At 31.4% G+C, this 72089-nt stretch overlaps 1 protein-coding gene across 2 annotated transcripts; it reads left to right on the top strand.

Annotated features, from left to right (window-relative positions):
- Positions 1 to 38309: 38309 nt before the first annotated feature.
- LOC129002859 (zwei Ig domain protein zig-8-like) lies at positions 38310 to 62643 on the top strand. Of its 2 annotated transcripts, none has more exons than XM_054430956.1 (8): positions 38310 to 38501; positions 53005 to 53223; positions 55956 to 56116; positions 57661 to 57731; positions 58306 to 58445; positions 59659 to 59786; positions 60356 to 60524; positions 61203 to 62643. In XM_054430956.1, the coding sequence occupies exons 2-8, from the start codon at positions 53139 to 53141 to the stop codon at positions 61301 to 61303; spliced, it is 855 nt and encodes a 284-aa protein (XP_054286931.1). In that variant the 5' UTR covers positions 38310 to 38501; positions 53005 to 53138; the 3' UTR covers positions 61304 to 62643. The 2 variants fall into 2 exon arrangements, with proteins under 2 accessions (XP_054286931.1, XP_054286932.1); XM_054430957.1 differs by lacking the exon at positions 38310 to 38501 and adding an exon at positions 43729 to 43758.
- The last annotated feature ends 9446 nt before the right edge of the window (positions 62644 to 72089 follow it).

The raw sequence follows: 72089 nt of genomic DNA, 5'->3' as shown, positions 1-72089 counted from the left end.
TTATAGTTTAAGTTGCAAGCGTTACACGCAGCACCTCTGTAGCTTCCAGTCAGATGGTCGTGGTCATGCACTTTATGATTATATTCTGTAAATGTTTTCTTGCACAAATAACATGATGTTGATAAATCGTATTCTTGAACTTCATCGGGTGACATAGGTGTCATAGGTTTTACCTGTGTATAAATTGCCTCTACTTTTTCAGCTATATTATACAGCTCGTCAACAAAGTGTTTAGCTGCATCTTCACCACGATACACTTTTGGTTCAGCTGTCAGTCCATAATCTTGTAAATATTCTTCGGAAAGCGTTGACTTGATGAGTAGACAAAAACTGTTGGGTGAATGTAGTTGGTACTTGTTTCTTCTTGATGTGTCCTCCTCTTGATGTTCTAACGGTAGTAGAGTAGATTCAAAATCAGCATACACGACAATAGGAATTCTATATTGATGAACTACATTATTAAACTGTACAAATGCTCTATCAGCTGGTGGTAGGTTAATCTTAACTTCTTCATTTCCATTGCATAACCTTTTATGTTCTAACAACCATTCAGAACCTCCTTTTCTCAAAGGTTTATTCACATGACAGAAACATCTTTTACAAATTGTCTTACATTTTCTTTTCTTTGAAATTTGTGAATTAACAAGTTTGTTAAAGTTCTTAATATATACATAGTGCGATATTTCACCTTTGGTGATTAATAACAAGTCTGTGTGATTAATTAGTTCTTGTGCACTTATACGTAGTGGATATACATTGTTTGATGAATCTAAACCGAATATATTTACAGAAGCATTTGGGTTCTTTTTTTCAAACTTGGTGATATCTTTGATTTTTACAGGGTAGCTCATTCCTTGAAAATTATAATTGTGCTGTACTTCTTCATATTCTCTTCCTACCCTTTGCGGATCATTATTTTTGACATATTTTACCAACATTGAATATTTAAAACATTCAGTATCATTATTTTGTACATTTACACAAGATTTAGTATTAGCAATTTTCTTGGGTAGAGGAATATAGCTACTACCTCTCATTCCATATCCGTGTTTATGCACTCTTACATCCAAGCCCGATATGTTCAATACAGTCCATCCTGATCCTCTGCCTTCATGTTCTTGCAATTTCGTCAAAAGTTCTTCAAAACATTCATCTACTATTGATTCAATATCTGAGGCAAACATAATGGTTCTGTTTTTTGTTAAAAATCCTCTAGGTGATGTTTCATTTTGTATGTTGGTAAACATAACATCCAGCAATAGTCCAAACTTTATAAAATTTAATCTTTGTAATTCACTTTGCAACGTTTTAATAACTAGTCTTTTTGTACTAAACATAAATTCTTCCAGTTTTAATGCGGCATTGTCAATTTTGAAATGTGTTACCACTTTACCTGGTAGAGCATGAGCGTGTAGTTCCACATTTGTTGAAGATGTAGCAGTTGAAGGTGAAGTTGAAAGTTTAGGTGCGTAATGGATAACACTTGGTCTTGAAGTGGATGATTTCGGGTCTTTTTCTTCTTGGCCTCTTGAAGTCGATGGTCTTGGTTCTTTTTCTTCTGTATTTCTTGAGGTAGATGGTTTGGGTTCTTCTTCTTCTTCTTGTCCTATTTTATACAATTCTTCAATTAAGTCTTGATATCCTTCCAATTCCTCATAATTTGTAGGATGATCGACTATTTCATGAAGTAGAAGATCTATTTCATCCTCAAACGTGGCTTGACAAATGGCACAGCGTAGCATGGAAGTATATGGTTTTGGTTCTTCTTCTCCTCGATCTCTTGAAGTAGATGGTGTCGGTTCTTCTTCTTCTCCTTGTCCTATTTTATTCAATTCTTCAATCAAGTCTTGATATCCTTCCAATTCCTCTTCATTTGTAGGATGATCGACTATTTCATGAAGTAGAAGATCTATTTCATCCTCGAATGTGGCTTGACAAATGGCGCAGCGTAGCATGTTGTAGATGTTCTCTATTCAAGAAGCAGCAGCATACTGATGAAAGATGTGAACATCCACCCCTATTTATACCATTCCCTCCCCTCTCTCCCCTCTACTACTACTATTAAATTAATGACATCACCCCATTTCCCAATTTCTTTATAATCTAACGTAAATACAGGCTATTCTTCAACTTTCAAACATATTTATAGAAAAACAAGGTATTTTATTTTTTACTAACTATTCCGGTTTAGTAGGTCAAGGTCATTGCAGGATAATAAAAAAATGTGTGAACAATTCGTTTAGTTCTGAAACACGTTTTTACACATGTTATACCAGAACTAAATAAATTGGTCAGACATTTTTTTATTCAAAATTTGGAAAAAGTTATTTACTGTTCAAAACTTGGAAAAGCCCCAATTTACTGTGTTATAGTCTTGGAAATTAAAGATTTCCAAGACAAACCCAACCTACCCACGTCCCATTTTTTTTTATTTGTTAGTACTCTTCATCAATTTCACTATCCAATAAATCCATCATTTCCGACAGAATTCGCTCTTCCATTTCACCATTCATTAATTGTATCATGTCCGACAGCATTTTTTCATCAGCATCTTCTTTTAATTTTTCAACGTGGTTATCAATTATAGCACTAGCTTCTTTCATTTCTCCCACAGTCCTCATTCTTGCTTCTTCAACTTCCTTTTCTAAAAACCTTATTCTTTCAATTGATAAATTTATAATTTGAAGTTTAGATGTTCCTTTTTTAGCTTTGAGTATGGTTCTCAATACCTCAAATGTTTCATTTAGCTTCATCACCCTCCTTCTTTCTCTTTCATTATGTCTAATCTTTTGTTTATCCATCTTGACTAAGCTTGCGTTTGCGAGTTCCAAAAATAAGAATGTTTAATGCAGGATGTCAAACCTCTTTTATACCTCCATATAGTGGTGGGGGGTAGACCACTCCCCACTTTACTTTATAGTAGTGGGGGAAATGGGTAACATTTTCTTTTATTGTTGAACCATGGAATTTTTAAATTCTTTAAGTAGGTCAAGGTCATTGTCAAATAATAAAAAAATGTGTGAACAATTTATTTAACCCAGCAACATGTTTTCTTAAACATGATATACCAGAATTAAACAAATTGCTCAGACATTTTTTTCAAAATTTTGAAAAAGCCGATTTACTGTGTCTTATATGATTTTATGATTATCAGGATTTAAAAGAAATTAAATATTTCAAAGATTAAAAATTTAGAAATAGAAAATTTACTGTATTTGTTTTGGAAATTGATGATTTGCAAAACAAACTCCCAACCCACCCTCTCATTTTAATTTTTGTACACTATCAGAGTCAGAGTCAGAGTCGGAGTCAGAGTCAAACAATCGTCTTCTACTTCTAAACATTGCACTAAACATTATATGACTTGTTGTAGGTGTTTCCCTTAGCTCAACAAGTTTCTCCGAGCATACCATCTCTTCAGTAGATGATGAATCTTCAACAAGTAGAAAACTTCTATCTTCTTCATCTAACTCTTCATCAGTCAATACTTCCAAATTTTCGTCACCATCCGATTCCAACTCTTCTTCGGATAAAGATTCTTCCTCCAAGTCTATGTCTTCTTCCTCTGAACCAGCTTCAAAAACAATGTTTTCCAATAAGGTTTTTAAAAAAGAAGTTGTCGGGAAAATATTGTCCACAGGAGACATAATGTACAAGAGTGGTAAATCTGAAGTAACTGATTGTACCTCAGCAAACATGTTATATAGACAAACCCCCACCATTTACCTTTACCCCCACCCTTAACCTTTACTCCATTTTGTTTTTAGTTATTGCGGTCTGGTTTTATGTAGAATGTGGCAGTCACAATATACCCTTTTTCTAACATTTCCACTAGCCTTCGAATTATTTTATTAAATCGTACATCAGTTAATTCTAGTTTCAACCCGTTTGCTTCTGAGTTCCAGATGTTTCTCTCTTCCTTCCACAAAGTAAAATGACATGTCACACTATGATTTAAATATTTTTCTAAACTTCCCCTGAATGCAAATGCTTCTTGAAGGTTTTTTAAGTTTCTTTTAATTATTATTGTAGCTGGGGAATTCATAGTTAAACTTGCCTCTGCTAGCTCCAATCTAAGAATGAATCGTGTGCAATATCAAGCGTCATTTATACCTTTATGTACTGGTGGGGGTAAAGGGGGGTGGGGTTAAACAAACCACCTTAATTTTAGTAGTGGTAGAAATTGATATTATCATTATTTTAAAATTTTGCAGAAATTTCTAAGTTTAAGAAGTGGGTCAAGGTCATTGCAAGATAATAAAAAAAATGTGTGAACAATTCATTTAATTCTGCAGCATGTTTTTACACATGATGTATCAGAATTAAACAAATTGCTCACACATTTTTTTTAAGAATTTGGAAAAATTGAATTTACTGTGTTATCTTTGGTAATGTAAAATGTTAAAAGGAAAAAAATTACCGTGTCTTTTTGATCTTGGAAATTGAAGATTTCCAAGACAATCTTCCTTTAGCATCCCGGATAAGGTAGTCAGTTCTTTTCGGATGTTCAGGGTTTACAACATCTCTTGGTAATCTAATTGAAAAATGCTCTCCTGTATCGTTACGTTTTATAATGATGTTATTAAACCATACACATCTGACAAAGAAATATTTCGTACACCTTTTCATCCTTCTTACCCGGATTGCTTTGGGAAGTTCTTTAATTTTATTGGAAGACTCTGTGGTTTTATTGTGTTTTGAATGAATGGAGCACATATCACTATTCAAAACACAAACCTTTTCACAGTGTTCCCCCTTACTAGCACCCTTTTTAAAAACATATCGACACTTAGAGAGGGTGTGTGCAAATTTTCTTCTCCTGTCAGCAATTAATTGTTTACACTTATCTGAAGGAGAAGTGTGAAGGTGGTCAAAGGATTTGGAAGTGGCTGGTAGGGAGTCTTTTAGAGGAGATATGATGGGTGGTGGAATAGTGAATTGTAAAGGTGGAGTTGTCGAGGGAGAAATACATGGTGTAGAAGTTGGAGGTGGAGATGCAGTTCTAGTAGCAGTAGGTGTTGATAGAATATCAGCAACAGTGCAGTCAGAGGACGAGGAAGAGCTTGTAGATGAATCAGATGAGGTTAACTCCGAAGAAGATGAACAAGACGAACTTGATTGTGAAGATGAAGATGAAGACAATATTTCAATCAGTGGAGGAGATTGATCACCAATGGCTCGGAAGGTGTATTGTTCTTCTGCTCCAGGACTTGCACCTTCTGACTGCAGTATTTCTCGAAGAACCGATTTTGGATCTGACGCATGTGATGAAATTAAAATAGATCGAGGAAGAGACTTTGAAGATGAAGAAACTACTTTCGAGGGTCTAGTGGGAATTCTAAGGTAAGCCATGATAGCAAATGAAACAGTGAATAGTAACTGGAGCTGACTCAGCTAGCTAGGACTACTTCAGACCATTGAATGATGATTGCCTGCGAAGCAAACCTCCTTTTATAGCAAAACTCAAGTGGAGGGGAAAGCTTGTGGGTGGAGGGGAGAAGCTTGTGGTTGGAGGGGAAATGTTGTGTCCGTTGGTGTTAACTTAAAAGAACTGTTCTCGGTTCCCAATAATGTACTATAAGGAAGCTTTCTAAGTCCTGTAAGTAGGTCAAGGTCATTTAAAAATATTGCCAAAAGGAGAGATGGAGCAAAAATTGGCTCCATCTCTCCTTTTGTTGTAATAGGGGAACTTAGTGTTTGTTATGTATTTTAAGGGAAGCTTTCTAAGTCCTGTAAGTAGGTCAAGGTCATTTCAAAATAATGCCAAAAGGAGAGATGGAGCAAAAATAAGCTCCATCTCTCCTTTTGTTGTAGTGGGGGAACTTAGTGTTTGTTTTATTTTCGTGTTTGTGTGTAAGTCTGAATTGGCTAAAGACCAATGTATCAGTCTTTTTGATCAGAGGCAGCGCAGCCAAAGGACTGTCCTCATGTTATTGATCAAAGACTCATTAGCAATAGCCGGAGCAGCGCAGTCAACGAACTGTCCCCATAAAAATGTGTGAATGTCATCTATCTCATTTTGTTGTAGTGGGGGAACTTAGTGTTTGTTTTATTTTCATGTTTGTGTGTAAGTCTGAATTGGCTAAAGACCAATGTATCAGTCTTTTTGATCAGAGGCAGCGCAGCCAAAGGACTGTCCTCATGGTATTGATCAAAGACTCATTAGCAATAGCCGGAGCAGCGCAGTCAACGAACTGTCCCCATAAAAATGTGTGTATGTCAAAGAGAACTCTATGTCATGAATTTACTATTGGTTTCATGTTTTTGTTTTGTGTGAACGTTTTCAACTTACTAATGTCACTTAGAACTTTGTAACATACAATGATCAACTCAAATTGAAAATAAAATTACTAATAGGGACTTTATTATTTTGATACCTGAAATAGAACATCACATAATTAAGAAATACAACACCCTTACCAAAGATACAAATACGCAAAACACCCTCTAACTACAAGCCAACAAATACTACAATCAACATGCTTCTAATATAACTACTAAGTGACAAGAACCTTAGGTTAGAGTGGTACCAACTCTAAACTAAGGGTCTCATCTTTAGCCAGTTTGCCCATCCGGTCAGCTTCACCGGTTGTGCAAGACTGACAATCATCCGTCTGCTCGCAGCCCTTTTATACGCTCGGGTTGAGTGGTGGGGGTAGAACAACGCTGCACCTGCTTATGTAAATTAACTAGCGATAGTAGGTCCCTAGCTAGAATATATGCCCGGTCGGATTCAAACATATACAAGATCCATTACTACCGTTTTTATATTTTTTCCAAAATATTTTCAAAGTCCTGTAAGTAGGTCAAGGTCATTTAAAATAATACCAAAAGAAGAGATGGAGCAAACATGCTCTATCTCTCCTTCTGTTGTAGTGAGGAAAGAGTCTGTGTTTAGGTATAACAACAAAAGCTTAAAAGTGTTCATTGTTAGCTGACATAAGTAAACTACCAATGACAACGAAAAGTTTAAAATTTAATTTAACCAAATGCAGAATAGTATGCAGGCCGTTGGACCTCTCAACTAATTACAAAGTGGTCAACTTAAATTTTAAATATAGAATATTTACTGTCACAAGAAAGTTTTCATTGTTAGCTGACATAAGTAAACTACCAATGACAACGAAAAGTTTAAAATTTAATTTAACCAAATGCAGAATAGTATGCAGGCCGTTGGACCTCTCAACTAATTACAAAATGGTCAACTTAAATTTTAAAATATAGAATATTTACAGTCACAAGAAAGTGTTCATTGTTAGCTGACATAAGTAAACTACCAATGACAACGAAAAGTTTAAAATTTAATTTAACCAAATGCAGAATAGTATGCAGGCCGTTGGACCTCTCAACTAATTACAAAATGGTCAACTTAAATTTTAAAATATAGAATATTTACAGTCACAAGAAAGTGTTCATTGTTAGCTGACATAAGTAAACTACCAATGACAACGAAAAGTTTAAAATTTAATTTAACCAAATGCAGAATAGTATGCAGGCCGTTGGACCTCTCAACTAATTACAAAATGGTCAACTTAAATTTTAAAATATAGAATATTTACAGTCACAAGAAAGTGTTCATTGTTAGCTGACATAAGTAAACTACCAATGACAACGAAAAGTTTAAAATTTAATTTAACCAAATGCAGAATAGTATGCAGGCCGTTGGACCTCTCAACTAATTACAAAATGGTCAACTTAAATTTTAAAATATAGAATATTTACAGTCACAAGAAAGTGTTCATTGTTAGCTGACATAAGTAAACTACCAATGACAACAAAGGTTTAAAATTTAATTTAACCAAATGCAGAATAGTATGCAGGCCGTTGGACCTCTCAACTAATTACAAAATGGTCAACTTAAATTTTAAAATATAGAATATTTACAGTCACAAGAAAGTGTTCATTGTTAGCTGACATAAGTAAACTACCAATGACAACGAAAAGTTTAAAATTTAATTTAACCAAATGCAGAATAGTATGCAGGCCGTTGGACCTCTCAACTAATTACAAAATGGTCAACTTAAATTTTAAAATATAGAATATTTACAGTCACAAGAAAGTGTTCATTGTTAGCTGACATAAGTAAACTACCAATGACAACGAAAAGTTTAAAATTTAATTTAACCAAATGCAGAATAGTATGCAGGCCGTTGGACCTCTCAACTAATTACAAAATGGTCAACTTAAATTTTAAAATATAGAATATTTACAGTCACAAGAAAGTGTTCATTGTTAGCTGACATAAGTAAACTACCAATGACAACGAAAAGTTTAAAATTTAATTTAACCAAATGCAGAATAGTATGCAGGCCGTTGGACCTCTCAACTAATTACAATATGGTCAACTTAAATTTTAAAATATAGAATATTTACAGTCACAAGAAAGTGTTCATTGTTAGCTGACATAAGTAAACTACCAATGACAACAAAAGTTTAAAATTTAATTTAACCAAATGCAGAATAGTATGCAGGCCGTTGGACCTCTCAACTAATTACAAAATGGTCAACTTAAATTTTAAATATAGAATATTTACAGTCACAAAAGATTGTTCATTTTAATGGGGGACTTCTTTATCCTTTGTTAGCTGAAATATCACATGATTAGAAAAATACAACACTCTGCGCAATTCAAGTACTAAAGACACGATGCACTCCATAAAGTAAAACCATCTAAGATACAAGCTAAAAAAACAACATGCAGCACATGCTATTGACTAAAACATTAAGTTAGATTGGCCAAATCTAACGAAAGGTTTTAATCAAAAGTCAGTCAGTCTACACTCAACCAGTCAGCTGTGCCAGTTGGGTGAGACTGACTACAGTCCGTTCGCTGGCGCTACTTTTATCCGCGAGCCAGTTGGGAGGGGGTCGGTTGGGAGGTTTACCCTGCTTCGCGGGTAAATTTCCCTACTGTCGGGTAATTCTACCTACCAAGTAAGGAAGTCTCCAAACCTCCAACATCACATCATTCAGTGTCGAACCTTCAACGAAGACTGTTCACATATGCTAGCTCTGTTCTGATGTTAACTATGGATAAGCCAAGTACAATCACACAAGATAAACTAAAGAGAATAAAAGAAGATTTAAAGAAATCTACTACTACTAAAACTAGCAATTTTCGCAAGTCAATGTCACTACGTCTAAAGTTTCAGAAGCAAATTAAATTACCACTACATTGGAATGCATCAGGATCAAATTATTCTAATCAATTATCACCCGAAGCCATATGTCAAGAAATGAAGCTTCCTCAACTAGTAAGTCCAATAGAAACAGAAAAAGTAACATTTAAATATGTGTTACAAAACAAACATTATCAATTAGTAGAACAAAGACAAAACGAAAATGGTAAAACGTTTATTTTCTTTTATGACAACAAGTTTTTAGAGGTTTGCTTTCCGACACGATTAAATGTGCCAAAGCCTCCTGACGTTGAAGATGGCAAACTAATTTATTTGATTCGCACAAGTCAGGACACATGGAATTGGGTATAATTCACTTAAAAAAAAAACAGTCTTTCTAAAGACTCCATTATATAAACATATTTTGACCACAAAGTCTGATCTGTCAAACTGTTTAACAAAATATAAACGATATTTAATTTTACTTAATTTTTTACGTCACGGTCTCCAGTACCCGTAATACACCACTACTTAAGGTTTTTTTTAAGACCAACAAATATTTACTAACATGGGGAAAATATATCTACTTTTTGGAACGTATTTCTGTATAAACATCTTTTAACCACAAACAGCTAACCTGCGACTATCTAACATAAGATATAAATTAAAATTGGTTTTTACAATACCTTGTGTTGTTGAGTCAATCGAGGTGTAGTATTACGATGGCATCAACGATGCAAACGATAGACCCAGGACCGTACAACACTCCGCCGCTATGTCCGAAAGCAAACTGTAGAACTGTGGATACAAATCCACATGGAGGTTGAGTAGGGGCATTTGACCTTGTTCCACTGCCCACTCACTTTCCCTTCGCGGCCTCAGCCTAATTCACGGCGGCCGGTGACACAACGACACAACCTTGCACCACGCCGCCGCGGGCACTAGTACAATACTGTAGGCTACTGTTAAATGTTACCGTCGACAATATGATTTTAACTCAATTTATTGTCTACATGTAAGCTGTGTTTTGGTTTAAAACCTTGGTGTAGCTGTTGGTTGATATTCCCAATACATTTAAGACAATTGCAAACGAACAAGTATTAGCTATTTAAACACACTACTGTACAGACAGCTGTTTCATCCCCTATCCATTACCACCAGCTCCTACCACCTGTATCCTGTTACCATTACACATCACCTATGACGTCACAAAGTGACGTAGCACCGGAAGCAACCATTTCCGCCTGATGGGCTTTAAACTCAATTAATTCACCCCACCTGCCCTGACAGGTGGTGCGATAGGAGTGACCTTAGGCTACTACTTAAAATGTCTTTGTAAATTGCTTTCATAAATGGCCATTAATGTTTTTTTATCTAATATATTATTTAATCTTGTTTCTTTATTGTTAGCTTCTGTAAAAATTAAAGACAGCCCAGGAAAGTTACCATAGTGTTAAAAAAATAAAGTTTGTTAAAAGAAAATAAGGCCCCGAAATGTAAAAGACTAACTAAGTATTTAAAAAGCCTTTATGTGAAGGGAATTGATTACTACCTTTCAACCTCATATTTATTAATATCACAATTTACATCAAAGGCTTCTATATTGAATTCTTCCTTTTCATTAAATATGTACAGCGTTAAAACAACGTTTGAAAGCTTCAAAGGCTACAAGTTATCTTACAAAATAAATAAGGAAAGTACTCTTTAAAAGTCGATGCAACCTAAATTGAGCTCAAAGAAATATGTTATCGTTTATCCCGTATTATGTTTAAAAACATTGAACTTTTTTACCAATCAGTTTATCAGGAAATCTCGATTTAATATTTATTCATGCATTTAAAAGTCAAAGTCCCATTTTTACTGACCGATTCATCAGTAATTCCCCAATTTACCGACTAGTTATAAGGATAAAATTGGTAATACGAAAAGATAGAAATGTTAAGTCATTTTATAATGATTTTACTTCATATATATATATATATCATCTCTTTAAATAATTGCATTATTACAATCTTCTTTAAACTTGTTCATGAACATCGACAAAGCCATTCAATACTTGAAGAAAATTATTCAATTTTACAATAAAATAAATAAGCTATTATATGCATAACATGCATAACATCTAACAAAGAAGAAATCAAGGTTCCCTAAAATCAAAGTTAAACTTACATATGGTTATATTTGTTTCGTTTCTTTATCCATTATTGTATTTGTCAAAGATGACAACATTATTATGACCTTAGATTTGGAACTAGTTGTCCATAGTTAAAGTTTTGTTATAAATTTAGCTATATATATGGAAGCCCTAATCAAAGTAATATCAATTTTAACATATCAATGTATAAAATAAACCTCAGGCTAGTAGTTAATTTATAACTGCTTGTATCGTCAAACACTGTAAAAAGATATTAACAGTCTATAACTAAAATGTTACTACGTTGACATTTTGTGCAGTGAGACTCTACACAGCCCTGGATCGTACTGTGCAACAAAATAATGACTTTCCATTTTCCTTATATGGCATGTTTTAATGAGGAAGCCCATCCACATGGATTGTAAAATGCTGCATGGAAATATAACGAACATGTGATGTTTGCATAGCATTAAAACTATCCCATTGCTGTGAGTAATTTCAAATATAAAACTCTTAGCAACTTTGCATTCGAGCTATACTGGGATTATGTATTTGTGGTATTTACTGGTACATTTATTTGATTATTTTGTTTATGAATTCAATAAAGTACATGGTTTTATAAGTATGGTTTTGTAAAGCTTGAAATGTTATGAACAAAATTAGTGGCATATTATAAGTTTGTATTGACTTGAGATAAGTAGTTTTATTAAAAAAGTTCCTTATTTTACAGAAACCTAATCTAATTTTTTTAGTTTTTGGTTTAACAGGTTTAAAAACAGGTTTGAATTAGCTCTAGACTATTAGTTTACACCAAAAACACATTCCTAAAATCAGTAAGGTATTAGCAAATTTTGAACCTAAACCGTTATAACACAAATCCTAATCTTTGAAATTCCTACTCAACCGATCCAATCCCTATTGTTGATTAATTGATTGATTGATTAACTACACTGAAATAATCAGTAGCGTTATTTAACTATGCGGGTTCAGGAAAATAGTCAAAGGCTGACTAATCAGACTTTACAATATTCGCTGAGAAAGAAGAACCATTATAGTTTACTTCAAAGCAGTCTTTTATAATAATCAGCTACAATTTAAAGCTAGGGAAACGTTGCATAGACCTATTTATAACTTAACTTACATATTATTATCAGTAGTTAAAAATCACGAGATAACAAACCGATACAATAAAACAATGTAGATTTGTTATAAAAAATATTACTAGCAGTTGTATTTTAATATTTAACTAAACATGTATTTTTCTATCCATTAAAATGTTATTTTCTTTAAAATTCAAGTACACAAGGAATCAATTTATACTTGTGTGTGAGTTTGTACAGCAACAGTAAAATGAATATGTTTAAATTATAATCCTCAAATTATTGCTTTCTACAAAGACTTTTTCCATTCCATATATTTGTAAAGATAAAATCATTTGACACGGCAAAACATGATCAAAGTGAAATTCCCACAAAGAAAATACTGCATTGTAAAAACAGCCTCAGGGTCGAAGCGGGATGAAGGTAAGCCTTTTCTGACTCATTATCATGATTTATGGCTTCGTTACCTGCCACCAAAGTTAACAGGGTATTTAAGAAGTACGGAACTGCAATCACATCTAACACATAAAAAAGCTTTTAAAAACATGCTCGTTGTTTGTTAAAAATCTAAAACTGATTTAAAAGAATATAACACTTTGAAGGGTTTTCAAGTTCAATATAAATTTTTACTTCAAAACTTACTTACAACTTTAATTTACAGACAGTCTTTAAAAATGTAACCTTTTTAATTATTGAATCGTAAAAAAATACTAAAAATAGGTAAATATAAACAAAAATTACCCATTAACTAATTATGTATGGCTTATTAACCTTTTACTCGAAAATATCTTAAAGAAAAATTACATAAATTATTCCGTAAAAAAATATTGGAAGAAGATGAACAGTATCATATCTTATGTTAATATCCAATTTATCCTTGTATGCCTCATTGTGTAGACATAGTCAAAGGTGTAAACCCTGTATAAGCTAATATACAGGTTGTTTCGAAACTCTCTCCCGAAACTCCGTGGGCATGTTCCCTAGGTCAAAACAAACCTAAAAAAATTATATAAACATAATAGCTTCGTTTACCGTCTGTCAGTGTGTATGTATTTTTTACACAACTTCCCATAACTTAGAAGCAACTTAAGGTGCCAACTTCTTGGTACGTGTATAAAGATTGAAATTAATTCGTTCACTGTTTAAAAATATACACAAGTGATATACATAACTTTGTTTAAAAACCAAGAACGAGCTATATTGCAGTTACATTACTAGTATTGTGACATAAAACAGTATTTTAAGGATAGGCATTATTAAATCCCATTTTGGATTACCCATTACGGCTACATTAGCATAACCACCGGATGAAACAGTACTGTAAACTAAAGGGATGCATATTTTAACGTATTGTTTAATCATGTTGTTTTGAAGATCCAAACATCATAAGGTGGCTAAATACAATAATCACAATTCAGCAAATGAGTATATGTAATTTATGTAACCTAAATCAATAAAAGTCTAAATTTAATAACCACTTTGACGCAAAGTAATGAGGGAAGGCCTTTGACAGAACTTTACCTGATCGGTGGCAACTCTAGTGGAAGACTTTAATCACAAAGCCTTTGTCAAGTTATTGTTGTCCCTTCCTATTTGGTTAAGTGACTTTGTCATTAAAATTGTGAATAATATTGAGAATATTGCAATATTTATTTAAAATTTAACTTATTTGATTCTTTAGAGTCTTTGATGTACTTATAAGTTATTAAGATGTACTCTAAATTAATTTTTAAGCTATATTGTTATAGATGACAAACATTAACATAAGGTTTAATCAATAGGTAACTTAAATATACACCAATTACATAATAAAATCGGTAATGCTATTAAAATATTTGTATGTCTAGGGAACTGTGATGGTATTACCAAAATGATAGAATAACAAAAAAATAAGGTAAAAATAAATATTTTGACAAATACAATTCCTTGATCAATTTGTTAGTTTTTTGTACAAATTTGTTTTCTTTTGCAAGAGTTTTATTTTAATTTTAGTGATTAATTATGAAATAGTTATTGGGTATAATTCAACTAACTATACCCAATACTTCTACAACTACAAGTAATATTAAAGTCCTATTTAGAAAAACCCAAGTATTTTGAGTGTGTGCCGTAAACCTTTTGAATAGCAGCCATGCAATATAACCACCCAACTAGTTAGTATTACTACTTAACAGTTAGCATTACTGCCTACGAGTTAGTATTACTACTTGTTAGTTAGTATCTCCCAGATATTGATTATTGATGTCATCGTTGCAAGATACAGTATTGATATAAAACATGATTGATATAATTAATTATGTCCTGTAGTATGTAGAACCAATTATCTGGACGAATAAAAATCATATACTTTTCTGCAGATTTTAATTTTTTTTTTTTTATAAGAGCAACTATAATAGCACAAGCTTGTAAGGGATTCTACAAAATCTTATTCTGAAGAAATAGCTCATAAAATATGTTTAAGAACTGTTCAGGGTCTTGCAAACTATCGTTATGAATAAACAACCACCTTATTAAACCACGTTCCGCTATTAAGTTCATACCAAAGTAATCTAAAACTAAGTGTTAGCTCAGCTTGTATTAAAATTTATATGGATTCGAGGGTTTATTAAACATCTTGATTTTGCAATGATATTCCAAATTTCTCCGAGTAAGTATTATAAAAACAAAAATTACCACCATCAAAAAGGCCAGCATATAGGTATGTTTTAAAACTACTTAAAAAAGAACTGAAGGTCAACCTTAAAAAAACTAGCTTAAAAAAGAGTCATTGTTGTAGCCCCGGAACTGTAATATATAAAATATTTGGTTTTACAATCCCTTTATCAGTTCCAAAAGTAACAGACTCAGAGCGGGAGAGTCTGTTCCCGCTCGTGAACCGGCAATGTTGTATATTCGTGATAGGCCTATCAAAGTAAAAGTATTTATTTTTATGTCGTTCGTGTCTTGTGTAAATGTTGTTTGTCGTGTATTGTGTTATGAGAACGAAGCTATTCAAGCGGATCTACATATTCCTGTAATTAAGTGTTTGACAATGGCAGCTCACCGAAACATGTAACACGTTAACGAAGGTTACTTTTGGAACTGATAAAGGTATTGTAAAACCAAATATTTTAAAAAAATACGTTGTTTATAAAATAATAAATATTCAAAAAGGTAAGATATAAATTAAACCACAAACAATGCATGGGTGAACTACCTTCTATGGCAAACTGTCCATGGCAAATGTTTACTCAATTTTATCATTTGCCAAATTGATTCAATTTATCATAAAATTTAATTTTCATGCACTAGTTGTTTACAAACAGTATCGGTATCAAGCAACGAATATTTGTTCCTACTGAAACTTATGATGCGTTTTTGTACGTTTAAAACAAAGTACACTTTTTCTAATTTTATTAAAGCTAATTAAATGGAAGCACATTATACAGGGTGAGTTTTAATTGCCCCCCCCTACTTTTTTCTACATTTTTTCAAATATCAATCTCAGACCACTTCCAAACATTGTTGGGTAGTAAGTACTTCATTTTGACAAGGTGGTCATTTCCGGCCGCCATCTTGGATCCGCCATATTGGATGCAAATTTTTTTTTTCAAATGTAAAGGTGGGGTTGTGACCTATTATTTCGAACTAGATTTTTACCTTGATTACAATGCCGCACAGTGTTTTAAAAAATCTTGATTCATTCTAAAGTTATGAGGGTTTTTTAAAACTTTATTTTTAGCCCATTTTAACATTGTGCATTTACAAACTAAGACCATAATCTCAAAATAGTGCCAGATAAAGATAAGTATACACTACCAGTAATTGTCGACCTATTTTCACTTGGTTATGACTGATGTATTTTTTTCGGCCGCCATCTTGGATCTACCATTTTGAAATGTGATAAATTATTTTAAATATGAAGGGGGTATTGTGACCCATAATTTCTAACTACTTTTTTAAGCTTAACAATTCCAAGATCCGTTTTTCATTTTCATTTTTTGATTTTTAAATATTGACATTAAAAAAAAAAAATTGCAATATTTCATAAATAAAACTTGATAACAAAAAATTGATTGCGGCATTGAGTTAAGCTGAAAAAAGTAGTTCGAAATGATGGGTCACAACACCCCCTTCATATTTAAAATAATTTATCACATTTCAAAATGGCGGATCCAAGATGGCGGCCGAAAAAAATACATCAGTCATAACCAAGTGAAAATAGGTCGACAATTACTGGTAGTGTATACTTATCTTTATCTGGCACTATTTTGAGATTATGGTCTTAGTTTGTAAATGCACAATGTTAAAATGGGCTAAAAATAAAGTTTTAAAAAACCCTCATAACTTTAGAATGAATCAAGATTTTTAAAAACAGTTTGCGGCATTGTAATCAGGGTAAAAATCTAGTTCGAAATAATAGGTCACAACCCCACCTTTACATTTGAAAAAAACTTTGCATCCAATATGGCAGATCCAAGATGGCGGCCGGAAATGACCACCTTGTCAAAATGAAGTACTTACTACCCAACAATGTTTGGAAGTGGTCTGGGATTGATATTTGAAAAAATGTAGAAAAAAGTTGGGGGGGGGGACAATTAAAACTCACCCTGTATAAAATTAATAAATTATTAACAATACAATAAAGGCTATAACATATTTGGTAAACTTATTTAATTTCTAACTAAAATGTTTTCTATGATTGTTTCTTTTGGACACAACACAGCATCTTTGCAAATATTTCATTTCTATTGCTAATGGCGTTTCATTATTTATAAAAAAGAATCTTTAACAGAATTGTAATGAAAACACATTTCAAACTTTTACCAAATATAATTCTGTGCTTGTAGATCCCAGTACTAAGGCAAACAACATAAAGGGTGTCACAAACAGATAACAATTAAAGTCTCAATAAAACCCTTTAGACTGCCTTTGTGAAAACCCTCAGATCTTTCGACTGTATTGATATATCTGTCTTTTCCAGATTTATTTGAACTGTGTTACCTTTAAATAAACATTTGGTTCGAGTTATTCCTTGTATTTAAGTGTTGACTATATTATGATAATACAATAACCTCGTCACAGCTAAGAAGTTTCCGTATATAACGGCCGTTTCGGCATCAAAATACCATCCTCAGATATATACATATATCCACCTCTCTGAATATCAAAAACTTCATACTGCATGTTGAATTGTCAAAAGTTTTAATTATACAACTAGGGTTAATTAAGTTAATTAGTTCAATAATTTACCGCTCAGTTATCGTTGTTCATTATTATTGTAAGCTGCGAGGAACATAACCTTAAAAGAGCAAAAAGGGTTCTGTTTTTTAGAGTTTCATAGAATTTAAATTGTGAAATTAAATTAAAATTAACGTTAAAATATAAAAATGACTATAGAGGTAATTTTGAAGCTATTTTCACCAAAGTGGTGTCAAACGCAGCTTTAGAATCTCGTCTTTAAATTGATTCTCATCCCGTGATTATAGGTTGTATAGTTTTTCATTTATACAGTTTAAAAAGTGTAACAATAATTTTGAATCACCCTGTATTCATTTATATAGACCTATCTTGAACACCTGCTGATTTTAGAGAGGTTTTAGAAAATATTTCTTAAAACTTAAAGTTTATTAATTTAGTATTAACCCTTAAAGTCAACTATTATAGACGACGATATATAGTGAACGATGAAATCAGTGTTTTTTCTCTTGCTCTTGCAATCAGTATGTATATAGCCTACGTTTGTGATGGACATGATAGAAGGCGTCGCTTGGTTGTTACAAATGCACAAGATGAAGTTCTGATTGCAGTTCCGATTGTTCCATATTTATGATCGACTTGTCCCAATCAACACCTGAAATTGTTTGAACTGCAAGAATATCTGTCCCAATCATCATTCTTGATCAAGTACATGTTATATTTGGATTGTTTTGATACCAAAATGCTGTTGTTCCTCTTTTTTAGGAGAAGGTATTTTTCTATTATCTCTTTTAAGATCAGCATGAGAGATTATAATTCCATAAAATTGTTTCTAGTAAAAATTACCATCAAAATTATAGATAAAGATTGCCTTATGATAAATATTCCCCTGTGCTAACCTTTTGCATACTGGTTTGAAGCTCTCTACACCATTTTGAAACCAATAATTAGGCTTGATGTTTAGAGATAATCGTTTTAAAAGTTTGTAGGTTACGTTTGGCTGTCAACGTTAGAAGTATATGTTGGCCTAGTGTCACCAGCTGACTTTAAGAGCTATACCAACCAAACAAACTGAAATACACCAATCCTAGATAACAAAGATTATACTAAAAACATGAGGAGGCAAAATATCGATTCTCCTCGAAAATGTCCCATCTCGACTTAGGCCTTTTAGCAGCTACCGCACTGTGTAGACGTTTACGGTTATAACTCTAGTACTCGAAATAGACTAGCAATGTAGCCCAAATCTGTTTTCATCACCACAACCATTACAACAGTCAATGACGTCATAGATGATGTGTGATACGATGGTAATTGTAAGTTACGACTCTGTTCTGACATTCACGCAACCTTTAGGTACACTTTGGCCACGCGATAACGATTTAATACCTCGTATAGCAAAGCTATGCACTATCATTACTTACTACAACACTTTAAAACTGCAACCTATCCAATATATTTTTTAGATGCACTGTAGATTTAGATGTTAGTTATGATTAAGGGACTTGAGTACAATTTTCCTGTGTAAAGATTTACTACTTAATTTATTTAGTGTAAGTCAGATGGGGTTGCAATTTTTTGTTTGAAGTTCATTTTTGGTGTGTAAACATTAAATTATTGTCTTGATTTCGATCACGATTAGAAAAACTTAATTTTCAAATTCATGACTTTTCTGAATATGGAAATTACGTGTATTTGGATATAATATTTTTAAACGTGATTTGCATTTAGTTTTTGATTTCATTTGAGAGATTTGTAATCTAGACAAACACAACCATCGCCAAAAATAGACTTAAACCATACAACAATTTTAGTTTGTTAATTTGTTTTTTTTAGAAAATTGATTGTCCATTAAGTAACAGGATCACCACTATAGGTGATTGAAGAACCTGCAGCAAAGACAAAAGTCACAGACTTTAACGAAATCAATAACACCACTTTAGTACATAAACTGACATAGTTTAGGATTGTAAATGATAAATAAACCAAATCAAGGTAGCTCAAACAGTATCAGGTACTGATTGGGACGAGTTTTCGATCATAAATATGGAACAATCGGAACTCCAATCAGAACTGTCATCTTGTAAATTTGTAACATCCAAGCAACGCCTCTTGTGAATCAATACTGATTACAGGATCAGTATCTCAAAGAGAACAAATTATATGTTGTTACATTCCACCCCTTTAATAGTATATTCAAAAAGTATTGTTTTTGTCAAAATCTTCGAGTTTGAGTTTATTGTGTATCTTGAGTCCCCTGAACCCAAACAGTGGGTTTTCAAAGGGATAGCTGTGTGTATGGATACGTACAGAGCTAAAGACTACACCTTTGGTCCTATTTAGGTAGGTAGGTGCAATTTTATTTTAGATTCCTTAAGTTCTTTTTCAAATTTAGATTTTTTTTATGGTGATTGTCCCATAAAACTTATACAATAACAGTAAATTCTCATTAAAAACACGGATTTAAAAAAACTTTGACAGACATTTAGTACTTATAGTCCTTGAAAGGCTAAACAAAATCGTACAGCACCCATTGCTATAGAAAATACGGCCAAAAAGTTAATGCAGCCTTACTGATTTCCCACATCCAATATCATAGTTACCCATGGATAAGGGTTGTTAAGCTTAGGAGAAAAAATTATGTGTCAGAATTCTCATTAATCTTATTTGATATTTTACTATGTGGAAGAATATTGTTTTCTAATATTACGGATTAGTATGCCAGACAAATCTCACTTCTTGCTAAGCTGGTAGAATGGTCGCAGGTGGTTAAGTGGATGACTAACACCGTTTAATATCAAACCAAGGATTAACACTGAGCTCCGTGTAATTGCTTTATAATGCCAGTTATGATGAAAATGTGTTGGTCACGATGAAAATTACATTCTTACAATCTTTTATAAATACAAAAGCTTTTCTAGGCACCGTATAACTTTTGTGTAACCATTAACAGGTAAACAGGGAACTCAAACTATAAAAAAATATTTAAGTGGAGTCAGTTAATACTGTAGACCTTTAAAAATTATTCGTGCAATACAAACTCTCCCCTCCCCCCTCCCCTAAATAAAAGAATGTGAAGAAATTAGTTTTAATACGATAACAGATTTTTACTCTGTAATAAGAGGTTGATATAAAAAAAACTATTTTGAATAATTTAATTTTTAACATGATAAACATTTTCAAATACCGGTAAAATCTATTAATTTATGTTAATCATTTTTGTAAACATATCTGTTTCAAATAAATTGACATAACATCCACATGAGCTCAAAACTGAAACCCAATTTGTTTTGTTATTCCATTCATGAAAAGCATTAAAGATTCACAATAAACTAGTTCCTGAAATGTTTTGTAAGTTTTTCTTAGTGTAGGTTGTACTCGTTTCAATGCACAAAATACATTCGTCAAAAAGATGTATAAATGGAATATATTTAACAACAGTAAAGTAAACTGACATTAAATATCATTGAAATGACAATAAAGGTTTCGGTTGAGTCTGTTGGGTAAGCTGCTTTTGACAGTTCATTGTAGTTTCCTACTTTGGTTTGGTTTGACAAATACAGGAGTTTATTTAGAGTAATATTAAATTTTATTCAAATTCAAATATATTCATTGATGGTATTACATATGCATGGTCTCACCAAGTTTACAAAACATGTCGGCGAGGACCAATAGATTTTAAAGAAATATATAAAAACATAATTTTGTCTTTTGTTTTTTCTTATTCTTTTATTATTCTATTCTGTAAGTATTTTTTTAACCTTTCCTTATCTTATTCAATAACCTAATTTTGTATGTTTAGACAGTTATGTTTTATTTTTACAAAAAGTTTTTCTTAAAGCTAAATTCAGAATTAAGTATTGACACAAAATAGTGAATAATTATAATGACAATTGCAGTTGGTAAACGTTTAGACTAGCTTATATGATTTATTTAATTAAAAATTGTATTTTCATAAAATGTATGTTTTTTGTCCGATAAATATATAGTTTCAGGGTCAAAATGATATATTTTATTTTACATTTTCTAGCACAACATCAGCAGAAAGGCATTGGTTGCGAGATATGAAACCTATTGAAAATAACTAGAGCGCAAAGCTCAAATTTCACACTTTAATTGAAGCTATTGATAAAAAATCTGAGTGGCATTTCCCATTGACGTTCGTTTTTTTATTGAGCTATGCTTTTTGATTATCGTGTCTACTGTGTTCATACTAACTACATGATAAAAGTATGTGGGAAATCATTTCATTGTAGCATAATTTTCCATGTTAATACATAAGCATCAAATGACACTCATCCTACCTTTTCATTTAAAAGAGGAAAACTATGTATTTTTGTTTTAGATCACTATACAGTTGAAAAATAATAAATAAATCAAAGTATAAGAAAAACTTTTAAAACAACTTGTTATCCGATGGATACTGTTGGAGTTAATAAAGAAACCACATTTTTCTGGATTAATTACTTGTAATTAAGAACAGTTTAGGATTTGATTACGAAATAAAATTGTTCATTAAATCTTTAGGTTATTACAAAGTTTAATAAGTTCCAGAGCGTTGCTTATTTTCAGATTATCATGGTGTAAAGTGAAGTAAACTTTACAGGTGAACGTGGTTTTATAAGGTATTTGCAGGTTATTAACTAGGTTTTATAAAGGTTGTACTGTATTTGTAAAATTTTCCGCAATAAGTTAGGTAAATTATAATGATGTTTTTTAACGTTTTACAATCATTAATTTTCTCATATTTCATCTAAATGCATATAGTTGAAGTATTTTTAAGTGTTAATACTAAGTATGGGAAGCTAGCTGGCCTAGGAATAGAGCGCAAGACTTTGGTCCCTGAGGTCATGGGTTCAAATTCGCTAATTACCAATGTATTGTATCTAAATGATAATGACACTACTCCTTCTAGATATAGCCTGACGTAATGTGAAAAACAATTCCAGGCTCTAATCTAGGAAAACAATAAAATAAAACAATAGTAATAATGACCATGTATACTTTATTTCTCATTAGATTAAATATTATAACGTATAAATTAAATTTACAAAGAAGTTTGAATCGTAATACTGGGTAAAATGAAAACTTGTTGTAACATTCACATTCGAGCAGTTTTTTAATACATCATTTCATTGTATATAGCCAAACTATTAAAATTTGAGCTTTTGTGATTAGGTATACTATAGCTGTAACATAATATCCGTACATCAAGAAATTAATACTGAAATCACCTAAGATTGTAAAGATATTCTTTAGTTTAATAACATTATGAATGATGAGTCTATTTTTTTACTAAACGGAGAAATTTTACCCCGGGCTTTATATAATGGTTAATACTTTTTTTTTAATTTATTTATTAATCTTTTATTCACGCAAACGTTTATCCATTGTTGACTGGGTATCGTTCCGTGCATGAATTTAGTTTTTTATTGGGAAGGAAGTTATCAATTTCCGGGACATAATTGAATTGTCAACCTGAGAATAGAATATTGATTGATTTGAATACGATATAAGGCTTCCTTGTATCATGGTCAGATGAATGTTAACATTATTTATTGAGTAAGTAATTAATAACTTATTGTGTCATTGACAAAATTAACATTTATCCTAGAAAAAATCATATAATAAACTTGATAATTTTGCCCTTAACTTAATACGAAACACAATTCATATAAATATCATTTTTGAACTCTAGATTAACATTAATATTTAATAGGATTTTAAATATTACATTGGGTACTTTGTTATTGTAAACAGTATAAATTTTATGTATAATAAAAGAGCTTAAATTATTTAAAGTGGTGTGAATATTCTGCTAGGGATTAACAATAACATATCATCTGGCATTGCAGGCCTTCCTTCATAAAACGACTTATTTATTAATATTAAACTAAAAATTTTAAATGTTATAATATAAGCTAATATTCAATTAGCAATATTCTAACTTTTATGTGATACATATGAAATTCTGTTACAGTTTAAATATTGTGTATAAACCCAAAAGATGTATGTATTTCTTGCATAGTTTTCTTGTTAAGTTTCGAGGCAAGTAACGAAGCAATAAATCATTGTAATGAGTTTGAAAAGGCTTACCTTCGTCATGCTTTTGCCCCGAGGCTGTTTTTACAATGCAGTATTCTCTTTGAGGGAATTTCCCTTTGATCATTTTATATATGAAGCGATTTCATGTTTACAAATGTACGAATTTGGAAGCCTACTTTGTGAAAAGCAATAACTTTATGGGTAGTATTTGTATTAATAAGTTTACGGTTTGGTATGGCTTACTTGTATACAAAACTGTAAAACTTATGGATTTTTCTATACCACGATTATAGTAAAATTAAACATCTATACTTATTTAATACGCAAGCAGGATTTTTGTGACAATTACTCCTCCGAAACTACTGAACCGATTGACATGTTTTTGGTGTCATTGGAAAGAGCGTAACGTGAAGTTGTGCAGGAAACTTTCTTTTTATCGAAATAATTTGAGAGTGAGGCCCTGGGGCCATTTAAAGTTTCATATTTCTCCATAAGGATAACATGGAGATAATTTTTATTTACAGAAACATATGTTTGTTACTTGAAAATAGTCAAAGTCTACTACATAATAATTGCTGTGTATTATGACTCTTAATGTATACTACATTTCAATCAAGGATAGAGTACCTTAAAGTTTACCCATAATGGATCTTACTAACTTACTTTATTTTAATGCTGGGAATGTTAAAATTTAGTTGAGAATAAGTTACCATGAATTAGAAAACTTTACTATAATAATTTATGTATTTAAATCACAAATCTTTGACATTATTAATTGATTTGAAACTAAACAGCTGATAGACAAATCAAACAAATCACCTTCTTCATGTGAATAATATTATTACACAAAAATAGTTTTTTTTTAACCAATAACTTGATTCTTTTTTACTTGTGGGTGTATTTTGAGTTTGCAGTTATGAAAGCACCAAGCCAAGTAACTTTTATCTCATTTTCTTTATAAACTAACAGTATTAATGAATTACTACATGAACTTGAAAAGTCAGGTAATTAATTGTTATGTATGCCAAGGGGAAGAAGACTGGGTCCTCGAAAACAGACGAAGGCGGAGACACCCATCTAGAAAATCCAACTGAATTTTTAAATATAGAGGTTTGTGGATTGCCAAGCAAGACACAGATTATACTAATAAAAGGGGGCAGTGGTTTTATTGATGAGGAATATTAATACATCAAAAAGGGCCTCATTAATGGCACAAGGCTTCATGTGATCAGAACGGTTGACAACTTAATAGAATGTAAAGTCTTAACTGGAACAAGTGAGTGGGGACATATATTTATTTGGAGGATAAAAATGTGCCCGTCTGAAACAAACTTACCTTTTAAAATGGGAAGATGCTAATTTCTGTTATCTTTGGCATTTGCAGCACAACCACTTTAATTAAAGGGCACTTTTGGTTCTACTGGAGAGTACTTTTGGTTATACCCAGACCAATTTAAGTCACGAGCAACTATATTATATCATTGACATATATACCTATAGGTAGTAGTATAGGTAGTATAGGTAGTATATACTGTAGGTATATATAGTCAATGATTATATGTTGTTTTAATGTAAGGCTACATCTTTTAATAGGATACGCGTATTCGTTACGGAAAACTCTGACCAGGGTAATCTTCCTGAAGGTAACTTTAGGACTAAAATCATAGTATTCAAGGAAGTGCTTTCGTGATAAAAATATTGTTTTTTTAGTGTTCATTTTTATTTTAAAAGTGTGTTTTCTTCAAGCAGCATTTTTATGAAATATGCTACATAGGCATATTGGTTTGATATAATAAAATGTTTTGTTAAATGTGTTTTTAAAATCTTTAAAAATATCTACCCTATAACCTTACTCGCTGCCTATAACATACTTCAACTTGAACACTTATTAGGCTAATTTTATAAATATAATACACATACAGCTAGAAAATGGCTGGACTGCTTCCCTTCTAAGGCTTTATTACTGTATTTCATTTTCGACGACGAGTCAATATATAACCCGATGAATTTGTTTTCTAAATACCTATCTTATTTTGCGGGGCATTGAGCCGCACAGGTTCACTAGTAATATTTAAACTAGTATAATTGAATTATAGTAAATTTAACAAAATTCTTGTTTAAACACAAATCTCAGTATTGTTCTGAAGATTGTAAAACATGAAATTTTATTACACGCCTCGTGTTTAAGTTTAACCTAACTAGTTCCGCGTTAAGAGCAGACGATTCCTTACGTAACTAGAAAAATATGTTGCTTATAAGATACGTGTTACGGTATTACCCTTAAATAGACCTTTTCACCTGAAAAAAGAAAATTAAGTTACTGATTCAGATTTTTTTATAACATCTATTTACAGCTGAACCATTCCATTTATATAGTAACTTTCATGTGCACATCATTCGTGTAACTGTCAGCCACGCAATCTCCCCCTCTACATCAGTACACAGGGCTACCAACACATCACAGTAACTACCCTGTATGTCTGATGTATGATGGTAATAGGTAATTACAAGTTATAGCTCTACTCTGACAGCCACGCAATCTCCATCTCTACATCAGTACACAGGGCTACCAACACATCACAGTAACTACCCTGCATGTCTGATGTATGATGGTAATAAGTAATTACAAGTTATAGCTCTACGCTGACAGCCACGCAATCTCCACCTATACATCAGTACACAGGGCTACCAACACATCACAGTAACTACCCTGCATGTCTGATGTATGATGGTAATAAGTAATTACAAGTTATAGCTCTACTCTGACAGCCACGCAATCTCCACCCCTACATCAGTACCCAGGGCTACCAACACATCACAGTAACTACCCTGCATGTCTGATGTATGATGGTAATAAGTAATTACAAGTTATAGCTCTACGCTGACAGCCACGCAATCTCCACCTATACATCAGTACACAGGGCTACCAACACATCACAGTAACTACCCTGCATGTCTGATGTATGATGGTAATAGGTAATTACAAGTTATAGCGCTACTCTGACAGCCACGCAATCTCATCCCCTACATCAGTACACAGGGCTACCAACACATCACTGCAACTACCCTGCATGTCTGATGTATGATGGTAATTGGTAATTACAAGTTATAGCGCTACTCTGACAGCCACGCAATCTCATCCCCTACATCAGTACACAGGGCTACCAACACATCAAGGTAACTACCCTGCATGTCTGATGTATGATGGTAATTGGTAATTACAAGTTATAGCTCTACGCTGACAGCCACGCAATCTCCAACCCTATCAGTACACAGGGCTACCAACACATCACAGTAACTACCCTGCATGGCTGATGTATGATGTTAATTGGTAATTACAAGTTATAGCGCTACTCTGACAGCCACGCAATCTCATCCCCTACATTAGTACCCAGGGCTACCAACACATCACAGTAACTACCCTGCATGTCTGATGTATGATGGTAATAAGTAATTACAAGTTATAGCTCTACGCTGACAGCCACGCAATCTCCACCTATACATCAGTACACAGGGCTACCAACACATCACAGTAACGACCCTGCATGTCTGATGTATGATGGTAATAGGTAATTACAAGTTATAGCGCTACTCTGACAGCCACGCAATCTCATCCCCTACATCAGTACACAGGGCTACCAACACATCACAGTAACTACCCTGCATGTCTGATGTATGATGGTAATAGGTAATTACAAGTTATAGCGCTACTCTGACAGCCACGCAATCTCATCCCCTACATCAGTACACAGGGCTACCAACACATCACAGTAACTACCCTGCATGTCTGATGTCTGATGGTAATAGGTAATTACAAGTTATAGCTCTACTCTGACAGCCACGCAATCTCCACCTCTACATCAGTACACAGGGCTACCAACACACCACAGTAACTACCCTGCATGTCTGATGTCTGATGATAATAGGTAATTACAAGTTATAGCTCTACTCTGACAGCCACGCAATCTCCACCTCTACATCAGTACACAGGGCTACCAACACACCACAGTAACTACCCTGCATGTCTGATGTCTGATGGTAATAGGTAATTACAAGTTATAGCTCTACTCTGACAGCCACGCAATCTTAATCCCTACATCAGTACACAGGGCTATCATCACATCACTGTAACTACCCAGCATGTCTGATGTATGATGGTAATAGGTAATTACAAGTTATAGTTTTACTCTGACAGCCACGCAATCTCCATCTCTACATCAGTAAACAGGGCTACGAACACATCACTGTTATTAATAATTTAACCGTATTCCTTGGAACTTTGAAATTAGCTGTAATTAAGGGCAAAGTTAGTCCTTACTTTCATGTAATTGCTGTTGTAAACACGGAGATGCTTGTAATAAACCGTTCTGAGGAACCGTGTATACAAATGACCAGAGAGTTTAAACTGAGCCTTGGAGTTTGTAAGGTTTATAGTATAATAATCTGCAAAGTATTTTTTTTTAGGTCTACACTATATTTTCGACGTAACTAAAAATTTAATTTTTTCATTCATTTATAATTTTTTTTATTGGATACCAGATTGTTAAACACGTGACCTTTAGATTCAGTGGTCTTCTGAAATACTAATGGTAGCTTAACAAAAAAGAACGATAAGAAAAATGTTTAATTTATTATTATATCTCTGGTTTGATACCAATCAAATATCAATGTATGAGTTCACGAGTAATTTGTTTGATTGCGATCTGTTTCAACGTACGTACCCAAATGACATTCCAATGTTTTTATTACACTTAGGAATCCCATATCTAACTTAAGGTCATAGCTAAAATGTTTACAATTGGGTTTACCAGTGTGTATGGACAATGGACTATAACATTTAGAACCATAAAATTGTATAGCTAGCTTTTAAAAAAAATCTATTGTAAATTTCCTACGAAACTCTTTAAGGGAAGCTAACAATCCTAAATTGTGATTGTGGCAATTGTTCTAGAGTGTTTCAGAATTAGCCAGGAAACAAACAATTTCCGTTATGTGATTGCATTGAAACGAGGAAAACCTTAACTGAGCAAAGCCGTGACCTTAGCTTTAATGGCGAAGCAGTGTAATTTTGTATAACTCTGACAAACATATGAATAACATTTTACAAGATTCCCTATGAATCGTCAAGTCGAAATATATCAAAAAATATATACATTTCCTTTAATTTATATTATTATAACAACTAATGATCTTCCAAAACAGATTTATTGGTATTTTTAAGTTTAAAAGCTATCTTATTGGTTTAAGTTTTATTTGGAAAACCTCCATTTACATCTTAATAATAGCTGAATGGACTCCTTTGTTACAAACCATAACCATATAAACTACCAGAAAGGTTTTATTAGATTATGGTTTTCATGCTTACTAATTTGTATGGCCGCGGTTAAAGCTAATGTTATCTTACGCAAATGCCAAGATTGGCATTTTTTTTATGATTGGTATCTTAGTTCTTAACACGATATCAAATTACATGAAAACTCTAAAGACAAATATTAATAAATAGTCATATTTGAATTACAAATTATTTTTTAACATTGTTATTTACTTTTTATCTACTTCCTTTTCTTATACATTTATAAAAAACTATTGAAAATAGAAGTATAACTAATATAAAAAAGAACCATGATCTCCGTTTGTACAACATCTAAAAAAAACATTTCAAGGTAGAGAGTTTTTACATGAACTTGATTATGTAGACTCTGGAAATTACTCAAAGGGCGTTTGAGCTTGATTGCTGACAAATTACAGCAGACTGCAAACGCATCAGAATTATTTCTTCTTTTTGCAGTCTTTTCGTTATTTCCATTCATGACAACTTCAAAATACCTCGATGTATCATTTAAAAGTAAATTTAAATAGCCTTTAGATCATATCTTCTTCTGTCATATAATTTTCATATACCTTCATATGAACTTCATATAAACTTACACGAAAAACCGAATCTAAAGTTTATTTACTAAGTAGTGTCATTTCTTTGGTTCGATTTCAAATAAAGAGACATTCGTATCAATGTTGATTTAAATCTTAATGGATTCGTGTTCATTGTAAATTAATCATAATTCTCATCGAATGCTCAGAATGAAAAACGGTTGACAATATTCGATGCAGGTAATAATATTTTTTACACATTATTGCAATGCTCTCTATATTTTTATGATCATAAATAACCATATACATGCTTATTATGGATTCATAAAACGGGTTACTAGAACGAAAGATAATATGGTAATTTGTAATAGCAAAAACACCATATTGGTTATTTGGTGATAATGTGTATCTGATGTGAATACGATGATGTGATTCACACAAAGCCTCATTAAACATTTGTTAGCTTGATAATGGAATAATAAACTGGTAGGCTTATATTATATACATACAACTGCTTGCCTACAATATTGTTTAGCATAGTTTATCAGTAGCCGTTACTAGTATAAAATTAGCAGATTAATAGTAGCTTAAACCGTATTTAGATAAAAAAAATATCCTTCAAAAAATGTATACATATTACTATTTTTAAATAATTAATTTCATTTCTAAATTTTGAAAAATATAAAAAGCTTTGATATAGAACTACAAAATGTATTTTTAATTTGTTTTCATACGTTGTTTTAAAAGTTCTTGATTTAGTTTTATAACGTGTAAATCACTATTTAGAAAATGTAGTGTCTCAAACATTGGGACACTGAGTTTAAGTACTACGATTTGTATTGTGAATCGTCTTCCTTTTTTTATTTGTGCTAGTTTATTCTGTTTAATATTGAAATAGTATTTCATCATTAGGGCCTAAAGTGACTCTTTTCTACCCAAGCTCAAGTTTTACGATTAAGGAGAAGCCGAGGTTGGAAAATGAGCGAGGTTTGAAAAGACACTTTTTGCCAGTGTGATGAACTATATTTTTCGTCATATAGCATAATGAATTAAGTAACTAAGTTAGTTTTATGTTTACGAAAAGATATCCTCTCGTGTAAAACTTGACCCGGGTCAAAAAGAGTCCTTTAGGCCCTTGTGATAAAATATGTTGTACAAAATGTATCACACAATGTTTTTACTATATGCATTGATAAAAACAGCTTTAAATGCTAACCATGAAAAGATCATGTGCATAGGTCTGTTAATATTGCTACTTTTTGCTTCGTTACTTGATTTTGAAACACCCTGTGAATTCCAAGTAAACAGCAACAGCCTAGGGTTACATTATCACGCACTAAAGTAACGTTCAGGTTTGGGTTCGTCCTAATTTATTACAGTTTAGGGACGGTAGCGTCCCCATTAACTGTTAGGTAACGTGATAATTTACATATTAGATCCTTGACTTCTATTAACCTCTGTCCTGTATTGGAAATAGCTTTGTGATTGCATTAATTAATATAAAATGTTTCTTATTTTCATTTAAAATATCTATTTATTGTAATACATATTCTAAACGTTTGATAAAATTAACATGAGAATCATTTTACTTTAAGGTGAATGTAATTTAAATATTTGTTAAAACTTGATTTTGTGGAATTTTAGCAATCAAACATACATATGCAATATTTGTCTATGAAATACAACAGTTTACGATTTGGTTGAATAATTCGCCTTAACATAAAAAAATAACAAATATGTATTTGTTAGTTAATTTGAGTAAAAATGCTATTGAATTTTATGTCTTTTGGTAGACAAACCCGACCATTACAACAAATTTTTAAGTACGTATAAATAAGTTCAATACACTTCTTTAATATTTAATGCAGTAAAAAAAAAATATATTTTCTCAGTCTCATTCCTGTAACCTCACGTTAATTATCATTTACTCTGCTTGAAATATTTACAAGATCCCACAATTTAATCCCATATTCTTATAACTCTTATTATATGTATCATCTATTTTTATTTATTGCTATAGGTTAAACCGTGTCCCGATAAATGATATAAACAACAGAATCCTACAAATCAGTTGTAGGTTAACCACTTGTTGTGTAAGGGACATTTATTTAGTGTCACACCAGCCGCGCTGTAGTTGGAGTCATGGCAGAGTAAACTGAACAATCTGATAAAACAACACAATATATCACAGTCTGTATCACAGTAGTTGTTACATGTGTACAGCAGCCTCCCAGTCAAATGTAGGTTAACCACATGTTGTGTAAGGGACATTTATTTAGTGTCACACCAGCCGCGCTGTAGTTGGAGTCATGACCGAGTAAACCGAAAAATCTGATAAAACAACACAATATATCACTGTCTGTATCACAGTACATGTTACATGTGTACAGCAGCCTCCCAGGCAGTTGTAGGTTAACCACATGTTGTGTAAGGGACATTTATTCAGTGTCACACCAGCCGCGCTGTAGTTGGAGTCATGACCGAGTAAACCGAACAATCTGATAAAACAACACAATATATCACTGTCTGTATCACAGTAGATGTTACATGTGTACAGCAGCCTCCCAGTCAGTTGTAGGTTAACCACATGTTGTGTAAGGGACATTTATTTAGTGTCACACCAGCCGCGCTGTAGTTGGAGTCATGACCGAGTAAACCGAAAAATCTGATAAAACAACACAATATATCACTGTCTGTATCACAGTACATGTTACATGTGTACAGCAGCCTCCCAGGCAGTTGTAGGTTAACCACATGTTGTGTAAGGGACATTTATTCAGTGTCACACCAGCCGCGCTGTAGTTGGAGTCATGACCGAGTAAACCGAACAATCTGATAAAACAACACAATATATCACTGTCTGTATCACAGTAGATGTTACATGTGTACAGCAGCCTCCCAGTCAGTTGTAGGTTAACCACATGTTGTGTAAGGGACATTTATTCAGTGTCACACCAGCCGCGCTGTAGTTGGAGTCATGACCGAGTAAACCGAACATCCTGATAAAACAACACAATATATCACTGTCCAACTGTATTGGACATCTGTTGATATTACAAATTATAAATATTATTTAAATTGGAACCATTTTGTTGTACACTGTGCGTTTTATTCCAAGCTAACTTATTTTATATTGAATAACTAAGATACTTTTGCTACTTTTCCTCCCCCTGTGTTCAGGTAAACCTAAATTAATTTGAGTGAATCTGCTGTATAAACCAATCCAAATTTTATAGATATATTTCTTTGCAATACTACAGATCAGGGTAATATTTTGGACATTTTACCAACATTTTGTAGTGACAGTGTTATTTTAAATTGCTATTTAAATTATAATGTATTTTAAGCAGGCTATATAATAGTGTATTATAATTTACCAAGCTCAAGATAGGAGTTAGCTCCAAACGGTTTAGAATGCCTGTGAAATTTACTTAGAAAGTTTCCTTGTAATATAAACGCAAATAATTACAAAGGCTCTATAATAAACATCTCACCAAGCAATTTAGTAGAGCTATTATATCCGTTAGAGGCCGTAAATTAGACCAAGACTGTAAACAAGATTTCTTACTAGCGTTCATAAGGGGTGATAAGAATCATATGAAATACTCATTGATAACTGTTGATAAATATATAATAGTTCCTTGGGATTTTAGGTTTTTGATACATAATTATTGTAGCTAACTAACCCTTGTATATTCATCTAAACACGAGATAGTTAACAACTACAAGATATTATAACATTCCTTATAAGAATTCACTATTCACTATCAAAACGTGCAGTTCACTTGAACGTTAGCAATGAACAAATAATTATAAAACTTAACAAAACTCTTAATACACATAAGTCTACGCTCAGTATCCAAAGCAGAGATGGAATCTAAAGGTGGTGTGATGTAGGAGCTAAAAGAATGCTACAAGTGGAAACATTATTGATTATAAATTCCATTGCGTGACGAGAGTTACATTGAGTTACTGACTTGTATATCAAAGTGTAAAACAGGCGTGTCGTGTCTATCAAAAAAACATTAACTAGTCAACACAGTAGACCGTCAATATAAAATTAACTTAAAGGTGTAAGTTATAATAATTTTCTCCTTTGTAACCCTGTTAAATTATTTTTGCTCTTACAAATTACTTAAAAGTAAATTTGGGTTGTTATACTGATTGTCTGTTATTGAAATAATTTTACCTAAGACAGTTTTTAAGTAGTTGTTTCAGTTCGGCTTTTAGAATTGAAAGGTTTTACATTGTTTACTTTCATGACAGCATAGGTTTACTCGTAACAACACGGGTATCGGACCAATGAAATTCAAGGATTGATAAAGAAGAAGTAAAATTGTAATGATTCGAACTTCACCTAATCAGCTGTTCAGGCCAAATTAAATTGTTGAGTGGTGCAATTAGTTTTTTGGTACAATGTTTCGTTGCATCACTGTCAGTGGCAATGAGAGGTTATAAGCTAAAAAATAACTCTTAGAAGTTATGAGTACATTTTTAGTAATTATAACACTGTCGTAGGTAAAGTAGTGTACGCAACTCACGTAAATAGTGATAACGACACGAGTACACGAACGACTACACACTATTACGATTTAAATCACAGTAATGGTTTAAATAAGGATGCTTGAGTAGAAAATTTAAGGTACGAGCCTTGGCAAGTACCTTGAAAACTTACACGAGTGTCGTAAACACTATCTTTAGACAATCGTTGCGTAAACTACTATATTGTTCAGCATTTTACCTGTTATCAAATTTACGGAAAATGAATTCGAAATACGACTAACAACACGTAAAACATGTATTTAAACCGTAAATACTAAAAGATGATAGTAGTACATTTTGATTGGACACTCTAATCATCATCAGACCCAATAGGAAAATGAAGTTTTTTTCTTCTGGTTATAGTTGTGTAGGCCTACATAAAATTTTGCAAATCTTAATAAGTGTCTACTACCATGAGTATTTGCAAGTTATAAAAACTACGATTTGCCAAACCGGTGTTTTTACAACTAATAACGTAGCCTACTTATCCAAAATTATTACCAAAATCTAAACTTTAGAAACATACTTGTAACACAACTACATGGGACAACAGTATAATAGCACAAACTGTTTCAATTCACACTGTAGGCGATATACACATTTGTGGGCCACGTGCAGGATAAACTCATTAGGTACCCATATCCCCATATCCCAGGTCGGTTCATAGATGTAGATAGCAGAGGTCTTGCTATGCATACTGATCATCTGACACCGTATCAGATACAGGATCTAATAGGCTATCTAAGGGCATAAAGGAATTTGTACCTAAACAATTCAAATTTGTCATTACCGTTGTTTTGTTATTTTCTATCGTCCTAGGATAATAGGTTCTAGCCCGGGATAGTTTTCACATGACTTTAGGCTAGGACTAAGGGTTGTGGCATTATCATTTAAGTCTAGTAAAATTTATTTTTTTTTGTGCTGGATTTGAACCCGGGACTAAATCCCGTTCAATGACATTCGTATTGGATATCATGGTTCTCTAGTGCAGAGAAAGTTCTTTTTATATGAGCAGCATATATTTTTTCAATATGTAGATCAAATTTTAGGGGGAAAGTGGGACAAAAATGCAATTCTAAACCCGTGCATAACGGTTTTTATTTTGTAGTTTTGTTCGTAATTTTTTTAAATTACATTTTTGTCACATTTTGTGAAAAACAACAGATATGTTTCTTCATTTAAACACCACTCGATACCTTTACTATAACAGTGGCCTACTTATAATATATTTCAAGGACTTTGCGGGGCGAGTGTATAGAATGCAGTGAGATCATCTGTGTAGATAAGTTGCCAGCTATAATTAAGTTAAGTTTGATTCACTGACTTTACTCAGGTTTGTACTCATCAACTTACTGATTTTGAGTATTTTATAGTGTCAATTATGGCCATTAAAAATAACACAAATTATATTTTGTGAGAAGAAAGTAACTTTTTATGACGTCTAAACTCTATATGATATAGTTTTATTTATAGCTTCCCATGAATATATCAACACAAAAAGTTCTATAGAGATTAAACAGGGTTGTATTAGTTATATACACACATTTTGAAACAATTTTATTAAATAAATGATTAATTGCAGAAAATCTTAAAATCCGTTCAGGAACAATTCTGAGTGACTTATTAGTAGCGATTGTAAATCACTTGGCGGGTTTAAGGTGGGATTACCCACAATATTCTGGCTTCCGCCCAAAATGATAAGCCTTCTCTTATGTACGTCTAAAGAATATTGCAAGAGCTAGTATTATTACCCTTAATATAATGGACAAAGGCCAATAAAAGAGCACTGATTATGTATAGCAACCTTTATCTAAGATTATCAAAAACGTAATCTCCATGGGAAAAAATATTTAGAAAAACTTAAGTAAATATGTTCGTGAAATGAAGCATGATTAAATGATAAACGCTATTGAATGTATTGCAGAATTTAGTGGCAAAATAAAATTCGAATAAAACCACATTTTAATTAATATTAAACTAAGATATAATATTAGAATTCATAATTTATAATTATTTGCCCAAACAATGCCATAAATAATATTTTACCACAAAAAAGTGTACATGAAAATGCAATACCAAATAAGAGAGAGAAAGAATTTCAATTTTATCGTTCAAATAAAGTTTTATGTTTGGCTTTCAAATATGTTTGATTATTGATTTTAGAAGTATATAACACACATGATAATTCACTTCCAACTATTTGATATCGTTATCTCTTTCAATCTGGTCGAAAATTAATAATAACACTTCAATATTTTAGCAATAATTTACCAAACAATTAGTCAAAGTCATAATATAAAGAACTATAAAGAAAGTAATCTGCGATAAATGCATAAAATTGTGCACACTGAACTAAAGAAACAATACAATTTTTAAATATTCGGAAAAGGATATTATTTTCGAAAATTACCATTTAAACCAGACAGATCATTATTGAAGAAACTATTAATCATTGCAATGGACTGAAAACAATATTCTTCAAACACTGGAAGATCAAAAGCATCGGAGAGTGGTGTTGAAGCGACAATGTGTTTTGTTATCAAAACCAGGTGGTTGTTGTTGACAGATTCCAATGTTTCTTTTGCTTTCCCGAGTCTTTTCTTTGAAGTATTGGTTTTGTTTCAACGCGCAAAGTAGGAAGTTCTGAGAAAGAAGCGTTTCAAATACTAATATTATCGTAATTGCTTTTTGTCCCACAGTTGATCGGTTGCCAGATGTTTTCTATTAATATTAAGATGAAGATATAAAGATTGTATATTAAGTTTGTATTAGGATAAAGGTTTAAATTTTAACTTGATACAAGTGGCTATGAATTTTATAATGTACCCTAATTGGTCTGTTTTAGACACGTGGATAACACATAAACTATTGTTGGTAAAATACTTGCTTACGGAAAAAAGTTTGATTATTCATAATACTTTAATATGCTTTTATTGAAATGGTGACCAAACGGAGGTAGGCATTTTAAGCTAATTATGAGTGGAGATGATCTTGTAGTCTTGTTAGTGACTAAGGCCGACTCATTCCTTAGACACAGCTGTAAATTAATAGCCCATACAACCAATGGCAACTAAGGGACCTACAGTTTATAGTGGAATGCAAACCACATTTTTGCTTTGGAATTTACGAATTGGTCTAATTATAGGATAGTACTGCTGATAGTCGTAGTACTCACTAGTGTGGACTTAAATCCACACCATGGAGTATCGCATCCACAAATCATACCAATAAATAAGGATGAGATCATACACTTAGAGTGGTGCCGCATGCTTAAAATATGAACAGTATAATATTAAATAGTTAAAACTTTATAGAAACGAAGCCTCAAAATACGATTATCATTTTATACTAAAATAAATGAGATAAAATACTTAATTATTATTGTTTTTTTTCAATACCTAAATGAATTAATTATTCTAAATTCTAAAGTATAAAGGATATTTTGAGCAGATATAGAATTTAAATGAATATAGCAAAAATAATAAAAAATATCGAATATTGGTTACAAAGAGACCAAATCAAGGATAAAGCAACATGTCTAAATGTAAACACTGAAATTACCGTAACGTAAGTTTTGTGTTATAGTGGTTTTAATACGTGTACCAAAATATACCTGTTCAATATGCTCCTGAATAAATAGCAACCGCTCTAAAAATTTTCTAGCATTGGTTTTAGTACCCAAAAAATATGTTGACACAATAATATAATTGATTATTTACTGTGATTATTTAGAAAGAAATACGCACTATTCACTTTAAAAAGGTTTATTTCAACTATCTAGCAATTTGTATTGCAATTTGTTTCAAATCAAAATCCAAATATATTTCCAGTAGGGGAATAAAATAATTTTCTTGTTATAGGTATAATATTGTAATTACTTGTACATTTAATTTCCATTTGCAACATCCCCAATCATATAGTTACTTCGTTCCGTATTGTATTCGCAAGCTTTTACAATAGTTGCCCTTAACTACAATTTAATAATTAAAATTCAGTCTAAAATCCTTATTGTTATAAATTAAAAATCAAATAAAACTTATATACTTTTAAAAAAACGTAAAGCAACACCTTTAAACCAATGAATAAGTCCAGCAACAAATTAAACTAACTCGCATCACTCAATTGACAGTCGATTAAACAAAGCAAGCAATATCACAAAACAAACATCAAACATCATCATTTAATTTTTCAATTTCATTTATGCCAATTCAGTATACCTGGATCGGATAATAGAATGGATTGATTTTACCGGGAGTTTCCCCAAGTCGCCACCGCAGCGCTGTCGTAGGGGCGGCGCTATGACAGTCAGTGTTTAAAAGCCGCAGTTCGCGAACGGTTGTGTTTGGCGGGTCCTGCTTACCGCAAACTTTAGTGTACTTGACCCACCCCAAAGGATAATTATCAATCAACTAATGGATACAAGAAGTTGTCTCTGAATTGTGTGCACCAAGTTGTCAGTGACCAATTACTCTAACACTTCATGTGGAAGTTGGAATGGATTATTAGGTGGTGAAGGTAAGGACCGGATTTGAGTATCAAAGTTTATAGGATGATGAAGAATATTTTAAATATACAAATAAGGTTAATTGTGTAAAATTTTAACCTTATTTATTTAACTTTACTATATGTTGATGATAGTCCAAGTCTTAAAATGTTAAAGCCTGAATGTCAACTGTTTTTGTAAACTTCAGAAAAAGAAAATCATCAGTGTTAAATTGTGGCTGTTTCCATACAGCATAATTGTGTCCAAGTTGATCTTAAATTTTTAAAGTCCACAACATAAAGTAAAACGTAAAGTTATGTAAATGGAAATATAAAGTGTACATAAATTAAATGTGAGGTATATGCCTACATTTAAAAATGAATATCTGTCCAACCTATTTCTAATCACCTGATTTCTTGTATTTGAATATTAATTGCCATACGTTACTTTCGGTTGAAGGATAAAAATTGTGTTTCTTTGAATACATTTCTTCCAAATATATTTTATTACTTGAAGTGGATATAATTTCACTACTCAAAACATACTGAATTGCCTATAAACTCCTTCTCTTTTCAGTAAAAAAGTAGGTAGGTAAAGTAGGTTTCAAAGCAAACTTTATATTAAAGTTAGGTAAAAAAATATATAGGGAGCGAAAAACTGGTTAAGTGTTTTTACACTTTACCACTAACAATGAGTGATTTATGGAACAACCGCAAAGTGATCATTATCTCGCTTGCAAGTTTGAAGAGTTCCCGTGAAATCGAGGCTTTTAACGTTGCCAAAGAGGTTATTTGAAATTCATAAGTGAATTTGTTACCTAAATGTCATAGAAATCCTTATAGTTTATTTGTTACAAGTAAATTTGAATCAATTCACAATTCAGTTATATAAATGATGGTGTTTCTACTATTTTGGAGGTGAGTGTATGCCCATTCCCAAGCACTATTTTCTAACAAATTCACTTTTAATTTGAAAATCAAGAATAATACTTACAAAAAAGGTTTATCAAGGCAACCGGTTATTTGAAGTCTCATAACGTTGTCGCACCACGAAGGTAATCAAAAAGTGTTCAAAACACATAAAGAAAACATGGAAATTGACACAAAAAGATGTATAAAACATCTTACGAAAGTTCTAGACCTACACCTTTAACTCCAAGTGCCCCGTGATTATTTTTTGAATGGCCAAGCAGTGTTTTTAGTACACATCTGTGTCTGTGTTCGTGTCTTTTATGTGTTTTGAAGATTCTATGTTGAAAACCTCACGTCTAGGGCTCGAAAATGACACCATAAAAGTGCCGAATCCATTTAACATTTAGGCGACCAAAGACTGCACTGGAAACCACGTATAACCTCTTTGTAAAGTATATCAAGTATAAATTTGGCATATCTTTAATTTTTATCATGTATTTACTGTATAGTAAACACCCTTTTCCCCGAGAGTAGCATTAGCATCTATCAAACCCGCATAGCATACTGAGCAATCAACAACAAGGGAATCAAGAAATATAATTTTTATTTGGAATTAAATTACACAATCAAATAGTTTGTTATTAACAATACGTTTCTAGATTTTCAACTACTCATTTCGTAATCCTTTTGATATCAAGTCTAGATAAATACAAGGTTAATGACACCTCGCTATAGAATAAAACATACTTTAACTTAATTTAAATAATTTCAGTGATATAAACAGTCAATCTCATTAAATTTATAGCTTCAAAATACAAAGGGGGTGACGGTAAAACAGATAAAATTTATCAGAAGGTAAACTTTATCACTAAGTTCACTACTTACCAACCCAGGTAGGTTTTTACTTTAAGGTTTTTTTAGGGGATCCTATGCGCTTTGTAATATTTTTCAACAGATAGATACTTTACTCTCGAAATGAATTCGTGGAATCTTTACGGCTGATCGTAAAACTAGTTTCATAAACATTGTATTCTACGGTTACTTTAAGCTATATTTATTATGTTTACGGATTAAAACTAGATAGAGCTCAACTGATCTGGAGTTTAGACTTAACAGTTATGTTCTAAAAAAAATCTATATTGATAAAATCAAATGATTACCTATCCAACCACAGTTGTTGGTGTGACGACTGGTTTAGTTTCTTAGAACATCGAAAGGTCATTTTATATGCAATATCTAATCAATGTATTGATACGTGCATCCGCTTGTAAGCTGTGACTTGGCCAATTGTAAATTACTGAACTACTCAATGAATCTTGAATACAATGTATTAATTAATACATTGATGATGTGGTTGCATACAAAATGATCTGACAAAGTTCTTAGGAACGAAACTATAGCCGCCGTACCAAAAATTGTGGTTGGATGAGGTAATGATATATTCCAAGCAAGGGTCACAATGAATAATAAAAATTTTTAGCAAATTTGTAACTCAAAGATTTGTATCAAACTAAAATGTAGATTTGCCATTATTAAAAGAAACCTGGTCAACATGTATCACTAAATTTGTTTAGTAGACGCCCATCGATAGGTCAACTTTAAGAATTTGATCAAGAAAATCCAGCGACATTTGAAAGTGTGATGAACGTGGAAAAAGTTAAATCCGTCTTGGCTTACCAGGATTCATAGTATGTCGAAAGCATATGAATGAAACGCTTCAGGTTGAAGCCTCAATTTAACTTTTCCAATTCTGGTAACGGAATACTCAGTTACACAAGTTCTACTCAAGTCAATATGTGTTGGCTCTTGATATAACTGTTTGCTCGTGTTTGATAGTGGCTTTCCTAGAAAAGGGGAAGGGGTGGAAATGTATTAGTATTTCTATTTGCTCAACGTTCGTAGAGGAGTTTGATCATGGTAGGTCAAATAGTAGGTATACAGCCATGCTATTCAAATTGAATCATTCTTATTATTATGGGAGAACCATTTTAATTATTATTCATACTGACACGACGATTAACTTGGTTTATAAAATAAATGATCAAAAATTATATTTAAGTAGGGTGTGTATTCGATTAGTGCAAAACCTTCACAAAATCGAGATAGCAGTGGATTGAATATTATATAGCATCCTTTATATACAATTATCCCTTGATAACAAGACTCTCGTAGGGATTATAAAACGTATTGTCGAGGTTTACTTCATATCGAGGTTTGCAATAACATGTGATTAGGGGTAAAAAAAATTCCAGGGGATTCAAAAATGTCACTTTGCATCGAGGGTTATTATGTTGATGTTCCACTTTATCTACGATGATTTATCATTATCCAAAGAAAATACTTTAATACTTAAATACCTTTCAATGAAATGGCGACCGTACAAAGTAGGCATTTTATAGCTATATTAGAAGATATTTGGTATGATTACTGTTATGCATACCTAGTATTAATCATTATAAAAGCATTTACCGAAGTGATTTTCCACTTGTCAGTTTTTAAAAACCTATTAAAATAGTTTAAGACTATATACATAGTACTAATACCTAAACTTGTATTTCTAGTACATTTCAAAACAAGATTCAAAACGGTATAACATTTTCTCAACATTTACTCTGATAGTATCAAGAACCTTACACTGAGATTATCCTCCCCTCCCTAAGTCTTAAGCAACTACTCTAAGCTCGATATGATACAGTCTTTTTGAAATGTTTTAACACCCAGAATAATCTCCAACACTTCATAAATATATACTAGTTGGCAGCAATGTTTTAGCATAAAACGCTTACAATGTTGCATTTCAACAATGTTTCCCCAAAGCTGCTTGTAAAGTTTGCGTGATTTAACGGACTCAGTAGAGTCACGAGTGTTTTATCGATTTCACATTTTAAGATTATGTTTTGAAGAAACACTGAAAAGGAAAAGTACATTTTATTAGACGTTACAGCGTGACATGGATACATAATTTCTTTTCAACGTATTATGCTTTTCAGTACGTTAACTTGTTAACTATGGTATATATAAGCAAATCTTTAAAGTACAGTCATTGAATCTAAATATAAGCAAAATCATTGTATTTAACTTTATGGAAAAAAAGCTATTACACTTCATTTCACCATTTTCGTTATTTATTTTCTTTCAATTGACCTAAGATCTTAATGGTCTCTCCTTGGTTTATTAAATTGTTTCTTGGCATCACACAGTCCATATGTATAAGCTATATGTTACCTTAAATGCTTTACATTTAAAAAAACTTCCATAGCTAAATTCAGCTTTAATTTCACTTAAAACCAATCCCTTAAAATAAAAAACATTCTCAAAATATGTTTCTACATAACTTAAGTTTTGTGTGTTAAAGTTTTGAATTTGGAGACATTGAAGTTGCTTTTGCATGCAAAGGGTTAGGAGGCATTTTATTTAACAGGACATCATTTAAGTGGGAAATTACAGTCTTGACCACCACCACTGGTGTTTGACTCACACTGAATTTACAAAAATACGCTACTCGAATGTTAAACGTAAACTAACCAATTTGAAGATAGTTGAACAAGTGTGATGAGGTTCAAAATACTGCAGGGGGTTGCTTCTGAAACCTCTAGGTTTTTCTTAACCATAATTAACTCTTGATTCCCACTACATGTTCTCGGTATGTTATAATGTTGAGGTTGATTATGTATGTATTATGTGTCATTTTAAATCATTGTTAAACCAACAGTCAACTCATCTTCTGCCGACTACACCACGCGACCGTATCAATATTATAATTTAGAATTTTTTTTTATGTGTTCCTGTTATGTGTATTAACTACTCTTCTCAATCCTAGTGATAAAGAGGATTTTTCTAACTTGTTGACAGCTTGTTAATGAACCATTAAGTTCAAAACCTTGATCGCTGACTTGTACCCGGATCATCTTCAGGTTAACCTATTAGTTGTAAAAAATATGATCCAGAGATTAAGCATGTTTTTATTAAATATCGTACAGTATTTCAGCTAATTTTTATATCGTGTACATTAGCACAATTTGTATATAGATTTTAAAACTCTTCTATTCTGTATAAACATGTTTAATGCTAATTTCACGGAACCCCTGATTTGAGAACAGTACAATTTACCGAAACACGGACATTTAATACAACAATTAAACATGCAAAATGTACATACACCCTTAGCAAAAGAATCAATTCACTCCAGAATTTTCCAAGAATACATCATTAATGTACTAAATCATGTCTCTTCACAGAAACCGATGTCAAAGTTCGCCAACAGCTGGCTCAGTTCAGTGACAAAACACATTGTCTGCACAATCTGGCTGAGATGATTTACAGAATCAACTTTGTGTGTATTGTTGGTCGGACACAATAGACTAGGAGTCGACAAAGCGTAAGTTGCTGAAACAACGTGTCCACAGTAACATTGGAACTATGGAGTGAAAATACACGTAGTTGTAGTGTCATTTTGTTTTTATACCGGTCTTAGGCTATGTAATAAATAGGAGAAAATTTAAACAAGAACAGTTTTTTTGTAATCAGTGATACAAAATTTCTAGATTAGGTTTGAGGGAAGTCAGATAAATATAGATTTATAGTTAGTCACTTGAAAACGGGGGCAGTTTCCTTACCTCGCAGAATTTAGTAAGTAAAAACACTTAGCGTGGGAAAATTCCATAAAAATGAAAAGAAAATACAAGTTCAAATTATCAGTCTGCAACGGGAGTCAGACATACATTGGTCGGTGGACGTTTGATATGCTAAATCATTCAACCAATATTGAATAATTGAGTAAACCAAACATTACTGACTGAATGCAAATAGAGTCCAAGTCCCTCTCATGTCATAAAGGGTAGATTTTTATTTTATATACACATACAAATCTATGTTTCACATGGTAATTTATGGTCTAGTTAATTATTTTGGCTGCGTTATGGTGAATTAAAGACTCCTTAAGCCCTGAGTTCGTATTCCATAAATCACAAATGGTCCTTACCAAAGTGGTAAATGTATGGCACAGTATTATAAATCCCACATTTTACAGTGACTACACCTATCTAGGAAATAATAAAATACATTTATCTATTTCGCGAGGACCAATTCGTATTGAAAACTCAAAGAAAAATACGTATTTTCAAATTAACACTGAGCCCTAAAATCGCAGTTAAATTTTTCACGATTACATGAGGTAATGGTGGTATATATTAAAAAAGATAATCCTTTCCCCCAAAATAGTCTTCGTGATCTTTTGTAGTTTAAAAGAGCATTTTACATATCACAGGGTTCAGACCATTTACAAGTGTCTCTCTATTAAGAAAATAACCTTTTCTTAACAAAAAATTTACTGAAACTTTAATTTTGTTAATCATTTATTTTTTTACACCAAGTAGGGCCTTAATCAAAGCAACATTTGTCAATAAACCTGTAAATCACAATCGACATTTAAGTATATTAAAGCATATTTTCAAGGATAACATTTATTTCTCAATAAAACCCTACTAACAAAATTAACACTGTAATATAATTTCCTTTAAAAAAATGAAAAATACGTAAAATATTTATATTTAAATCACTAATGATGAAGTATGAACAAAAGCATACAAAAAATATAACGAGATTATGATTGTGATGGATGAAATAAATTAAGCTTTTGTAAATAATGTTCTGTCCAAATAAAATCCGTTGTTCAGTTAATTGTGACAGATACAAGCCCAGTGATTTCATTAACAATATTCGATCACGCGTCGCTATGAATTTCCAACAACTAATTTTTACATACGTCAATCAGTTTATTCATCATTGCATTGTATATTGTTGTACGTCGTTGGTTTTTTATTCATGTCAATTAAACCATCTATGTTGATTAAATAATATACTTCTCTTCAGAAAATGCATCAAAGCAAAAATTAGCTTTTTATACTGTAATCAAATATTTAGTTGTCTGTGTTGAGGCCTTATCTTTAGATATTTAAAATCTTATTCACGACTAATTACGCCTTTATATTTTTTACACCGGGTATAATGTTGACAATTACGCGTTACGCGTTTCTTACCAGAAGTACCTACTGTCGTTTAGTACTAGAAGTGTATAAAGTATATAAAAATCTATAAAAACTAGTTATTTAGGCTGAAAAATACGTGAGAATGGTCGACTATTTACGTAAATGCTTCTCGTCTTCCAATCTATTTTCATACACGGCCGATTACAAATGGTTTTTTCTTTTAGTTCGGTAAACGTTAAATTTGTACTATTATACGCGTTCGAAGGCCTACATGTCTTAGAAAAGAGAACATGGGCATGTGTTTTAAGTGAAGATAAAGTTTAGTGTATATAAAAAACTACTTAACTAAAAATCTTATGATAAAAAAATTAAGAATACGTTAATTTGATAAAATAAATAGATTTTTTAATCAACACTTTTTGGAGTCATCGTTATGTTATATGATTGTTAACCGATTGTCTGAAAAATTAAAAGATGTTATAATAAGCTACTTAATTTTCAATACAGTTTGTATCATATCATTTTCAACACAGCATTTAGGTATAAATATTTGAGAATCTCTGTTCAGAAATTTGCGGATGCAGCAGACGATATAGCCTTCCTGCCAGCTTACGAATAAAACCGATAAGTAGCTTATTTTAATAGGCATATAAATTTAGAGGCGTATAGCACAGCATGTGATTTAAGCTAAATTACTACGCAGCCTTCCAAATATATACTCGTTCATATAAATAATATGTAATGTAAAAAAGGAAATCGATTTTTTAAGATTTAATAAAATTGTTTTGCCATATATTTCTCTAACAACAAATATTTTAGATGTTTTACTTAATAAGGATGAGCTTAAGAATCCTTATTATGAAATTAAGAATATGTAGTGTAATTCCTTTCTAATAATAGTTATTGGTTATTTTTGTTTTTGACGTTTTATTATGTCAAAATATCGATTAAATAATTGCCTAATATTCAATAATGACTGTTACCGTTACTTAGGTCATTTAGTAATTACTTTCAATAGAATGGTAAACAAATAAACAAACTCGTTTAAAAATATATTATTCCTAGTTGTTTTTTTATGTATATTCAGTGAAGTTTTGATTCGTAAGAATATTAGTCGAATAGCAAACACAGCTTCCCAATGGCTATATAAATTAATTCAAAACAAGATTCTGCTTAGAAAATAAGTTAGTTACCTTATTGTATTGCACACACTAAGTGACGAAATACCGGTGTTTCACAACAAAAACCTACTTTTTATAAGACAATAAACATACTGATAATTTTTCTTGAGTACTCGATTTGAAATGATATAAAGATTTCCCAGCAAAAGATACAAGATCAAAATTGAATCAATACATGCAATAATCATGCAATAATCATGTTAAACAGAGGGCACCTTAAATGCAACCAAATTAGAGTTTAGTGATTATAAATTGTTAACAAATGTAAAATATTACACTTACTATTTTACTACACATGTTTACTATTTTACTATTTTACTATTACTATTTTAAACATTTACTATTTTAAAACACTATTTTAAAACACATGTTTTAACTGATAAATTCTTATAGGATGTCTAAGCTAGTATCTACAGTAAATTATTAAGCTCTTACTATATTCCAGGCCTAAGATAGTTATGCCAAAACGGATACAAATGGTTGTATGTAGGATAATGCACATAATAGGATTAAATCCTTAAGGTTTTGGGAGCAACCTAATAGGATCTTAGACTAGAAGAGGAAATCATGAATAATAATGACCAAGCGTTGGCCCCAAATGGTTTGTAAACATTAAAAACTATTTTGAAAATTTTCCTAGGAAATTAAAAAATGTTCTTGTCAAGAAATAATAAATATTACACTAATTGACTTTGTTTTCTCGTCCATCACGATTTGTAAAACTATTTTGTATATTATTTATAATTTCCAAATCTAATAATGTAATCATTAAAGGTGACTAAAAATTGTAGGACTCTAATGCCCGAATTGATTTTAATGAAATTTGGCATTAAAGTGCTTGAATACAATATCTTTGCCCTGGTTGTACTGTAATACTAATTCATACCGACCCAACATCCTCTTACGGTCGCCATATTGGTGACGTCATTAGGCCCGACATTGGGGTCTGGGTTGTTTTGTTTTTCCATTATTGGTCTTATATAAGCACCCCAAGTGGCTTGTTCTCCTCCGGAACTGAAATATGTTTATACTACACACTTCCCTACTAAATGGTGATTAGTAACTCATAGGATATAATTTGTATTGTGTAAATTAAAGCAAGTGGCATTTATTTTAGGGGTTTTAGTGAGGGTATGGACCTACCCCTGGTCTTGTTACTATGTAACTTTGACCTGTTGAAAGGCATCATTAATTGCTAGCCCAAAGAAAAATGGCATCTGAGTTTTTAACAATTTCGCTTGGAATTTAACCAGCGACCCTTATGATTTAAATGCGAGCACTACTTAGCTGCCATATAATGATTATAAAATGGGTTCTCGATTCTGATTTCATACGCTTATATATGACTTAGGTTTTAAGAGAATGACATTCTTTGGATCTGTATAATAGATGTATCCATAGTAAGAATACCTTTTATAAAGACAACAACTATTTGATAACATTCAGTTTTAATTTAATATGTTTAACAAATTGTAATGTATCTTTCTACTTAATTATTTTACATTACGAATAAAAATTAACTATATTAATCCTTTTACAAAATTGTAAAACAACGGAAATAAGCAACTAGAGTTTTGTGTGCAATGAACCCATAAAAATAAACATGCTAAGATAAATTATTTTGGATTTTAACTTTTGGTTCAAATGATTCAGTCGTGTTCTTTGATGCTGCAAACTCACGTATAACCCAGTGAAGTGGTAAATATGAGGTTCACAAACACAACAACGCTTCCCTACCATCTCCCTAGCGGCTTCATAGTTAATATATCTTTTATCGTACTCCACTGAACAAGTTTATGATGTTTTTCTAGCTTTATATTGAGAACACGCTATTAAACACCGTTGAAACCCTTTGAAAATAAAAAGACTTTAAAACTCTTTGTTATTTTCTTGCAAAAAGAACGTATTCTATTCTAATTTATATGGGTCATTTATTTAAATAAACGATAATTATATAGGTAAATATGTACAAAAATATATTCATAGGCAGTATTAAAGAAATTATTTTTTAATCATATTACAAAAGTATTAAAGGCTATACTAAATATTGAAAACAGTTTTGAAATATATAAAATCATATATAACTAAAAGAAAATATGACTCTCTTTATGAAAATATGATTCACTTTGTTTGCAGTTGGTTTTGCTTTTCAATATGTAAGGTGTGTTTGAGAATCTACAAGAAACGTTTGGGCTATTTGATTATTGCTGATTGTGTGTTTTATATTAATACAAAACCTAAGTAGGCCGTTGGTAAAATATAATTTGTTATATCAATTAAAATAATTAACATGTTTCTTTGAGGTTTTCTCGAGTTTGAGAAAAAAATCTATATAATATGTAAAAAAAAAATTAAGATTAAAGCGATATTTTCATAGATTTGTTTCAAATCTGATCGAATAGCTTAATTTTAAATTTAACATAAATTGTAAATATTTTTGAATGATTATTTAAAGTTATATGAATTATTTAAATGACAAACTGATTAAAAAATCATTGAAATTTTGACCAAAATTGTCCTAAATTTTTAATAAGAAAGACATATCGAGCCAAACTTGTACATCGGAGAATTTCTTTATTATTTAATTTTTTTTTCATTGTTTTACAGCTAAAATACATTTTTTATCTAATGCATTACAATATTCTCATCTCGAGCTTTCAGGAAAAGAGGGTTAACGTAAATACTGTGCTTTTACTTGTATATATAAATACCTACCTAAAACTACAAAATAACGCAGCAAATAATTTTCCCGAGTTCGAAGTTTGCAGTAACAAATCGTTTGTTCTGATGGTCAAGCAACAAACCATAGTGTTCATGATTGTTCGATATTAGCTTTGCCGTTAACTTTATGTCACCACCTGCAAAGCCCTGTTGTTTGTAATATTCTACTGTCGTTCCCAGCAATAATAAATGGTGTTGAATTTAGTATAGTTTTAATATTCAATAACATCTTTGAAATTGTGTTACAATTTTCCCAATTTTTATTTCACAAAATTGTACTTTTCTGTTTGTAGTGATAATAAGGTACTCGTACTGTATGGACTTTTTTAAACAATAGTTATTACTTTACAAAATATAGGAGTGTAGTCTACTGCAAGCTCGATGGTGGAGCGAGCTGTTCTAGTGGTAGATTGATGGAATTAGGTTCCTAAAGTCCCGGGTTCAAATCCTGCCAAATAACCAATGGAATTTATTGAAGGGATAGTGCCACAACCCCTAGGGTATAAGCAAAATTGATTTACTTTTAATTTTTTTTACTCATGCATACAAATATTCTCTTGCAAGATTTTGACACATTTTAATTTATTTTAACGTATTTTTTTGTACCAATACACGTATTAATACATATATTTCAGTGATGCCTCAATAATGTAATATTATGGTCAATAAAGTATCAACCTAATTTCAAATTAAGTTGGTGTATCATACGTTTAATTGTAATATTGAAAAATAGGTTTTTTGTAACCAAAACATAAATAGCTTTAGGGCGAATAGTTTATATTATTTTAAATAGTAGTTACCATCACTAGGAGCGAAAGAGACAATTTTGGATTGGCAATCGTGTTTTACAAGCGAGGCTCTGTCGAGTTTGGAAATACGATTAAGTACCAACAATACACTTTCAATTTGTGTAATGAGCACCTATTTTCATCATACTGTGGAAATAGCCATATAATTGTTCAACAATAGACCACATAATATGAAATTAAACAAGGATGTCATCAGTGTTTACATTTCTGTTTTGTATAAACATTACTTTAAATATCGTGTGATCGGTAGCATTTTCATAATGCACTGCTAAATCAGGTTAGCGCAGAAAACGATGAAGTTGCGGACGATTTAAAGAACTAAAAACGGATGCTTTCCTGATACTATGATGAAAAGTAATTTGTAAACTCGTTTAAGGAAACCCGAACTGTGCGAGTTTTCCGATAGGTAAAGCCAACAAGAGTTATATCAAGAGTGCAAATACCAGCTGGAGAAGTAACTTGCCCATGTTGCCGTGGATTTCGTCTTATTCGGATTGGAAAAGTTAAATTGAGGATCCGACCGGAATGTTTTCATACGTTTGCTTTTGACAGTTTGATTATTCAAACATGCTGTTTGCTGTTAGTTCTTTACCCTTGCAAACTTTTTTCGTTTATGCATTTTCTAAAATTTAACGTGTATATAATGTTTTGGCTCGAATCGTAGTTCAACCATAGTGTTGGTTATTAAGCGGTTCAAGCATTTGTGTGATAAATAGCTTATAGGTAAACGTAAACGTAAAATTATTAAATGTCAAAGAAAACTTCAAACTGGGTTCCAAATCTGGGTTTTGATGATTAAATCAATAAGTTACTGTTTTGAGGAGTTGTTGAATGCTTTAATTGATGCCTTAAAGGTCTACAATGACGGTCTAACATCTTATGTGCTAGTTTAAATGGTTTAAAATATTGTTTGGTTTTAATAATATATGTGATTAAATATACCGTGAAAAAAGGCTGTTTATATATCTTTATCTATCATCGTACGATTTAAAGAGAAGAAAAACAATTCTCATAGGATGAAATTATTATAATTCGCCTGCGGGCACTCAATAATATAACGAAAATACCCCATATAATATTTTGACCTAGACCCATTTTGCAGACCTATATTAATAAAACGCCCCGCAAGTAGACTTTGGGCCAGCACAGCCCCTTTCATGTAAGCCATATAATATAAATGAAGCTTGAAAGACCGTCGCCACAAAGAACTATTCTTTTGTTGGATAAAGGACACTCATAATACTTTAAATGTTGTTCTTTGTTGCTGTGTGACTGAGATTCAGCTCTGTCAGAATTATACATACTGAATGCAATGCTGTCAAGCAAAAACTTTATCTAAGAATGTAGAATGGATCAGAATATTTCATGAAGTGTTTCTATAGTTAGGCCTACCTACGTAAATTTTATATGATTAGTTTTTATTATTACGTTTAGTCAAACAGGATTCAAGCCAGATAAATAAAGATTAGCTTAAGTTTACGGCATCAGGTGAAATTAACAGTTTATTCATCAATAACTTTATTTGTGATACCTGAGACTAAAATATTTAATTGGAAAATTACGAAAACTCAACTAAGGTTATTGATAATATGGATTGTTCACTAGACGAATAAATTTCCTATCGAACCACAGGGAAACAGATGGGACCAACTTAAACATTAATTGTTTTAGGACGTATTTAATAAACTAAATATTCAGGTCACTTCCGTGTTATTAGAAAACAAATTATACTTGTTCAACCTTACTTATCCAAATATTTAATTCCCTTTTATTTCAGTTATCTTTAACCCTAGAATTGGTATGCATCAAGCTATAAACCAGTCAACTAAATAAATTAGTTTCAGAATCCCAGATTTGTAAAACAGTAACTGTACAAACAATATTTTTATTGTTACATTCATAGTACTACCGTTTGGCCTTTTATTATTGTGGAAAATAATCATGCCAAAACAATCAACATTAAAATGTTGTTTAACAGAGTATTTAAATACCCCGATTATGTTCAAGCTTAATTAAGTTTTAAGAACAGTCAAAAGACACTTTTAATGATACAATTTGGAATATTTGTGCTCTAGTCACTCTGAAATATGATATTTATATAAGTATTTTATAAAGAATAATTAAATATACGCCGAATAAATAAATGAATCATTGTTAGTTTTATAAAGGCTTTAAAACAATTAATTATAAACGATTTTATTGAACAGGTGTATTGTGTTATAGTTGGAATTCAATTTTTAACGAAGGTTTTAAAAGTGATTGTCTTCTATTCAAGCTAATTAAAAAAGTCCTAAAATAATGCCATATTTCAAATGCTATCATGAATAATGCAAGCATTTTTCTGAAAATTGGACTCATGTATATTTGCCAAACTACAAAATAATTTAGATATAGAAAAAGGATGATTAATAATAATAATTATATTAATAAAAAAAAACATGTAAGGAAACTTTTTTCATCTTATTCATCTAATTTTTATTACTAACACCGTTTTAAACACCTGAAATCTCTTTAGATTATTTCTGAAAAATCCCTTTCATAAAATGACAATAGTCTTCTGCAGAGAGCTATAACGTTATTTCCCCCATCAAAGCTTAGCTCAAATGTCGCCTTAATATAACACATTTGTTAACTTCACAACAATGGAATATAACACTAATGGCTTCCATTGTAATGTTTCGTTTAATGCTTGCTTCTGATGGGCCTTGGCTTTTGTACTGTGAGCAAATATTTCCCTCGTGGGTTTAAGAAATATAATGTTTTCCTGGATGTTTTCCAAGTTCCTCGCTATAGTCTGATGTTGATGTGAAGTTGATTGAGAATCTAAGGAAATTTAAAATCAGATTTTGACCTTTATGTACTTTTTACGAAATTGTTTTTTAATTAGTGTGGTTAGTTGATGACTAAAAGAACTGTCTGTTTTCAGGATAAGGAAGATGAAGAGACTACTAATATACGATGTAATGCGGACAAATTTGCATTCAAACTGAAATATCAATTTGGTAATGATGTAGTGGAAAGAATATGACTCATATCAAGAATGGTCAATATTAATAATTTATGGCCAAACATATCAAACGGATCTCCATGATAGAAGAAGAGCTTATGGCGTGGGCTCTTCTGCTGCTTTTCTTCGTACACCAAGGTAATTATGAAAATATATTTAATTTTTTTTTACATCTTTCTCATATACAGAGTGTTTGAAAATGTTGGGAACATAATGTATCTAGTGTTTCCTCGGGTCAACATAAGAAAAATATGTTATTTAAACAAATCCCCTGTTTTGTTTCGTTTAGCCCCCCCCCCCCCCGTTGTATGTAGTTTTTTTACTTTATTCGTAGGTCCTCAACGGTTTGAGCTACTTCGTTGAGAATCTACAAAATGGCCATCTTATTAGACGCTGCGTTCTATTATACATTTGTGGAAATTTTGATTAAAAATTAAACAGGAAAATATTTTTGAAATTTTTGTTATTTGAAATAATTCTTGCTAAATCCCTCGATCATCGTTACTATTATAAGATGAATCATAAAATAAATTTACAAATTTTAAATTTCTTTATAATATATTTTATTAAGCATAGTTGGGACTAACAATAACACTGTTAGATTAATTTCTTTCTTGGTACACCTACATTTCCCCAACAACGCCTACAATGTAAAAAAAAACTAAAAAAATCTCATACTTACATTCAGACGGATTCTGAACGAAACAAGATAGAAAATATTATGTTTGGATATTTCTTTTGGTTATTTGACCTACCCAAACATGCAGGTCCTAGCAATATTAGGATTACTATGTAAATTATGTCCCCACCATTTTTGAACACACTATAAACAATTTAACACAATAATTTATTATATTTAATGAGACAAAACCTTATTCATATTTGTAATGGAGGTAATGTCACCATTTGCCAACTCTGTAGAGATAAGCACCATGGAGTCGGACATGGAGTTATAGGCTGAATTAGTCTCAGCAAACTGTCTCCGATTAATACAGTCTCTAACCAACTTGAATTTATATCTCGTACCTGAATTGGCAATTCAGTAGTATTAAGGATCTTAACTTAAGATAATGTAACGACTTTTTATCAAAGATCCTTCTTCGCAACTCTGTTTCCAAAATGTTATTAGGATTAATATTAACATTAAGATACATTGGTAAATAATGTTAAAAAACTATGTGCAATTATTGTAAGGATTGTTAGTGTCAATAGTTTATATTTCAAACTATAAAGGTAGGTATTTAGCTAAACCTAAAAATGGTTCCAAGAACACATAAAGAGAACATAAAGAATTATAGTTTTTTTCCAAAATCGTTTCGTTGATATCCACAATTTTGTAATTTGTATGTACACAATTTTATCTTTGGATTATTCTAACCATAATTCCTGAAATGTTATTTGTATGTTGAATTAGAAGATATTTATAATCTATTAGATAACTAGCTTAGTTCAATTCAACATTTTTGAATAACAGCAAGTATAGATTACAAAATTAAAACTAGTTGTTAATTAAACGAATTGTTGAATTATGAAAATACTGCTGGTTGACCTTAGTTTAGGATTTTTGATTTTCTATCAGATGCAATCAAGATGAAAAAGGATGACAAATAGCTGAAACGATTTTTAGTTTAACGATCATGTAAAGTAAGTAGCAACCTTACTAACTTAGCCTTACCTTTTTTTACATCTAAGACTCCTGATGTTTCAGCAATTTTGTATTTTATATAATCTAAATGGTTGATGTCAAGTAGTATAATATATTTTAGCCTTTGTAACACTGGCAACACATTTCCCTACTTAATTTGATGTTAAATAATGACCTCCCATCCCAATGCTAAATCTGAGCTGGAGAGCTAAACTACTCAATATAGCCTTGTCAGTGTTCTTGGAAGTGAAAGCTAAGGGCTAATCTCCGGTCACGTGATTCATCATCAAGAACCACATATGTGTGTATGCAAACACATGTGCCATATCCAACAGCCAAAGCAATTAAGCAGCTCATATCAACCTCAATATCGGATCAGTAATCAGGAAACCATCCTTGGAGGCATCGCTAGAAATAGGGTTACTAACACTTAATTAACACTTAACACTTAATCATCATTAAATAAATTAAGAGTGGAGAAATTTTCGAAACATGATTTTAAAGAAACCTCCACTAAGCTGGAGAGTGCCAGAAGCCACGAAATAAGAATCTTCTTCTGACAGTTTCACGCATGTGTCATACCCAATTAGATTCTAATCAGTACATATTATAATGCAGAAATAATTCGCACAAGGACAGAGTATTTTGAAATAAAGATGAACAAGGGTAGTAACAATAACGAGTCTCTACGTTAACTTTCCGTTGAGAACAATACAGTTTATTTAAAACTCAAAGTCTCTTGCATCATTTAGTGACGTTTAAAGGTGTAAGATCTCCCTAAGGCACCTACTTTAAAATACGTTGATCATTTCCTTGATGAATAAATACTTTTTTTTAAAAGGGACAATCTTGTATCCAAGCATAAGCAGGATGTATTCATATTGTGCCTCCAGGATTGATTAAATAAATAAATAAGGTTACTGAAATTTCGACAATCTACCCTATTGATCCTAGTTGATTACTAGTTTCGGGGTGTCAACGCCAATTTCAAATCCTTATTTAACTTCTTGAACATGAAACATGAATTCGTTTGACGAGAATAAATCCAAATAAGGATTTGAAAATGGGGTTCAAAACCCCAAAACTAGTAATAATAGGATTGATTGACGACAGGCTAATAACCTTATTTATGCATAAGCAGATGGTTACCCAAAATTCATACTTTTCCAGAAACCAATGATTTCCATACAAAAGGTGACAAAATAATGATTTTTCTCATTTTCAGGGGCAGATGGGTCTCGTAGATTCAGAACAGACTTCCTACAAGACCTTCCCACCCCTGGAACAGGTCCATCCTTTGATACTTCCATCCCTAGCAACCTAACAGGTCTGGTGGGGAAAACCGCTTATCTCAACTGTCGAGTGAGGAATCTAGGCAACAGAACGGTACGTAGTACGTAAAATGCTCTTACTGTAGTGTGGAAATGGTATAATACGTGTAAGTTTAACAGGGGCGGTGACGATCAGTGTTTAAATTGCAGGAATATAAAACTGGAGATCTTATTGGAGTAATTAACTCTTTAACATTTTTGGCACCACAAACAGAGGGAGCAATTTGGCACTCAACAACTTGTACAAAGTTTTACTGGGTCTTCTACTACTACTCTCCTTGTGGACCTTTCATTTTATTAAAAAAAAGGTAATTGTATTAATTAACAGCTTTCAAAATAAAATTAATAATATAAGTAAGAGCAAAGTCAAGAATGAAGTTACAGCTGAAAATATAAGAGTATATAAATAATATTTATTCCACATTGATTGATTTTTTTACGATTATACTGTAAACGCAAACTCTACTAAACAATTGAACATAAAACGTATTCGGTAGAGATAGTTTTGTACTAGATATATCCGGTATCATAGTAAATTGGCTATCCCGGGTCATAATCCTAGTCTCCGGTTGGGCCTGGTTACTTTTTTCAATATTGAAATCGATTACAAGCAAAACAATTTCATATTTATTAAACGCCTTGTAATATTTTACGTCATAGGTATTTTAAATCAAATAGAGTTAGGTGTAGTACATAGTACAATTCTACTTTCGTAAATTAGTACTAAAACGTTCAAAAGCTGATAAAAAAATAAATGCTAGAATTCAAAACTAATCCGTCACAACGAAAAAACCTTGTTTCTCTTCATGATTCCACCATAAAAATAAAAAAAATTCTCCAATGTAAGCAATAAAGTTAAGTGGCAACAGTGTGACGAGAGGCAGCCAAACATGCAATAAACCCTTGCTAACCTCTTATAATCTCTTTGTAATGGACTAAAAATCCACCCTTGCGTATTTTGTGTTTTAGGTTTGAAACACTTTGACGAGAAGTTTACAAACACCTCACTTTATTTTAATTCTTTATTTATACTAATCCACTTTAATTACATTTTTCAACTATAAACGCCTTTTTTAACTGCAAAATGATCAAGCCATGAAGTGCTTAGTATAATTCATTTTGTGATAGTTTAATCTTCCAAATATAAGAAAACGAAACAAGTTATTTACTTTTTTAATTTATTGTGTGTTACGCTAAACAAGTTTTGTGAGTTTTTTATCGGACGATAATATTGCAATACTGTCTTTGAGTGATATCAGAGAGGTAAATTAACTAGCAGTTGACCGCGTATTTCGCTTTCGATTGCTCTTGAAGACTTGCGTAGGATAAAGTAATTATGTATTTCGTTATTTGAGCTATTTTTAACATCATGTGTAGGAAGGTAAATACCGGTTGAAATATTACCTTTACCCCAAAATCCTACGCACTTGACTGCTTGGAAAAAATATTTAATCTACTGAAAATTGGAGTACATATTCAATGGATATAAAATATATCAACGTAAATATGATTGCACTAAAAGCCATGTTAGTTGGACTTAAAATAAAAACTATTGTAGTTATTTCAAATGTTATGCTACCAACCTTTTCCCGTTGGCAGGTATCATGGGTTCGACACAGGGATATTCATCTACTGACGGTTGGTAGATACACCTACACTAGTGATCAAAGGTATTTAGAAATATTTCAAGTATTTTTTGTTTGTATTATTTAAGAATAAAAACGTATAGTTTAATTTTCATGGATATGACTATATACTTTACAGTTCATCATGTAAAACATAATGCGTAGAAGGTCTACGACCCATACTGTTGTTCTATCAAATGATAACAAAACAATTATTAAAATAAGAAAAGACTATAAAATAATAAAAAAGATAGTTATACTTACGTCAATTTTATACAGTATAACCGTCTATTTATGTTATCATATAGCTGGTTATGATATTCTGGATATTGCTATAATCCATTATCCATGTACAGTAATTTGCCAATTAGGTAATTTAAGTGTTAGTCTATTTTTTATTTGTTTTAAACTAGCCTTAATAAGCCATCAGCACAGACGACTCCATCAAGGTATTTACATTTAATTGAGTATAAGATATAAATGGTACAAATGCAGTCGTCAAACTTTTTCTAACATGGACAAGCTATGCTTACATCAGAGTGCAAGCTTATTTCATCATGTTTGAGTTTACATTTTAATAAGTAAGCATGAACTATAGGGGTATTGTTGTTTCATGTAGGTTTGAGGCAGTCCATTCCCCACACACGGAAGATTGGACGCTAAGGATAAGATATCCTCAGAAGAAGGACACGGGTATATACGAGTGTCAGATCAGTACTACTCCTCCTATAGGACATCCAGTCTACCTAAATGTTGTTGGTAAGTGTCCTTTCTTTCTTGTTAATGGTATTTTCTGTGCCATTACTATCGTTACAATTTCCGTTGTCTTCTGTAGTCTAGGAAATATGCTCAACTTGATCAATTATTCTGGAAAACGATAAAGTCAAGTCAGACATTTTCAACATAAATATAAATTACATAAGGAAATATCTTGCTAAATACTTATCCCTTTCCGACCTCCAGCATAGGTGGCATTTTTTTTAAGTTGAGCTTGCCAATCTTGTTTAACCTTAAAAGAGTACTTGAAAAGAATGAACTGATGAAGAGAATGAAGAATGAACTGATGAGAATGAAGAATGAACTGATGAAGATTATGGAGAATAAACTGATGAAGAGAATTAAGAATGAACTGATGAAGAGAAGGAAGAATGAACTGATGAGAATGAATAATGAACTGTTGAGAATAAAGAATGAACTGATGAGAATGAAGAATGAACTGATGAAGAGAAGGAAGAATGAACTGATGAAGAGAATGGAGAATAAACTAATGAAGAGAATGAAGAATGAACTGATGAGAATGAAGAATGAACTGTTGAAAATAAAGAATGAACTGATGAGAATGAAGAATGAACTGATGAAGGGAACGAAGAATGAACTGATGAAGAGAACGAAGAATGAACTTATGAAGAGAACGAAGAATGAACTGATGAATAGAAGAAAGAATGAACTGATGAATGAACTGACCAAAGACGCAAACATAAAGCAACGCTGTCGTAGTTCCAATGTTCATTAAACTAAAATCTAAGCCTCCGATTCACCATGACTTAATATCTTAAATGAGCTTTCATGAAATGGCCACGAATTAATTTCAGGTTTGGGAACATAAAAACCCACCATGATGGGGATTTTTTTTATCACGTCACCTGCGAGGACAAACACATCTCACTTGTTATTGTAGTCATGATCTACATCTAAATCAACTTGCTTCGGATATTCTTTCCAATTGGACTAGAACCTATATAGTTTTTTACGTAAGGACCTACAAACAATTACAGTAAGAAACCACATACATTACATGGGAACTTAATTTAATTGCGAAAAAGTTTTGTAGTGTTCTTAAAATAATGCCAAAGGCAGGTCAAAATAAATTTGGGCTTTTGTTGATTGTGTCAGAATAACATGTCATGTCAAGGTGTGAATAAATGTTATTCATTTGAACAATTTGATTGTCAAATGCTTCTTTTTTATCCAGAACCTATCACCAACATTCTGGGAGGGCCAGAACTTTTCATCAACAAAGGCAGCACCATCAACCTGACCTGCCTTGTGGAGTTTGCTCCTGAACCACCTCCCATCATGCTGTGGAGCCATAACCGTGAGGTAAACAATGATAATACTTACAAAAACTAACATGCTATGTATTGAAGTATATTCTTTGTACTTTTGGTAACATGAACTGTTTTAAGTTAAGATTTTCAGAGTGAGTAAGTCATTGACGAACAGTTTGCCTGGTACTAAATAAAGGTCAGCAATTTCACATAGGCTACCATTGGTTGTTTAAACTGTTTTTTATCACTCTGTAAATGAAAACATACTTAAGAAAAAAATTAATTGATGATGTCCCCATTGTTTCATATTTTTCAGCCTTTGGAATACATTTATTTTTACAACTTAGGCTTCTTTCTACTATTGGACGATAAATAAGTGAACTTTCTTAAAAGAGTATTAATATTTTTAAATAATACAAACAAATTACACCAAAAATGATTAAAAAACCTCCCTAATACATAAGATTAGATTCTTGTGGTGGTACATAGAAAAACATCATACTTTAAGATAAATAACTGTACACTTCCAAAACGAAGGTTAGTCTATAACCTACTTTACCAACAATAAATATAAGTTTTAATATGAATTATATTTTTCTTCGAATTGTTTACATTTTTCAGCCAATAAACTTTGACTCGCCACGTGGAGGGGTGAGTCTCGTCACAGAGAAGGGGGTGGTCACCAACAGCAGATTGTTGATACAGAACGCTGTACACACAGACAACGGAGTGTACACATGCGACCCGTCCAACGCCAACTCGGCTAGCATACGGGTGCACATACTCAACGGTACGAGATATCACTTAGATATGAGTGGAGATATTTAGAAATTGGAATACACCTTACATAAGGGCATATTTACTAAACGGTAATATCCATCACTTAAATAAATGACGATATGACTTAGATTCGTACTTTTTCACCTGAGGACGGGATCAGGTCCCTCCCAGAAGAAGTTGGATATATCCTTCAGAGAGATGTTAACCCATACACGTATATTTTTATAGTTAACAAGGTACTGCAATACTGCTGTACTGTCAATGATCTTTTCTTAGTCTAGCGACCAAGGTTTTGGACCTAAAGGTTTTTTTCCCAGCTGTCTATTAAGTATTGAAAAATCCCGGAGGTAGTAAAGAGTTTATCAAATATAATTAACATATACACGAACACAACAGCATTTAACACACATATGGCCAAATCTAATACTGAAAAGCGGTTGAGTGTCAAGAGCATATTTGAACATAATTTTTAACTATACTACGTGGTAAATTGGGTGCTATTTTCCTTTGTTGGCATAATTTGTATTTACCAATAACTTATAAGTTGTGCTACTCGATATCTGCATAGTTCTAAAACAAAACTATCTTAATTGTACATGTTTTGCATGATTCAAACTACTCTTACTTGGTTACTCTATGCTTACAATATGTTTAAAAATTAAGCTTAACATTGCTGCTTTGCCCTCAGGAGAGCACCCAGCAGCCATGTACCATGGAGCCTCTAGTCCACTAAGACCTCCCTTACTCTACGCCCTCGTCTGCACTCTCCTACTGCAGATGGTTATATAGCAGAAGTTGTGCCGGGTAACCTGAACCTCGGCACTTTGTGACTGACAGACGTTCTAGATTTTACATTTCAAAATTCGTAACCGGACCTAACCCGCTTTCAAAAATATCGCCGTCAATGACTGACGATTAAATAAGTTTTTGAAACCCACGTAAACGTGACTAGTGTGAAATGGGAAGGTTTTGAAGTGCTTTCAAGAGTGTACAGCTTTCGAAGACACAAATAAAGTAATAGATTCTGCAAAGGTGGAGGAAATGTAATATTTTCCAGGAACATTTGAAGTGTTGTTAAGTTTGTAAACGCTGTGAAGTGTGCAAAGTGAAGTGGTATGAACAGGTTTCTGACCAAGCTGCAATAAATGCTCAAGCAAACGAAGAATCCCTAATATTTGTACTTGTTATTGATGAAAGACTGAAAAGGATGATACTTAAACTGAAAGTTACCGTTAATAGATGTGCAATTTATCGTTTAACGAATAAAAGTATTTGAAATAAAACGATATGTTTATATATTTGTAAGTATCGCTATGCTAAAGTGATTTGTTAAGTTGTTTTCATGAAGTTACCTAGGTAAATAAAGCTATAAAATAGCATAACTTCAACGAATTAAGAATAATTTAACCACAACAATTTTATCGGGATCACTTTTGTTCAAACAGATTAGTTTTTTGAAAAACAGTTTAACGCCTTTATGCTATACATTTAATATTTGCTAGTTTATTCATTTACTGTTCGCAAATATTCTTTGGATTAATTTGGAAAACAATTATGCAATTTTTAACGAATCGAAATTTCGATAAAATAATTAAAAAATTATTTCTATTCAATTGAACGTGAAAAGCAAATTCCACGGATATATTTCAATTAGACGAGGTGTGTTAATTGAATATGATGCTATTTGGTTAAGTGGATAATGGACCAATTTGATCATATTAAAATATATTACGCCCTTATTAATGGGTTTAAATACAGGCATACCTGAACCATCATATCTATAGACTGTATTAACACGTTTTATAACGGTGGTTTTGACTCTGAAATTTTCAATTGTTTTTGCATATGGCTGTAATAACATAATTTGTAACTTTTGTGTTATGTCTTCAATTTTTACATATCTGTCGATGGGTTTTAACCTAAACAATGTATTATATACTGAGAATTGAAAACTATCAATAAATACAACATGTTTGCATTAAAACTATTTAGTTTACAACTATGAAAATAAATAACAATTTATAAATGTACTTCATGATAAGAATTAAATAACCATTTGATTACTTTTATTAATGGCCTTTATATTAAACTAAATTTTAAATACAAATAAATGGTCCAAATTGTTGAAATAATTATATGTAACATATTGTTAGTTCATATTTTTTTAAATACTTTATGACCTAATGTTAACATTAAAAGAAAGTTTCAGCATCAATTACTAAAAATTTTAAAGATTTAATATGTATAACCTTCTTATAAAACAATATTACAAAAAAAATTAAATCTGTTTACGCTCTTCCAAGAGGTAACAGTCTAACGTTCAAAAAAGCCTATTGGTGATTTTCGGGATTTTAACCCGGAACCTTGAGGACCAATGTCTTGCTCTACTAGATAAACAGGCTCGGTTCTGACTATTACAAAAAATTATAAGCCGTCAATGTGATAAATCACTGACATATGAACGTAAAACATCAATAAACAATATTATTATTATTTCCTTTTATCTTAAAAGCTATTTTGTAATTCATAAAATGTAATAATTTTCATACTTAAGTTCATGAAGAGACACGAATTAACTTATGGCTTCTTGAAAAAAAAAATGGTTTAAATAATATTATTGAAAAGACATATTTTAATTGAGTTACATTTTGTTACATGGTACAGTAATATAAAAAACTAATAAGGGATTGAATTATTGTTAAAAATCTTATTATTACCGGACGGTAACTGACCACTTAGTGCTGCATGAATGTACATACGACATTGTAAATCCATATGTGTTAATCAAATAATTTGTTATAATAGTTAAGGAAGTAAATAATAGGGTGCTTGCATATTTTTTGGTAAAGAAGAGATGGTCTTTATATTGCAATTGTATTGAGCTAAAATTTAAATAAATCTTATATTTAAATTTGGACATTTTTATTATTCGTTCCGAATTTTCCTGTATACGTTGGAAATAACATTATGAATATTCAATACTCCAGGTTGTATATTTTAACCTATGAATTTGAACATATGACTTAAATTAGAAAAAAATATTGCTTAATAACAATAGTTCAAGTAGCTATATTATTTTTCTATAAGTGAGTCAAAGTTTATGAAGTGGTGATGTTATTTGGAAAAATCTAAAGAACAATACATGCCTTGTACTTGGTATAGTTTTTTATATAATATCCAATGTAATATTTTTTGTTTAGCAATGTAATAATTGTTCAACTATGCCCCTTTAAAAAGATAAACCTAAAGCTCCTTAGAACTTTAGGTCATTGAAGTGTTGTGTCTCTATGCAATATCTATACCAGCTAATTATCAACGATGCCTACTTGCTGAAAAACAATCATTAACTGTGCCGTTCATAGTTCGAAGCTCTATTTCAAAATTGTATAAAAAGGTCTATAATTTCAAATTTTAATTAAAATACAAGTTAAACCAACGTCAGTAATTTTCTAGTTATCCGAGTGGTTGAAAGGTTCACCTTAAATCCGAAGGTCACTATTCGATTCAGAACGAGATAGTTTCTAGAATCAGATATCCTTTTTGTCATTTTGCTACAAGTTATTGATTCAAAAAGAAAACAGTATTGAGGATCGTGTTCTGTTATACTACTAAAATGTGCCATCTAACAATATATTAAGTTCACATAAGGCAATAAAAATATGAGCAGATAGGTATGCATTTCTATAGTGATTAATGTGAAATAAAAACTTATATTTACGAAACCAACTAAACTCCTTTGAAAATAGATTGAATTGAACATGTTCACGGTGTTTGCACAATTATATGTTCAGCTGCAGAAGCGTTCGCCACGAAATGTAGGACAACATAGGAGCTTTGTAGAGAGAAAACCAATTACACGTGGGACTAATCTTCATAGGTTCCAAAGTTGAATGTCAAAACCTTCTTCAATAAGCATGTCTTTTGTATACGTAAATTTATGAGAATTAGTCATTGAGAATTTACTATTCAATTTAATATGTTTTTTTCATTTAATATATCTATAAACAATATTTTACTCAGTAGGGAAATAAATTCCAAATCATAAATTAGGTACAGATTGTTTGGCAAAACGTATTGTATAATTTAATATGTTTTAAGTTATTTGTATTTTCTTCTTTGCGAAAAATGGGGCCTACCTGCTAGCTCAAAAACAGAAGAAGGTTTTCGACAGTTTTTCATAACTAAACATCTGATATAAAAGTTAAAACAATCAATACAAGTTTGTAAACACACATTTTGTCTAAATGTATATTACAAAATATCCCTCATAATACAAGAAAAAGAAGAAACCTTGAAATAAAAAACATATTACCGAAGTTTATTGTCCTTCAGAAAATCTACCAGAGTGTATGGATTTTTTTACTTGACTCATTTGTTTTATTTTTGCGATAATGTTTTGTAAGCAAACATACATTACATATATTACATACATACATTAATGTGCATTATGTACATACATTATGTATTTACATTATGTACATTAAATATGTGTATTGTACATTGTAAATATTCACTAATATTGTTGACGTAATTTACAGGAATAAATATTTCATTAATCGTTCAAGAAGAAAAATATGCAGACTAAATTCGTAATTTCCTCCTAATTTGTGTGTTTAATATTATTCCTGGTTGATAATAATATGCTAATGATATTGCTTATCATCCCAGCCACTCTGTTTTTGCATAATTACATGGCTCTATGTATATTTGAAATACATTATTCCATCCATAAAACGTTAATAGTAATGTAGATCGGATGGAAAGTTATAAACTGTGCTAGTAGACAAATTTGATTTATAGTTATTACTTAAAATTAATTTAAATTGTGTGGTTTTTCAAACGCCATGTTTTTATAAACACTTTTATGATAAACGGAAATTATTTCAGGACAAATTTATCTCCATTACATTCTTTTATTCCGAATTCAATCTTCCTTCTGTACAATTTATATTTCTTCACACAATGAAGGGTATTCTTATAAAATCTACTTATATTGGTATATTAAATTGTGTATTAATATGCCAAGAAAATAGACCCAAATCCCATTAGCAGCAAACATTAAACTAGACATCACAATGGAAGAGCTATACTCCATTGTTGAGTATCCATTGTTATTGTTTGATTTTCTTTATTTAAATGTATATGAACATCATTTACGAAGGAAAATATAACACATTTTAAATATGATACCATATATCGGAAAATATTTAATGAATTACGAAATTAAAACAGCAAATAGTATGAAGTAACTGAACTATACGAAATTATAGTTTTATCACAGTGCATTTTAAAATGCACTAAACTTTCAATAGTCACTTAATATGTTGTTGAAAGAACTATTATATAAATTTATAACACTCCCATTCGGCTAGTTTCAATCTAGTTTGGAAAAAAAACACTGTGATTGAAATACGGTGAACTATTTTAATTGCAGCCAAATTTTGTATAGCCAGAATAATTTAAATGGGTTCACATGAAAAAAGGTGCGGATATATAATTTATTTCGAAAAATAATTTATTATTAATTAATGAATGAACGTATTATGCTTTAACATTTAGGAAGAATAGTTTATTGATTGTATCACTATTTTTTGCATTGAACAGCTGATTACAGAGTAGCAAACATATTTTAATAAAGTGTCTGTGCTTAAACAAAACCTAAATGATAATAATAAATTTTTAAATAGTGTCAATCACAGTTATAAGTAATTAGGGGATTTAACACTAATACACATTAACTGTGAAATAATTTTAATTACTGCTGACAGTAATCAAGAGAGTAATTATGACCTCTTACGTAAAGCAATTCAGAGCTTTTAGTATACTGAATAGGCTTTATTCTTTAGAGAGGAAATATCTCTTTAAATTACAGGTTTAGTGTTTCACTAATTATAGAGGTAGAGAACAATTTATGAACAAAAGCTCAACTCGTCCGAGGATTTTTACATATTCACGTTCATGTGATGCAATTAATTTAATAAAATGTGTTGTTTATATAAGCTAATTTTAAATGCATTTTTTTTAAATTTTAAACTACAACAGCTGTTGATAAAAATACAGCATAAAGAAAAACAGGTGCTAAGAGAAGACAAAGTAATGAAATGGTATATTTTGTTTTACGTTTCTACCAAAATGGGCGTTTGAGAAAAAAAAACCCTGGTTTGCAAACACAATCATGTGTTCACGAACACACACATACAAACACACATACATACATAGTAGTATAAATATATAGAGTATATAGGGCATGTATACAATAAACTGATAGCTTTTTGGCTTCTGGGAACATCAAAATGGAAAATTATACCAGACCCAAGTCTAGGTCTTGCCGTTCTATATTTGGTAATAGTTTCTTCCTTTTTTTATTCACAAAATAATACAAAGTAATAAATAATGACAAACGGATATCTATTTTAACGCCGTTATTATTATCACTGTTTAAAACCATACACACTAAACGCGCATTGGTTAACAGATATTAGGTATGAAAAATACAGACGATAAATAAATTATCACAAGGTAACTACAACAAACCACCCATGAATAGTATATTAATAATTAGTCAATTCGAGACAACAGTAGTTCGTCACAGGTTACCAGCTGTAGAGTGACACAGAAAACAACAATGCTACAAACAGCTGACTGCCACTGCCGTCTGGATCTGAGTTTACAGTTGCGTTGGATTTCTAAATAACTATATTTCGCAATTCAATGAGTGACCTTACGTGTTTTGACATAACAATTCGTAATCTGTTTATTTCTTAGGATTTTTAATTACTAGACTACCTATATTATATTTTCAATTTTCTAGCAGTTATAAAAATGTATTTTATAACTAAATAAATGGAAAGAATTAGGTTATACAACAACTAGTTAATTTTACCTGCCATGTTTACAAGACTCACACGTTTACAACCTTATTTAATTCTATGAGTTGGACATAACTATGAACGAATTAACCTAATAATTATTGGAATTTAAAACTTTCTCTACCATTTTTGTTGACCAATCCAGATGCAAATAATGCATGAAATACTATACCAATAAATACATTAGCTAAGCAATTTAATTGTCAGCTATAGCTATCAAAATATATATCACAAAAGGAAAGAAAATGAACGGTATTAAAAAACACTAAAACATAATTGAAAATGTTACCTCTTTCCATGTATTGCACTATCCTTAATCCTTTCTTTGACACTACCTTATATCACTTGACACACCCATTCACACACACTATAATCAATCACAAACACTGCACAAAATATAAATCCCACACTAACACAACACGGAGTAGACAATGAAACCATAACGAACGCTGCATTTAGTAACAATAAAGTATATCGAACTGTTCTACAACACGAACACGACAACAATGATCCAATAAGAAACTAACACGTCATGCGACTAAATAATCATGAGACTGATCAGCTGTTATCTACGTCAGCATTAAATTGGCCTTTGGGTAAGAACATAAGCCAGCATTTACATGTACTGTATAGGGTGATAGTAGTGCATCATGTTCTTGAGTTAATTATTTGCATAAAGGAAATAACTATAACGACAACTTTATTTCCATTCAACTGCTATTTAACTGTGTGTATGTGTTATCAATAATACGGCTTTCTTTCGTCTGAATAACTAATATATTAGCATCGATCTGTAGCTTTCTACTGAATATTAGTCTTTATTACCAACGGGTTGATACAAATTTTACTTGTTGAATAACATGTTAACAGTTTATTATGACAAATAGTCTATGGTAATAGTGGAGAAAATTACTTATTGGAATAGCTAAAGTAACAACAAAACAACAAAACCAACAATACAATACAGCAATACAGTAGGAATACAGTCTTTTAATTGTTCATATGTGACAAACCGTAGTGTTCAGGTGAAAACAATATGTATAAAGAGTGAAATCTGAAATGAATCCAAAGTTCAAAGCGTTATGATGAACTAAGGTGGATTAAAGTTTTGACAAAATTATTCATTACTCATGGACGTAAAATGTGGTGATAAATTTAAGTTTATAACAGTGACTTATTCAGTAAAATAGGTAAACAATTAAATGTACTAGAAAGTGAGTGTAGTTATATTCAACATTATTGCCGTTTAAAATCTGTATAGAGGTAAATGTATCATTATAATTACATCCTGTTTATAAATAATTAATTTAAAAACATAATGCACAAATTATCATTGTATACAGTACATGTAAACGCTGGCTTATATTCCTAACCAAAGGCCTGACGTCAATAACAGCTGATAAGTAAGTCATAGCATGATTTTGATAGGCTCATTGTTGTCTTGTTTGTGTCGATGAACGGTTCGATTTTCTTTCTTGTTTATACATGCAGTGTTCGTTAGGGTTTCATTGTCTATTCCGTGTAGTTTTTGGTTAGGTTTTAGTCTAAATCGTGTAGTGTTTGTGATTAATGTTACTTGTGTCGTGTGATCAAGGTAGTGTTGAAGACAAGTTAAAAATGGCGTAATATTTGGAAAAAGGTAAATACGTTTTTAATTTAATTTTGGTGATTACCATACATACTGTATTCCTTTGTGATTGGTATATAAATATTTCGATAACCTTTACTTTTTATTAAATAACAATAATTTTACCCATTTTCTCGGTATATAATTTTGTTCATTACTGTATAAACATCTGCATTTGTCATACAAAATGATTGAGAAAGTTTTAACTCCAATAATAATTAGTTTATTCGTTTATAGTTATATGTTTTAAACTCAGTTAAACTAGTTGATTGCCTTACTAAATTTTTCTATTTATTCTTTTATAAAATAAAATTGTTATAACTACTACAACATTGGGAATATATTGGAAATTAAAAATGTAAATCATAAGAACGAAATCAGATTACTAATTGCAATTTTTTTTTTACTCACACGGATTTTTACGCAGCTAGTTAATTGCAAATTATAATTAGTTATTAAAAGAAATCGAACACAACTCTAAACTAATTTCCATCAGTAAATGAGTTAAAAAATGCTAATCAGCTGATTGTAACATTGTTGTTCTCTCTCCCACTCTACGGCTGTAGGTTAGTTTGCGACGAACCTTTATTGTGACGATCCAATAAACTAGACTATTTCATGTTTTGTTTGTAATTATTACTTCGTGAAAATCTATAGTGTGTATTTTTATTCCAACTACTTTTGTATCTGTTAGTCCAATACGCGTTAAATGCATAGGGCTCCACCAGAATAATAATATCGACGTTAAATAGATATCCATTTATTAAATGTGAATATGTTTTGTTACTATACGTAAGTTGTTATAATTGACAATTCTACCACGTTTCATATCTAAATAATACTGCAATACTTCGAATAGAATTTTAATAGTATTGTAACATCTGAAGATTTTTTTACGAGAACAGAATAATGTCGAATTGTCAACTATCTTTTTTTATGTATTCGAAGTAAACTTATTTCAAATCTTTACCCTTCATTTGTAACATCATTAGAAAATCATTTGCAGCCTGAAAATATATTCTTCTAATCAATCTGATACGTATCAATTTGGGAATAGTAAGTATGTATTTAGAGCATGAATGGTCTCCTAGATGTTGTACAAAATCTAACATTTGTTGGTGATTGACGCATAAGGTCCAATGTTTTATCCGTAGTATTATTCAGTTCTTGTTGAATTTCAATAGATATAACAAGGCACTATTTTTTAAGTCAATTCCCGATTTGTTGTGTGTTTTAGTCACCGAATTCTGAATTTTGTATAATCAACAAACGATGGCAAATTTACGCTATTTACCATCGCAGTCAGCACATCATAGTGTTTGCTAAGTTGTTAAGCAACTCGTGGCTAAGCTTGTTTTTGTTTGCTTAGAAATACGGAGTTAATAGATCATTTATCTTGTGGATTACATGTCCTAAATTTTATAATTGGACAATAATGGTATTTTCAAATGTTTCTATTTAATTTGAAGGGCCACATCCGTATGCAGTTAGTGTTTACTTTTTGTTTAATTATTAAGTTTCCTGTTGTGTTTGTGATTGTTAAATTAATTTATGGCTGTCGTTTTTTACATATATATATATTTATTTTGTTGTTGTTGTTGTATCTTACCATACTTTTGTTAGCCTACCAGTATTGCACTTGTTGTTTCCTTTTTTTCTCGTTGTTGTTATTTCTCGGTTGCAAATAATTGTTAAATTCTGTTGTTGTTATATTTTTGCACTCCATATTTTACCTGTTGTTGTTATTTATGCGCCACATTTTTTGCTGGTTATGTCTTTTGCATGTAATGCCTGCTTTTCACTTTCATTCTTATTATTTCACGTTTTTTAGTAGAATATACCTAATTTGCTATGATTATGCATGTCACACACTTGAAGTGATTCAGCCTATGTAATGTATTTTTGTAATTTTGTATTTTTTTTAATATTATTACATTCAGATTTAAATTAACATTATTACGATGTTAATGAGTTGAAATAACAATGTTTATGATTTATTCCAAAAGAAAATAAATGGTTTATAAAACATCACATAAGATGATCTAAAAACATAAAGAAACTTGGAAAACTACCAGGTACCATTGAAATTTTCATGAATACGATGGAAATTGTGTATTTCTTTGCCAAGAATATAAAGCCAACCTCCTTTAGATGCAAACATTAAACTAAATATCATAATGGAAGTCATCAGAGCTATGTTGCATTGTTGAGTTGACAAATGTTTCATTTTTAAGCAATATTCCAGATTCGTTAAGTGGTTAGTTGTATGTGGATGTTAACTAAAAGCTAACAAAGATCCTATGCTAAAGAAAAATGTTACATTTTTTTCAGTAAGATATAATACTTAAATGAGATATTTTACAGCCAAGACAACATAGATTAAATAACAATTGTAACTAGCATTATAGTTAATAAAAAAAACATGTTTAAGACTATATTAATTTGGAAAAAAATAAAATACAATTATATTATTATTATTAACATTGTATGTTATATTATACTAAAATATACAGTGATGATACAAGGGAAAATTACCATGTTGTTTGGCAAGACGACTTGTTTCAAATTAAACCTTTGTTACCGAGTGACCTACTTCTACTGTAGCTTGGGTTAAGCCAAAATACAGTACATTGTAAAGTATTTATAAATAATCTATAATTAGTATAAACAACTATTGCATTCGTTTTTCAATGAGTAAAAGCGAATATATTACTTTTACTCAATACAATCGTTTATTAATTAAGTGTTTTGCATCAAATAGGTGCAAAGAGTTGCTGTATCCATGATGACAAATATAATTAAATAAATATGATGTTAAAAAAAATAATAAAGTTTGGGAATGTGCTAACCAATACAAAATAATCTGTAAAACAACACAAAACACTGCCAACAGTAATTAAGGCACTTATCATGACCTCTTACCGAGGTCAGAGTTTTTTAACGTACTGAACAGCCTTTATTCTTAAGAGAAGAAGTCTCTTTAATTACAGGCATAGAGCTTCACTAATTATACAGGCAGAGAACAGTTGTGTGGAACAAAAGCTCAACTCGTACTAGGATTTGTGTTTATGTTCATTTT

Source organism: Macrosteles quadrilineatus, unplaced genomic scaffold (assembly GCF_028750875.1).
Source record: "Macrosteles quadrilineatus isolate MER2022 unplaced genomic scaffold, UCM_ALF_1.0 Scaffold_9__3_contigs__length_116548681, whole genome shotgun sequence".
In the NCBI taxonomy this organism is placed as follows: Eukaryota; Metazoa; Arthropoda; class Insecta; order Hemiptera; family Cicadellidae; genus Macrosteles; species Macrosteles quadrilineatus.
This window is presented reverse-complemented; position numbering and strand designations above follow the sequence as displayed.

What these genes read in the sequence shown, in the direction of transcription:
- LOC129002859 (XM_054430956.1), top strand. Translation starts at nt 53,139, where the DNA reads ATGGCCAAACATATCAAACGGATCTCCATGATAGAAGAAGAGCTTATG. An exon ending in ACCTACACTAGTGATCAAAG is followed by an intron (nt 57,732 to 58,305) that starts GTATTTAGAAAT and finishes TGTTTCATGTAG; the next exon opens with GTTTGAGGCAGTCCATTCCC. An exon ending in ACGGGTGCACATACTCAACG is followed by an intron (nt 60,525 to 61,202) that starts GTACGAGATATC and finishes CTTTGCCCTCAG; the next exon opens with GAGAGCACCCAGCAGCCATG.